Source organism: Aquarana catesbeiana, linkage group LG09 (genome assembly GCF_042186555.1).
Source record: "Aquarana catesbeiana isolate 2022-GZ linkage group LG09, ASM4218655v1, whole genome shotgun sequence".
In the NCBI taxonomy this organism is placed as follows: Eukaryota; Metazoa; Chordata; class Amphibia; order Anura; family Ranidae; genus Aquarana; species Aquarana catesbeiana.
In genome coordinates, this window is record NC_133332.1 from 27,399,014 (window position 1) to 27,462,911 (window position 63,898).

The 63,898-nt window shown below is 44.1% G+C and overlaps 1 protein-coding gene across 4 annotated transcripts; it reads right to left on the reverse strand.

Annotated features, from left to right (window-relative positions):
• Nucleotides 1-10,103: 10,103 nt before the first annotated feature.
• Nucleotides 10,104-34,968, reverse strand: MGAT1 (alpha-1,3-mannosyl-glycoprotein 2-beta-N-acetylglucosaminyltransferase). Of its 4 annotated transcripts, none has more exons than XM_073598163.1 (3): nucleotides 34,839-34,968; nucleotides 17,669-18,492; nucleotides 10,104-11,254 (listed from the first exon to the last, which is right to left on the reverse strand). In XM_073598163.1, the coding sequence occupies exons 2-3, from the start codon at nucleotides 18,260-18,262 to the stop codon at nucleotides 10,502-10,504; spliced, it is 1,347 nt and encodes a 448-aa protein (XP_073454264.1). In that variant the 5' UTR covers nucleotides 18,263-18,492; nucleotides 34,839-34,968; the 3' UTR covers nucleotides 10,104-10,501. The 4 variants fall into 4 exon arrangements, with proteins under 4 accessions (XP_073454264.1, XP_073454266.1, XP_073454265.1 ...); XM_073598165.1 differs by having other exon boundaries at nucleotides 34,882-34,915; XM_073598164.1 differs by lacking the exon at nucleotides 34,839-34,968 and adding an exon at nucleotides 34,559-34,771.
• Nucleotides 34,969-63,898: the final 28,930 nt, after the last annotated feature.

Consider the following 63,898-nt stretch of genomic DNA (forward strand, 5'->3'; position numbering starts at 1 on the left):
TAGGAGTAGATTTCTTCTCACTACCTGTTGTCTCCCTCCGTTTGGAAGTAGGAGTCATATGCAAGTCGGATGTTTGTAACATAGGGACTGCATGTATTGGCCCTTCTAAGCCAGCTGCCCACATCTGAAAAGTCATGTCTGACAGGGCATTATAGGTCCTTTAACTACTTCAGCCCCGGAAGATTTTACCCCCTTCCTGACCAGAGCACTTTTTGCGATTCAGCACTGCGACGCCTTAACTGACAATTGCGCGGTCGTGCGACGTGGCTCCTAAACAAAATTGACGTCCTTTTTTCTCCACAAATAGAGCTTTCTTTTGGTGGTATTTGATCACCTCTGCGGTTTTTATTTTTTGGGCTATAAACAAAAAAAGAGCAACAATTTTGAAAAAAAATAAATATTTTTTACTTTTTGCTATAATAAATATCCCCAAAAAATATATAAAAAAACAAATTTCTTCCACAGTTTAGGCCAATATGTATTCTTCTACATATTTTTGGTAAAAAAAAAAAAATCTCAATAAGAGTATATTGATTGGTTTACGCAAAAGTTATAGCGTCTACAAAATAGGGGATAGACTTAAGGCATTTTTATTATTTTTTTTACTAGTAATGGCGGCTATCTGCGATTTTTATCGTGACTGCGACATTATGGCGGACACTATTTTGGGACCATTGTCATTTATACAGCGATCAAAGCTACAACTAGCCACTGATTACTGTATAAATGACACTGGCAGGGAAGGGGTTAAACACTAGGGGGCGATCAAGGGGGTTAAGTGTGTCCTAAGGAGTGATTCTAACTGTAGGGGGGATGGGCTCACTACAACATGACAGAGAGCACTGCTCCCGATGACAGGAAGCAGTAGATCACTGTCATGTCGCTAGGCAGAACAGGGAAATGCCTTGTTTACATAGGCATCTCCCCGCTCTGCCTCTCCTCGCTGCAATCGCGGGCCGCCGGCAAACATCGAGTCCGCGAGACCCGCAATAGGCAGCAAATTCAAAGGGACGTACAGGTACACCCATTTGCCTGCCTGTGCCGTTCTGCCGGCGGTCGGCAAGTGGTTAAAATTTCATCCGGTGAATTTCTACAATAAACCAACCTACTGTATGGCAAATCTGAACCTCATCCCTACTGACCAGTAATCTTTGTACCCCAAAGAAGAGTTTCTACAGAGGGTGAGTTACTGAACTTACATAGGATGTTCAAATTTCACATTTTAGTTGAGTAACTCTTCCTCTGTAGCAATTGTTTTCATTGCACATAATGGATTCCAAGCAGAAGAAATGCAGTATGTCATCATTGAGTTCTTGATGAAGGAGGGGTGCAGCCTGACATCCACAGAAGGCTACAGAAGTTTTAGGGAGATGACACCAGTGACAAGACATTGCTCTTGTGTAAGGTGCCATCTCTGTAAACATTCCAGCTGGAGGGCACGGGCCACCACTGTCCTGATGTATTGCACAGCACGAGTGGTCATTATGTTATAGCTCCACTCTGCTTGACTGCTGTTATTTGCTGGCACCCCTGCACTAATCTATGTCTACAGCAGAGTTTTCCTGGTCCCTATATATCCCCTGTGATCACACATTGCCTCCCTAATTCTGTGGAGTTGCTCTGTGTTTTCCTCTGATGCTCCCTTGAGCTGTATGGAATACCGGTGGTCCGTAAAAATTCCCTGAGGAAGCCATTGTTGGCGAAACATGTTGGGATATGACATCAAGTACTGATCACCTACTACATATGGATATCAGTGACCATTAACCACTTGCCGACCGCCGCATGTACATATACGTCGACACAATGGCACGGACAGGCAAATGGGCGTACAGGTACGTCCCTTTAAATTTGCCACCGTGCCATCGCGTGTACGCCCGCCGCGAGCTCTGTAAGTGTGATCCCGTGGGACACGATGTCCGCGGGGATACTCGCGATCGTCTCACGGAGAGAAAGAATGGGGAAATGCTAATGTAAACTAGCATTTCCCCGTTCTGCCTAGTGACAGGACACTGATCACCGCTCCCTGTAATCGGGAGTGGTGATCAGTGTTGTGTCACACATAGCCCCTCCCCCCTACAGTTAGAATCACTCCCTAGAGGACACACTTAACCCCTACAGCACCACCTAGTGTTAACCCCTTCACTGCCAGTTACATAGTAGGTGAGGTTGAAAAAAGACACAAGTCCATGAAGTCCAACCTGCGTGTGTGATTATGTGTCAGTATTACATTATATATCCCTGTAAGTTGTGGTCATTCAGGTGATTATCTAATAGTTTCTTGAAGCTATCAATGCTCCCCGCTGAGACCACCGCCTGTGGAAGGGAATTCCACATCCTTGCCGCTCTTACAGTAAAGAACCCTCTACGTAGTTTAACCACTTGCTTACCGGGCACTTAAACCCCCCCTCCTATCCAGACCAATTTTCAGCTTTCGGCGCTGACGCACTTTGAATGACAATTGCGCGGTCATACAACACTGTACCCAAATGAAATTTTTATAATTTTTTCACCACAAATAGAGCTTTCTTTTGGTGGTATTTGATCACCTCTGCGGTTTTTACTTTTTATTAAAAAAAATGTAAAAAAATGATTTTTTTTTTTAAAAAAAAGTTTATTTTTTTATATTTTGTTATAAAAAATTTTAAACGGGTAATTTTTCTCCTTCATTGATGTACGCTGATGAGGCGGCAGTGATGGGCACTGATAGGTGGCAGTGATGGGCACTGATGGGTGGCAGTGATGGGCAGCACTGGCAGGTGGCACTGATTGGCACTACAGGTGGGCATTGATAGGTGGTACTTGTGGGCATTGATAGGTGGCACTTTTATTGGGCACTGATAAGGCAGATGTGCCTCTTCCACTTGGGGATCGATGTCCCTCACATCTGATCCGGTGACTGGCTTTTTTTTCTACTCGTGATGTCAGCGCGAGTAAAAAAAAAAAAAACGATTACTGATCTTTTGTTTACATCATGTGATCAGCTGTCATTGGCTGACAGCTGATCACATGGTAAGGGGCCGGGACCGGCCCCTTACACAGATCGGTGATCAGCCAAGTCTCAGTGACTCGGTGATCACAACGTGCCCGGCGCGCGCCCTGCAGGGCACGCGCAGGGAGCGTGCACAGGGGAGGACGTCATATGACGGCCTCCCGGGAATGTAGGTCCGCGCTGTAGCCGTCATTCGGCTATAGCGCGGATGCCAGGTAGTTAAGGTTAAACCTCTTTTCTTCTAATTTTAATGAGTGGCCACGTGTCTTGTTAAACTCTCTTCTGCGAAAAAGTTTTCTCCCTATTGTGGGGTCACCAGTACAGTATTTGTATATTGAAATCATATCCCCTCTCAAGCGTCTCTTCTCCAGAGAGAATAAGTTCAGTGCTCGCAACCTTTCCTCATAACTAAGATCCTCCAGACCCTTTCCGGCGTCTGTGTGCCAGTCACATTTACAAAGTAATCAATACATTTTTAATCACACTGATCGCTGTATAAATGTGAATGGTACCAAAATAGCTCTAAAAGTGTCCAATGTGTCTGCCATAATGTCGCAGTCACGATAAAAATCCCTGATAACCGCCATTACTAGTAAAAAAATTTTTTTTATAAAAATGCCATAAAATTATCCCCTACTTTGTAGACGCTATAACTTTTGCGCAAACCAATCAATAAACGCTTATTGCGATTTTTTTTTTTACCAAAAATATGTAGAAGAAAACATATCGGCCTAAATTGAGGAAAAAAAATGTTTTTTTTTATATATTTTTTGGGGATATTTATTATAGCAAAAAGTAAAAAATATGCGTTTTTTTCAAAATTGTCGCTTTTTTTGTTTATAGCGCAAAAAATAAAAACCGCAGAGGTGATCAAATACCACCAAAAGAAAGCTCTATTTGTGGGGAAAAAAGGACGTCAATTTTGTTTGGGAGCCACGTCGGACGCCCGCGCAATTGTCAGTTAAAGCGACGCAGTGCCAAATCGCAAAAAGTGCTTTGGTCTTTGGCCAGCCAAATGGTCCGGGGCATAAGTGGTTGAACATGATCTGTATCATGCTCTGCTAATTTTTCCTGAACCCTATATTTATAGTTGATTCTATGTAATAAATTTCAATTTTTTTTTTATATAAAACGTATGCATTCCTTATTGTTTTGGGCACCGTTATAATCCCAATGACCCTGTTGCCATTATCCTCCATTTATGAGGGACGAGGTGCCGAATTTCATAGGGTCACCATAAACTACTTTTCAATGTAGCAGAATAAACATTGGCCTAAATTTATGAGGAAATCTGATTTTTTTTTTTTTTTCTTTGGATGTTTTATAGCAGAAAGCAAAAAATATTGTTATTTTTTTTTCAAAATTGTTGGTCTTTTTATGTTTATAGCGTAAAAAAAAAAAAAAAAAAAAAAAAAAAAAAAAAAAAAAAACGCAGAGGTATTCAAATACCACCCAAAGAAAGCTCTATTTGTGGGGGAAAAAAAAAAGGACATTGATTTTATTTGGGTGCAGCGTTGCACGACCGCGCAAGTTCTCAGTTAAAGTAACGCAAAAAAAAAAAATGGACTGGTCACGAAGGGGGGTAAATCTTCCGGAGGTCAAGTAGTAAATCCAATGTAAAAGTATGAGAGAGGGAAGTGGCCGTTGGGCTGTGGTGTGACAATGCCACATATGTAATGTTCCTGAGTAGGACGGGGATGGTGTGAGAAGGGGGGGTTGGTATTTTTGGCTCTTGTCTTAACATTACATTACTTTCAGCTGTTTTTGAGTTGAGGAAGGAAAAACATTAAAATGTAATGTCAGCTTTCCCAGAATTTGAAAGGAAAAAAAAACATAAAGATCACCACGCTAGCAATATTAAGAGGAATTTCCCACACACCCTATTGCAATGTAATAGTCTCCTTCTACTCCAAAATGTACCCAGGGCTACAGAACTCCACTAATTATACATTTAGATTTTATTTTTTTTTTAAAGCATAGTATAAAGCAAGTATACCGCTGGCCTTTTTTTTTTTTCCCTGCAAGATAAAGTCATAATGTGCTAGTATGCATCCTATACTAGCACATTATGTGAAACTTACCCTAAAACAAAGCTGTTTCAGTGCCGAGATGTCAGCGCTGCAGCCGCTTCCATCTTCACCCATCTTGCTTCTGGGTATGCAGGTTCCGCCTCTGGGACTAGCCGCAGCCGCGATGACGTCACTCCTGGGAGCTGCTGTTCACGGCGCAGGGCTCGGAGGGAAGGGCACGGCTGGCCGTTCCTTCAGAGCTCATTCACCAGTGATGTCACTGGCTGCATATAATGTAAAGATCTCCTAAACGGCACACATATAGGAGATATTTATAGTACCTATTAGGTAAGCCTTATTATAGGCTTACCTATATCTAAAAGTCAGCTATGGAGGTTTACTTCCTCTTTAACCACTTGCCTACTGGGCACCTATACCCCCCTCCTGCCCAGATCAATTTTCAGCTTTCAGCGCTGTCACTCTTTTGAATGACAATTGCGCAGTCATACAACACTGTACCCAAATGACATTTTTATCATTTTTTCGCCACAAATAGAGCTTTCTTTTGGTGGTATTTGATCACCTCTGCGGTTTTTATTTTTTGCGAAACAAATAAATAAAAGACCGAAAATTTTGAAAAAATAAAAGTTTTGCTTTTGTTTCTGTTACAATTTTTGTAAATAAGTAAGTTTTCTTTTTCACTGATGGGCACTGATAAGGCGGCACCAATGAGTGGGCACTGAGGATGGGCACTGATATGTGTACCCAAATGAAATTTTTGTCATTTTTTCGCCACAAATAGAGCTTTCTTTTGGTGGTATTTGATCACCTCTGGGTTTTTTATTTTTTGTTAAAAAAAATACAAAACCGTTTTAGATTTTGGTAATAATTTTTGCAAACAGGTATTTTTTTTCTCCTTCATTGATGTACGCTGATGAGGCTACACTGATAGGCTGCACTGATGGGCACCGATAAGCTGCATTGATGGGCATTAATAGGCGGCACTGGCAGGTGGCATTGATGGGCACCAATAGGTGGCACTGATGGGTGGCAGTGATGGGCACTGCTAGGTGGCACTGATTGGCACCACTGGTGGGCATTGATAGGTGGCACTTGTGGTCACTGATTTCTGGCACTTGAGTAACGTAGGCACTGATTGGTGGGCACTGATTTGTGGCACTGGCAGGCGGTACTGGTGGGCACATAACATGTTGTTCCTCTTCGGGACCGATGTCCCTGCAAACAGAAGCCGGTTATCGGCATTTTTTCTCCTCATGCTGTCAGCGTGAGAAGAAAAAAAAAAAAAAAGGATTACCGATCCTCTGTTTACATCACGTGATCAGCTGTCATTGGCTGACAGCTGATCATGTGGTACCCTGTTTCCCCGAAAATAAGACCTAGCGTGATTGTCGGTGATGGCTGCAATATAAGCCCTACCCCCCAAATAAGCCCTAGTTAAATTCCTTGTAGGTCTTATTTTCAGGGTAGGGCTTATTTTTGGGGAAAGAGGGTAGGGCTTATTTGGGGGGTGGGGCTTATATTGCAGCCATCACCGACAATCACGCTAAGTCTTATTTTCGGGGAAAAAGGGTAAGAGGCCAGTATCAGCCCCTTACTTGGATCTGTGATCACCTGAGTTTCATTGACTCGGGTGATCAGAGTGCGCGCCCCCTTCAGGGGGGCGTGGCAAGTCTGCAAAGGGGAGGACGTCAATAGACATACTCCCGGTAAAGCAGATCTGCTCTGTAGCCGTCATTCGGCTATAGCGCGGATCTGAAGGAGTTAAAGCTGAACTGCAGTCAAACAGCTCAATACATGGATAACATACAGAAAAGGATCTGTATTTCTGTCCATCCAGTCCTGGCAGGGCAGGAGACCTGATTTTTCTCTGCTAACAAGTAATGCTTACCGGTCTTGTCCCTCCCCCAGCTTGTGATTGGACAGTGAAAGGAGAAGCAGCAGACTGATAAGCTCATCTCTCTGCTCTCGCCTCACCTATCAGTATTATCCGCCCTGAAAAATTCTGCCCAAAATAAACGCCTTGTTTGCCTCGCGGTAGATACGCCGCTGCTTATAGGGCACTCTGAGTTCAGGGCCCAAAGCCAACGTTACAGGCCGGCTCCATGCTTCCCTTTCTACAGGCTTCTTGTGTCGGGATCTGAGTATGGTTCCCCCGAGGCGCGATCAATCTGAAAGCTGCAATCATTTCCTGCTCACAGTAGAGGTCATCCATCACCTAAGGACAATAGCAAAAAAACGGAGGATTGCTGGTAGTGGGAGGGGCTATACAGGCTGTCCTAACAATTTTATTTGCCAATGCCCTCATCTGAAGGAGACAACATATAACCCATGTTCAAGACAAGTAGTTGTAACCCCTTACATACACCCAATGAATTGCCTGACCTCAGGTGATACACAGAGATTAAACAAAGCCTCCTACATATGTGGTACTTGTTTATCTGCAGCAATTTGTCCTGTATCTCCTTGTAAAATTCAGAGATGAAAATAATTTTTCAGACTCACAAAGCAGGAGGGGGGGCTGCATTTACACACTGTACGAGAGCTTCGAGTCCTGACTGGAGGGAAAGGAAAAGGAAAGGGAAAGGGACTCAGAAGCGATTCATGTTGATAGCAGAGGAACGAGATAGTAGACAGAAATTAAACTAAGTGCTTCAGAGAGAGAGGCAAGTAAACACTATAGTACTATGCGATTTGCTCAGATTTCATGTCTGGGGTTTACAGCCACTTGTCCATGCCCATGTCCTGTACGATTAAGAAATTTATACCAATGTAAAATCAAGTGCAGTTGCAAAATTTTGTATATGTTCAATGTCAAAAATTATATACTAGATAAATCAATTTGTCCTTTTTTGTTGTAGTCCTGATAAAGGGTGAGTTTTGACCTCTGAAGCACACTGGCCGTTTTGTGAAGTCATCAATTTCGTTTTACACTGGAATAAATGTATATTTGGACACCTTTTTTTTTAGCGGGGTCACATGTTTACATATCTCCCTTTGTGCTGGGACTGTGCCTCACTCCCAGAGACTGGGGTCTCAGAGAGAGCCCCCCAGGCCCCATACTTAACTCCCAGCACAGAGACCGGGGTCTCACAGAGAGCCCCCCAGGCCCCGTACTACACTCCCAGCACAGAGACCGGGGTCTCACAGAGAGCCCCCCAGGCCCCGTACTACACTCCCAGCACAGAGACCGGGGTCTCACAGAGAGCCCCCCAGGCCCCATACTACACTCCCAGCACAGAGACCGGGGTCTCACAGAGAGCCCCCCAGGCCCCATACTACACTCCCAGCACAGAGACCGGGACTCGTGGAGAGCCCCCCAGGCCCCATACTACACTCCCAGCACAGAGACCGGGACTCGTGGAGAGCCCCCCAGGCCCCATACTTCACTCCCAGCACAGAGACCGGGGTCTCACAGAGAGCCCCCCAGGCCCCATACTACACTCCCAGCACAGAGACCGGGACTCGTGGAGAGCCCCCCAGGCCCCGTACTACACTCCCAGCACAGAGACCGGGGTCTCACAGAGAGCCCCCCAGGCCCCATACTACACTCCCAGCACAGAGACCGGGACTCGTGGAGAGCCCCCCAGGCCCCATACTACACTCCCAGCACAGAGACCGGGACTCGTGGAGAGCCCCCCAGGCCCCATACTACACTCCCAGCACAGAGACCGGGACTCGTGGAGAGCCCCCCAGGCCCCATACTTCACTCCCAGCACAGAGACCGGGGTCTCACAGAGAGCCCCCCAGGCCCCATACTACACTCCCAGCACAGAGACCGGGACTCGTGGAGAGCCCCCCAGGCCCCATACTACGTTCCCAGCACAGAGACCGGGGTCTCACGGAGAGCCCCCCAGGCCCGCCGTTCGGCTCTCCCTGTCAGCGCAAACCGAGGAATTCCGTTTACCGGTACTTCCTGGTTCATATCAGCTGTGATTGGTCACAGCTTATCACATGGTAAGGAGCCTCCATCAGAAGCTCCTTACCATGATCGGAGATGCAGCGTGTCAGATTGACACACCGCGATCGCCGCGCTGCACGCCCTGGCATGTTATCCTGCTGGACGTCATATGACGCCCAGTCAGGATAACAGATCCACCGCCCAGCCGTCGTTCTGCTATAGGCCGGGCAATAAGTGGTTAAAAACCAGTGCGGGCGTGCGGGGCCTGCCCACGTCATTTCAGACACAGCTCCAGATCCTGAATGGACTAAAAGCCTCAACATCCTTAGTGGCTTCCGGGTTGTAGTTCTCGATGAACTACCATGGCGCTGTGGAGCACTGTGGTAGTTCATTGAGTGTTCCTGTGAGGCAGTATCGGCTTATCAGTACGGGATGTACGGGTAACACCATACACTGACAGGTCTGTAGGGGACCTGCATGGCATCAGCGATCTGCTGTTTGCTGGTGCAATGCTTTTCAGGCTCCTGCAACAAAAAATAATAAATGCACTTTTTTTTACCTGCAAAAAAACATGCATTTATTTTTATTTTTAAAACGTATCCTTTAAATAGTGTTTTTGGTGTGTGGTGCTCAGATGCAGTGAATATCCACTTTTGGACTTCAAACATGCCTGCCTTTGCTCATCTCCCTTACATGGTGGACTGATGGGACTAGTAGTTTACACAATAAAGATAAGGATTTTATGCTCTCTTTTCAGCTCACATGTAGTTCCAAGGACAGTGCATTTCTGGCAAGATCAACCAGTATTGTCTGTACTTGCTGAAAATATTTTTAGCCAGAAAAAAGAAAACAAATGCAGCCACCACATCCAGGGACAGGCGAGCTGCAATATATTCAATTTTACAATATGTGACCCATTAAATTACACCTTTCCGGTGAGAAGATCTGCACTCACCAGGAATGAATCGAGGTATGTTATGATCCACAGCTGTAGGGAATAGATATTTCATATTTAATAATTAAATTGCTCATCAGATCTTAATAAAACACGCTCAGTAGAGGTAAACAACCCTTTGTACTTTGAGGACACCTCCAATACGGATTATGCAAATAATTGTATGCGGAAAAACCCAAAGCAGCTTGCACTGCATTTTTGCCATTACATGGTTATTAGGAATCAGACTTGTTTGGCTATAAAGGTCACTTTATTGAGGTGAATTAATAAAAGGGGAAGAGAGTTGCTTCCCCCGTGCCGTGAAACATAGTTGGCTGAGATGATCTCTTCCTGAGTGCGTAGGTGTAGCTCTATCATACCACACAGTTCTTGAGGTTCAAAGGCTCCTGGTCATCTCCCAGTAACTCAAAAGTGGTTTCTGACAATCCCCATGTTGCACTTGCACCAAAGTCAGTGGTTTCTGACCTCCAACTTGGTCCCTTGGAACCTAAAGCGCATTCATTTTTGCAGAGACCTGGCAATAGATAGCACCTAAACATATTGGACCCTCTGAACCTCTCACAGAGAAAATTTCCTTATCTGCTACATGTCCTCCTCCCCTAAATCCGGAGGAACAATAGTTCACCTTAACTCCATGATGGGTCATAGCCTGCCCAGTCTTTAGGGGGAGCTAAAAACACCCTTCTCCCCCTATGTGTAAAAGTTACAACACCCTTATAGGCAACTCGAGCCACACCAGACTTCAGGTCATCCATAACACCAAAGGACCTGGCCATGGCCTTAAAAGTGTCTCTAGTTGAGTATTCGACCCTGACCGTCCTTCCTCCGGGCACTTGCCCTTGAAGCACCTCTTCTGCACGGGCTTTGGGTGCTTCATAAACTTGTCCCAGAAACCAGGGGTCATATTTTTCTTTTAGAAGATATGAAAGATCCATCTTAGTGAAGGATACTGGGTCCTGATTCAGTTTGATAAACCTCAGATGCTGGTCAAAAAACTGGCCCTGGCTAACCCCTTTCCTTCCAAATGTTCGAGTGCGAGGCAACTCTGGTCTCAGGCATGCCCTCCCAAGTCTCTGCTCTGGGCGCCTGACCCAGTCATCCCAGAAGGCAGCTGGCCACTTTGGCTCCAGTTCCTCCCAAAGCTCCCGAAGCAGCAGCCAGCCAAGCCCTGGGAAGAAGTCAGAACGATGAAGAATGGAACTGCCTTTGGGCTCCACTAAGTTCTCCTTGCCGTTGTCATTCCAGGCAGAGACGCACCACAACGTGGGGTCCTTGCGGAGGAGGGAATGGGTGGCTGAGAAGTATTCATAGAAGTCTGGAGCTACTTCCAAATCGTCTTCTACTACGATGGCAGCCTTGTAACCCAGCACTCTGAAGATCTAAGAGGAGAAGGAAACATTATTAGAGGACATTAGCCTAAAATATTTTTTTTTTTTCTCATAAAATTTTTTATTTAAGAAGATTAAGTTGTACAAGTGAAAAAAACGGTACAAAGTGGTATTTCTCACAGAAAAGGTGAATCGTAAATTAAACAATAAAACATATCACTGTGAAGATTACTTATTATTAGCCTAAAATATTTATCCATGCAAAGCATGAGAAACCTAAAATATGCCAGTGGATAAGGTACAACATCTGGACACTCAATTCTCTAATAATACATGTAGTGTGAACCTTTTAAGTTTAAAATCCACACAAGGCAAAGCAAAAGGTTCACTTAACTCACGCCATCCATCCTGCAATCATTCCCCCTCCTTCTTTGTTTTATCAACACTCTTAAGTTGTCAGAAACTATGAAACCAACCTATGTAGAAGTTTCAAGTCGCAACTTGGAGCTTATAGAGGAGCTCCAGTCTCCCCCCTAAAAACCAAAAGTCAGCAGCTACAAATACTGTAGCTACTGATTTTTAAATATAAGGACACTTACCTATCCAGAGATCCAGCGATGACCTCACCCAAAGCCAATTCTCCAATCGGCTTTGGTTGCAGGCGCCGCCATGTTAAGTAAGGGAAAAGGGCAGTGAAGCCTTTGCGGCTTCACACCTGATTTTCTACTGACAGGGAAGTACAGAGTGATCGTCTGTTCCTAGTGATTAGGAACAGCGATCACTCTTTACTCCCAGTCAGTCCCCTCCCCCCCACAGTTAGAAACATCTCCCAGGGAACACATTTAACTCTTTGATCGCCCCTTAATGTTAACCCCTTCCCTGTCCATGACATTTACTAGTAAAAAAAAAATATAGAATATACAAATGCCATAATTCTATTCCCTATTTTGTAGATGTGATAACTTTTGCACTTATTGCGATTTTTTTTTACCAAACATATGTAGAATACATACTGGCCTAAACTGATGAAGAAGTGTTTTTTTTTATTTTTTTTTGGGGGGGTATTTATTATAGCAAAAAATAAAAACCGCAGGTGGTGATCAAATACCACCATAAGAAAGCTCTATTTGTGGAAAAAAAAAAGAACATCAATTTTGTTTGGGTACAACGTCGCACGACCGCGCAATTGTCAGTTTAAAGTGGGGTTCCACCCAAAAAAACAAAAATACATGAAAAATCATAAAAAAACAAACAAAAAAACATTTGGATATTTTTTTTTAATAACTTACCTAAATGCCTGTTGCTAGGGGGTCCCTCGTAGTCTGCCCCTTCCAGTGCCTGGGCTGGTGACATCACTTACCCCTCGGCACAGGAAGGACTCGGCTCTGCTCCCTCCCTCCTGTCAATCCCAGGTGACTGAGCGGCCAATCACGGCGCGCGGCTCCGCTCGCGCGAATGCGCAGTGGGTGCCAGGCTGTGAAGCCACAGCCCGGCGCCCACAGTTGCAATGCCGGCGCCGCTGAACGGAGGGGGAGATGAGCGGGGCTTCGATCCCCCGCATCGCTGGACCCTGGGACAGGTAAGTGTCCAATTAAAAGTCAGCAGCTGCAGTATTTGTAGCTGCTGACTTTTAATTTTTTTTTTTTTTTTTTACCCGACCCCCTGGGTGGAACTCCTCTTTAAGCGAAGCAGTGCCGTATCGCAAAAAATGGCCTGGTCATTAAGGGGACAGATCTTCTGGTACTTAAGTGGTTAATCACCACTTGCTTTTTATTTTGTACTAACAAATAAAAAAAGACAGCAAAAAGAGACAAAGAAACCCAAAAAAACAAACAAACAACCACCCTTTTCTCTTTGTTGTAAAATTTTGCAAATAAGTCATTTTTATTCTTCATTGATGTGCGCTGGTGAAGCGACACTGATGGGCACTGACAAGGCAGCATTAATGGGCACTGATGGATGATATTCAGTACTGATGGGGCTGCACTGATAATCAGGGCCCTTCTGACCAGTGTAAATGTCCCTATCTCCATGGGAAAGCCGGTTATCGCTTTTCTTTCCTAAAGCCTCGTACACACGATCGGATTTTCGGCAGGGAATTGTGCGAAGACAGACCGTTTGCCTAAAATCCGACTGTTATGCCCCGTACACACGGTCGGACATTGATCGGACATTCCGACAACAAAATCCTAGGATTTTTTCCGACGGATGTTGGCTCAAACTTGTCTTGCATACACACGGTCACACAAGGTTGTCGGAAAATCCGATCGTTCTGAACGCAGTGACGTAAAACATGTACGTCGGGACTATAAACGGGGCAGTGGCCAATAGCTTTCATCTCTTTATTTATTCTGAGCATGCGTGGCACTTTTTGCGTCGGATTTGTGTACACACGATCGGAAATTCCGACAACGGATTTTGTTGTCGGAAAATTTTATATCCTGCTCTCAAACTTTGTGTGTCGGAAAATCCGATGGAAAATGTGTGATGGAGCCCACACACGGTTGGAATTTCCGACAACAAGGTCCTATCACACATTTTCCATCGGAAAATCCGACGGTGTGTACGGGGCATTAGTACCCTCCATCAGACAATTGTTGTCCAACTTTCCACCAACAAATGTTGGATGGCAGACTAGTACATTTTCGGCGGACAACGTTCTGTTGGCAGATTTTCCTATCGTGTGTACACAAGTCCGTCACACAAAAGTCCAAAGTACAAACACGCATGCTTGGAATCAATGCTCACCAAACACGACATTAGCAGAAGGTGCCCAAAGGGTGGTGCTCAAGAGCTGACATTCCATGTAGTACGTCACTATGTTTGTGTTTGTTGGTCGACATTTGTGTACCGTTTGTATGCAAGATAAGTTCCTGGCACACGCCCTTCGGACAAAAGTCTGAGGTTTTGTTGGCCAACAATCTGATCGTGTGTACAAGGCTTTAGATACTGACACCACCGAGGAAAGGAAATGCCTATAGCCGGCATTTGTTTACATGTGACCAGCTGTGATTGGACACAGCTGATCACATGGTAAAGAGCCTACGACATCAGCTCTTTACCCTCCGAGGGACACAGCCCACCATCGGTCGCCGCGCTGTGCGCCACCAGGGGAGTGCATGCGCAGCAAAAGTGGGAGAACATCATATGAAGTCCTCCCAGAACGACCGCCATTTTACTATACGGTGGGCAGAAACCGGTTAAAGTGGTTCTAAAGCCTTAAAGTTCTATGCATTAAGGTAAAAAAACTTCTAGGTCAGAGGATCCCCTCCAGCCCTTCCTTATAGTTACCTGAGCAAAATTACGATCTATTGTTGTGCATGAGAACAGTGGCACTCTCTGCTTTCTCTCTCCTCACTGGGCAGATTGATAGCAGTAGGAGCTACTGGCTCTCGCTGTTGTCAATCAAATTCTGTTACAAGAGAGCGGGGGGGGGCGAGCTGTGCTGTCTGAATCTATTGACGCAGATAGGACTGCACGATTGCCCCCCCAAACACAGCCGCCCTGCCGAACAGGGGGAACCAGAAGCGCTGACTGTTATTCTGACTGGGCGTCATAGGACGCTCGTGCGTGCACCCTGGGGGCATGCAGCGCAGTGATCAGTGGTGCGCTGTGTTGCTCCGACACACCGCATCTTTGATCGTGGTATAGAGCCTATGACGTAGACTCCTAACCACATGATCAGCTGTGTCCAATCACAGCAGATCACAGCGGTAACCAGGAAGTGCCCGTAATCGGCTTTCCTAGGTTTGTTCTGACAAGATGCGAGCAAAGGAGATCTGATTTGATTATCAGCGCAGCCCCCATCAGAGATGCCCATCACAGATGCTAATCAGTGCCCATCAGATGTCTATCAATGCCCATCAGTAACGCCTGTCAGTGCCCATCAGTAATGACTGTAAGTGCTGTCTATCATTGCCGCCTGTGAGTGCTCATCATTGCCGCCTGTGAGTGCCCATCATTGCCGCCTGTGAGTGCCCATCATTGCCGCCTGTGAGTGCCCATCATTGCCGCCTGTGAGTGCCCATCATTGCCGCCTGTGAGTGCCCATCATTGCCGCCTGTGAGTGCCCATCATTGCCGCCTGTGAGTGCCCATCATTGCCGCCTGTGAGTGCCCATCATTGCCGCCTGTGAGTGCCCATCATTGCCGCCTCATCAGTGCCCGTCAGTGAAGGAAAAAACTAAAAAATTGTATGTTTTAATGACTTGCCGCCCAGCTCACGCAGATATGCTGCGGCAGGTCGGTTCTCCCGCGCAAACCGACATAGCTGTACATCGTCCATGCAAGAGGGAAAGCGGGTGCGCACGCGCGCCCGCCCGCCACGGGAGCGTGCCCGTGGACTCGATGTTTGCTGGCGACCGGCGATTGTGGTGAGGAGAGGCAAAATGGGGAATTGTAAACAAGGCGATTCCCCGCTCTGCCAGATGACATGACAGAGATCTTCTGTTCCCAGTGACCGGGAACAGTGATCTCTGTCATGTGCCTGGTAGCCCATCCCCCCCTACAGTTAGAGCACACCCAGGGAACACACTTAACCCCTTGATCGCCCCCTAGTGTTAACCCCTTCCCTGCCAGTGTCAATTTTACATTGATCAGTGCATTTTTATAGCACTGATCAATGTAATAATGTCACTGGTCTCCAAAAAGTGTCATTTGGGGTCAGATTTGTATGTCTCAATGTCCCAGTCCCGCTAAAAATCGCAGATCGATGCCATAACCAGTAAAAACAATAAAAGTCCCTAAATCTATCCCATAGTTTGTAGACGTGATAACTTTTGTGCAAACCAATCCATATACGCTTATTAAGATTTTTTTTACCAAAAAGATGTAGAAGAATACATATTGGCCTAAACTGATGAATAAATTAGTTTTTTTATAACTCTTTTTTTTTCTGGATATATATTATAGCAGAAAGTAAAAAAAAAAAAAAAAATAGTTGATCTTTTCTTGTTTATAGCACAAAAAATAAAAACTGCAGAGGTGATGAAATACCACCAAAAGAAAGCTCTATTTGTGGGGAAAAAAAAGGATGTCAATTGTTTGGGTACAACGTCGCACGACCGTGCAATTGTCAGTTAAAGCGTCGCAGTGCCGTATCGCAAAAAATGGCCTGGTCATTAAGGGGCCAAACCTTGTTGAAGTGGTTAATTTGTAGCGCAAAAAAGAAAAACCGCAGTGGTGATTAAATACCACCAAAGGAAAGCTCTATTTGTGGGAGGAAAAGTATAAAAATTTAGTTTGGGCACAGCGTTGCATGACCGCGCAATTGTCAAAGTGTGACAACGCTGAAAGCTGAAAATTGGGCTGGGCAGGAAAAGGGTGAAAGTGCCCGGTATTGAAGTAGTTAAGCATAAGAATATTTTATGGTTGAATATGTTTATGGTTGAAGTTTAATCTGCCTATATTTTTCCTTCCTTGGTTCCTCCTTTTCCCATCGTTATACTGCGGCAGGTCGGCACGATCCCATGAGCCGTCATAGCTATACGTCGGCTCGCGGGATCCGGATAGCAGGCGTGCACGAGCCCGCTGCACTGCAGGGGTGCCGATGCCCACGGTCGATAATAAAAATGCTATAAATCTATCCCCTATTTTGTGCAAACCAATCAATATACGCTTATTGCACTTTTTACCAAAAATATGTAGAATACATATCAGCCTAAACGGAGAAAAAAAAAAAAAATCAGCTTTTTAAAAAAAAATGGGGATATTTATTATAGCGATAAAGTACAAAATATTGTGTTTTTTTCAAAATTTATGCTTTTTTTTGTTTAAATGCCACCAAAAGAAAGTTCCATTTGTGGGAAAAAAAAGGACATCAATTTTGTTTGGGTACAACGTCGCATGACCGCGCAATTGTCAGTTAAATTGACGCAGTGCCGAAGCGCAAAAAATGGCCTGGTTATTCAGCAGCCAAATCTTCCGGGGCTGAAGTGGTTAAATATTACATACCTTATTTTACACCCGGTGCTTCTCTGTGCAATGCAGGCCTGCAGAGCATGTTCCTGAAAACATCACAGCACCCGGCCTTAGCACTCCTCTCAACACCTCTCTGTCCTGATGCAAGCAGTGGGCTGGCTCTTGGGAGGAGTTATGTAAATTCAAAATGCCTTTGATAGGTGGGTAACTTGTTAGAGGCCGGAGACTGTGAATGGCTGACGTATTTCGGGGGAAAAACCCCCTTCCGCAGATCTCTACGGAAGAGGGGTTTGTCCCCCTAAACGTGTCAGATATCCAATCGTGTTTGGTTCTATGACGTGCACACCGAGTTTTGTCTTGGTATACGTAATACATTTGTCTATGGTAATGCACAAGGTGTTTGCGCCCTCCTGTGTGTTTTTTCAGTGTATTGATGATTTCCCAGTCTGAGGAGGGTTGCACCCCCCATTAAGCATTGCTTATTGAAGCACCGTAAAAAGTGAAAACCCCTGGATCTAGCACTGGAGTGTTCTCCAGTCACACTTACCTGATTAAGTGCCCATCGATAGTGCCTGGAAATCTTATAGTAGCCTTGAAACTTCCTATGTTCTGGTGGAGCAGGCACCTCAGACAGGTCGGGCTGATTGATATGTGTGATGGCGTCTCCATACGAGTCAATGGTCCTGGCCGTCTCAGCATGGCCACAATCTTGGCTAACGATGATGGGGAACTGCTCCGCGGAGGGGCGATATTTAAGCAGAGAGTCCAAACATTTTCTGACGGAAGGACGATCGCATGCTACCACAAGGATGGGAATGACCATCGGTTCCGGGTCAGAGGCCAAGGGCGTTGGAGAAGGAATGGAAACGTTAGCAAGTCTCTGGGGTAATTCGAGACCACGTGCAGCATTTGGGCGAGGCGGGTGACGTTTAAGAAGACCGCTGTAATGGTGGATTTGTTCAAGAAGTCCCTTCTGCTTCTCCAACTCTGTTTCGGCTTCTTCTGCCAGTCGGATGACGTGCGCTGTGAGGTCCGTGGCATCAGGACCCTTTGGTCGGCTCATGAGGTAGAGGAGGAGAATGGCATTCCATGAGATAAAGAGGGCCGCCCCCCAGGCCGCCACGCTAACCTTGCGCGGCATTCCCCTGGGGGGTCCCAGCTTAGTTCCTGGACCCTCTGAACAACCGGTCTTGCAAAGTCAAAAGCGGAAAGGCGAGGTCTTACAGCGGCCAAACGCTCTCAATAGATAAGGCTACACGTCGAGCCTCCACACTTCACCAAAAACATTGCAGATCTCTAGGCAACTTCGGCTGGTCCAGCATCAGATTAACAGATCTGCTTCGGCCAGCATAATTTTTTTCCTTCACCAACCTGGCAAGAGACATAAAATAGGTGAATTATTACCACGTTTTTAATAAAAAACACACACAAAAATACAGAAATGTATCTAGAGCCAAAACGTTGCACTTCTAGATAGAGTGGTGAGGGGGTTAGAACTTCTGTCAGGTATTTTATACCATCTGGTAATAGTGAGCTGTATTGGATTTCCGCTAAACACATCGTTTGGTGTTAAGGCCAAATCAATTTTAGTATCATTTGGCCACCATAAACACACCTTGAAGATTCTGAGGCCACATGGAAAAAGGTGTTCTGGTCAGACGAGACTAAAATTGAATTATTTGGCCTCAACACCAAACAATATGTCTGGAGGCAATCCAATACAGCTCACCAACGCCATCCCTACAGTAAAGTATGGAGGGGGTAATAGCTGCTGAGACGGCTGACATCGTTCCCGGTGTTTTTTCTGGGTTCACGGCTCCGGCACTGTAAGTGGCCGGAGCCGCGATGATGTCACATGGCCGGTCACGGCACATGGCTCTGAAGAAACAGCACAGGCGGCTTATACAGTAAATATCTCCTACACCGTGCAAGTTTAGGAGATATTTACACTACCTACAGGTAAGCCTTATTATAGGCTTACCTGTAGGTACAAACATACCAAGGAAGTTTTCTTTCTCTTTAAAGCAAAAAGTGGTTCAACAAAATACTGACACAAGGGGGTGATCCTTTTTCCAACACAGTGATTCTGTTTTTGAATTTTTTATGACATATTGGTGTTATATCTTTGACTTGGATGTCATATGTTGCACTGAGTAAATACAGCTAGATAAAACAAAAATTGTGTCTGTCTTCATTTCAGGCTGCAAAGCATCAAAAAAAGTGATTTTATTTTAAAGAGGAGTTCCAGCTGTTTCTGTGTTTATTAAAAGTCAGCAGCTACAAAAAGTGTAGCTGCTGACATTTAATAAACACACACTCACCTGTCCCACCATCCAGCGATGTGGCCACCCCAAACCTTTGGTTCTCTCCCCCACCTCACTAGTGTGGGCACCCGGCTGTGATAGCTTGCGGCTCCACAGCTGGGTGCGTACCGCACATGCGTGAGTCACGCTGCGTGTTCTGAGTGGCCAGGCCATCTTCTGGGACCTGTGATGTGTTCCAGAAGATTGCAGGGAGGGAGAGGAGAACTTCTGCTTGAGTTGTCTGGGCGGTGAGCGGAAGTAGGAGCTGAGTACCTATCAAAACTAGGTACCTGCTCCCTCCCCCCCCCCCCCCCCAAAAAAAAAAAAAAAAGACATGCCAAGTGTAGCATGTCAGGGGGTCAGGAGTGCTTAAAGCGGAAGTTTCACTCTTGGGTGAAAGGGGGGCGATTGTTCTCCCCTTATACCCAATATATATATATATATATATTTTCTTTTCTATACCCACTATATATATATATATTGGTATACTATACTATACTATATTAGTATCGCCGATACCATTGTGGTGCGATCTGAGCCCATAAAAAAAAATGAATGGGCTCAAATCGCACTGAATAGAATTGCATCTGATTTGAATAGGAATGCGGTGCCATTCCTGTATGAAAATGCATGCAGTTTACCACACCACTCCTGTGTAAGCCCAGGCTGAAATCACTATGACAAGCTTGGGTTCACATAGGAGCGGTGCACGAAGCTGCATGCGGTTCGGACAGTAATTGCACCACATTCCTCTTTGGTTTTAGATAGTAGGTTTTAAGTTTACACAAGTACAAATGCTTAGTATCGGTACCGATACTGGTATTGGTGCAACTCCACTTCTAATACTGGTATTGGTGCAACTCCACTTCTAATACTGGTATTGGTGCAACTCCACTTCTAATACTGGTATTGGTGCAACCCTACTTCTAATACTGGTATTGATGCAACCCTACTTCTAATACTGGTATTGATGCAACCCTACTTCTAATAATGGTATTGGTACAACCCTACGTCTAATACCGGTATTGGTGCAACCCTACTTCTAATACCGGTATTGGTGCAACCCTACTTCTAATACTGGTATTGATGCAACCCTACTTCTAATACTGGTATTGATGCAACCCTACTTCTAATAATGGTATTGGTACAACCCTACGTCTAATACCGGTATTGGTGCAACCCTACTTCTAATACCGGTATTGGTGCAACCCTACTTCTAATACTGGTATTGGTGCAACCCTACTTCTAATACTGGTATTGGTGCAACCTTACTTCTAATACCAGTATTGGTGCAACCTTACTTCTAATACCAGTATTGGTGCAACACTACTTCTAATACCGGTATTGGTGCAACCCTACTTCTAATACTGGTATTGGTGCAACCCTACTTCTAATACTGGTATTGGTGCAACCCTACGTCTAATACTGGTATTGGTGCAACCCTACGTCTAATACTGGTATTGGTGCAACCCTACTTCTAATACTGGTATTGGTGCAACCTTACTTCTAATACTGGTATTGGTGCAACCCTACTTCTAATACTGGTATTGGTACAACCCTACTTCTAATACCCGGAATTGGTGCAACCTTACTTCTAATACTGGTACAACCCTACTTCTAATACTGGTATTGGTGCAACCCTACTTCTAATACTGGTATTGGTGCAACCCTACTTCTAATACTGGTATTGGTGCAACCCTACTTCTAATACTGGTATTGGTACAACCCTACTTCTAATACTGGTATTGATGCAACCTTACTTCTAATACCGGTATTGGTGCAACCCTACGTCTAATACTGGTATTGGTGCAACCCTATTTCTAATACTGGTATTGGTACAACCCTACTTCTAATACCCGGAATTGGTGCAACCTTACTTCTAATACTGGTACAACCCTACTTCTAATACTGGTATTGGTGCAACCCTACTTCTATCACTGGTACAATCCTACTTCTAATACTGGTATTGGTGCAACCCTACTTCTAATACTGTATTGGTGCAACCCTACTTCTAATACTGGTATTGGTACAACCCTACTTCTAATACCTGGAATTGGTGCAACCTTACTTCTAATACTGGTACAACCCTACTTCTAATACTGGTATTGGTGCAACCCTACTTCTATCACTGGTACAACCCTACTTCTAATACTGGTATTGATGCAACCTTACTTCTAATACTGGTATTGGTGCAACCCTACTTCTAATACTGGTATTGGTGCAACCTTACTTCTAATGCTGGTATTGGTGCAACCCTACTTCTAATACTGGTATTGGTGCAACCCTACTTCTAATACTGGTATTGGTGCAACCCTACTTCTAATACTGGTATTGGTGCAACCTTACTTCTAATACTGGTATTGGTGCAACCCTACTTCTAATACTGGTATTGGTGCAACCCTACTTCTAATACTGGTATTGGTGCAACCCTACTTCTAATACTGGTATTGGTGCAACCCTACTTCTAATACTGGTATTGGTGCAACCCTACTTCTAATACTGGTATTGGTGCAACCCTACTTCTAATACTGGTATTGGTGCAACCCTACTTCTAATACTGGTATTGGTGCAACCCTACTTCTAATACTGGTATTGGTGCAACCCTACTTCTAATACTGGTATTGGTGCAACCCTACTTCTAATACTGGTATTGGTGCAACCCTACTTCTAATACTGGTATTGGTACAACCCTACTTCTAATACTGGTATTGGTGCAACCCTACTTCTAACTAAACTAACCTTAGTATGTGAAATAGGGTCCTTAGATTGTAAGCTCCTGAGACAGATTTGAATGTATAGTCTGTAAATTGTCAGTGCAATATAAATACATGTAATAAATATGGATGCAATGATACCGATATTAGTGCCAATACCGGGCATTTTTACGAGTACTCGCACGGCAAAGAATCGTGTCCTGGTCCCGCTGATGATAGCAAATCACGGCCACTGGAGGTGCTCACAGAGCTGGAGATGTATAAGCGGTCCGCCCCCAAACTGACATCCCTTCTGCCTTATACCCACAGGGATCCCGGAACTTCCCACATCTCCTCCAACCCTGTGAGCACCTCCTGCAGCCGTGATTTGCCATCATCGGCGGGACTGGGACACCTATGCAGATTTTGCATTTCACCAGATATGTACTTAAAGCGGCGTTCCACTCAAAAGCTTATCTGTCTCCTCCCCCTCCCTGATGCCACATTTGGCACCTTTCAGGGGGGGAAAGGGAACGGGTACCTGTTTTTGACAAGTACTGTTCCCCACTCCGGGAGATGGGGCTGTCTCTTAAGTTCAGCCCCCTCCTGCTTCCTCCGCCACCGGGCCAATAAGAAAGCGCAGCGCGCTTCGCACATGTGCAGTAGGGAAACGGCTGTGAAGTCGAAAGGCTTCACTGCCGGTCTCCTTTACCAGGAAAGGCGGCAGCTGCACCCGACAGACGATTCGAAGATCGACATCGCGGGCTCCCTGGACAGGTAAGTTTCCTTATAGTAAAAGTCAGCAGCTACAGGATTTGTAGCTGCTGGCTTTTAATTTTTTGTGGGGACGGACGGGGGGACTCCTCTTTGTTATGAGTTTTAACTTTTTAACCACTTTGGCCCAGGAAGGTTTTACCCCCTTAATGACCAGGCCATTTATTTGCGATATGGCACTGCGTTACTTTAACTGACAATTGCGCAGTCGAGCGATGTTGTACCCAAATAAAATTTATCTCCTTTTTTTCCCCACAAACAGAACTTTCTTTTGGTGGTATTTGATCACCTCTGCGGTTTCAAAAGCGACAATTTTGAAAAAAAAAAAAAAAACAAAAAACATTTTTTACTTTCTGCTATAAAACATGTCTAATAAAAAAAAAATTGAAAAAAAAACCTAATTTCTTCATCAGTTTAGGCCAATATGTATTCTGCTACATGTTTTTAGTAAAAAAAAAAAAATCCCAATAAGTGTATATTGATTGGTTTGCACAAAAGTTATAGCGTCTACAAACTATGGGATAGATTTAGGGACTTTTTACTATTTTTTTACTAGTAATGGCAGCGATCAGCAATTTTTAGCGGGACTGCGACATTACGGCAGACAAATCTGACACCAAGTGACACCAATACAGTGATCAGTGCTAAAAAAAAAAATCAAAAAAAAAAATGCACTGTCACGGTATAAATTACTTTGGCAGGGAAGGGGTTAACATCAGGGGGGATCAAAGGGTTAAATGTGCTCCTAGGGAGTGCTTACTGTGTGGGAGATGGACCATCTGAAGGAAGAGAGAGATCTGTGTACCTGATTAGCAGAAACACAAGATCTCTCTCTTCCTCTCTGACAGAACGGCGGTCTGCTTTGCTTACATAGGGGCAGACCGCCATTCTGCCTCTCCAGCAAACGATCGGCAGGTCCCAGAGCCGACAACAGAAATCATGTACAGGTATGTGATTTTTTGAGTACCTGGACATGTGCGGCAGGCCTAAAAAGAGAAGTATGGGTCCCCCCCCCATCATACTTACCTAGGTGGATGCAGCACGGGTCCGATGCTACATCTGTCCCCTGCCGCCTCTACAGAGAACCGAGCGATCGAACACTAACAGATTGCTCGGTTCTCTCAGCTCCCCGAGCCGAGAGCTGTGGACTGTTAGTCACAGCTCTCCGCTCTGCACCCCGCGCACTTACTGGTGCGCTGAGCTGTGGAGGGGCGGAGCGTTCATCTCAGGCTCTCAATGGCTTGCTGAGAGGCTGAGACGGGTGTCAGTCCAGGGACCTGGCGGATCCAGACTTTATTGTCGGGATGATGCGGACCGATTCCTGTGACGTTAGAGAGCGGACTTCAATCCGCTCTCCGCTGAAAACGGGTCACAGGAGTGCAAAACGAATTGCACTCCTGTGACCCAGAGAAGCCCAGCCAAATGAGCTCAGGCTGGACTTCTCCCTTAACGTGGAGTTCCACCCACTTTTACAACTCTTCAGCATCCCTCACTAAACTGTGCACTGTAAACGAATTGGATATTTAAAAAAAAATTCTCTCAGCACTTACTGTATATCTGCTGTATTCATTTTTCACTTCCTCCTCCCTGGCCGCGGCCCATCGCATCATTTCCTGTTTGCAATGCCTTCTGGGAAGGGGCGGCAACTTCCTCTGACACTGCCGTTGCTATGGAAACCTGACCTGAAACCTATTACACTGCTTGTGCTGCACTGAGCATGTGCGAGATCTGCAAGGATGAGATCCAGGAAGAAATACAGTCTGGCTTCAGATGCCCACACTTAAGATGGCCACGGCCTGCTGGAAGTTTATAAAATAACAAACTACCGCTATAAACTAACAAAACAGACCTTAGTTCACAGACTAACTTTACTAGAATACATTAAGCTTGTGTATTATAGGGGTATTTTTATTTAAAAAGTATAATTTCGGCCGGAACACCACTTTAAGTGGGTAATAAACTGCTCACTAGATGGCGCTTTCCTTTTCTATACACACACAAAAACAGTGGGGGAAATCGCATCCTGTCAGACAGGAATCGCACCACGTTGCTGTTCAAATCGCATGCGATTCATTGCAGTACGATTTGCGCCCGTTTATTTTGTATTGATGCAAATTGCACTGCAAAGTATCGGTATTCGTACTCGCCGATAAAAAAAAGTATTGGTGCAACCCTAGGAATAAATAATAAGGTTTTTCTTTTCTATTTATTGTAATGGCTTTTATCCTTGGGTTACCTTAGCGTGGTTCTCGTGGTTTTTGGATCTTGGGCTATTTTTAGACATGACACTTGGTAACCCCCCTCCATATGACATATTAAAATTCCTGAAGAGCCAAATGCCAAAAGCAGGCAAAAGTATGAGAAGAATGTAAACGGATTAGAGAATGATGAAAGGACACAAAGCAGGATGAGAGGGGCGCTAATTGTCATGTAGCTGGGCTCTTATCTCTGACCTCTGACTGGTGAGAAGCTCTCCGGCTATAATCACTAATTATCTGCAGGAACACAAACAGACATTTTCCATCCAATCTGCAGACTCCCAACGTAGGCTTCCTGTACACAGCACATGACCTTCCTACTGGGAAAAGATAGTGAATTGGGACATGTTTATAAAAAAATAAAATAAAATAAATACAATTAAAGAGGAAGTAAACCCTGGTGGGTTTTACTTCCTCTTTATTCCCCTGCAAAGTAAAAACATAATAGGCTAGTATGCATTGCATACTAGCCCATTATGTGCCATTTACCTGCAATCGAAGCCCGCAATGTCCCCGCTGCAGGCTGCGTCCATCTTCGCCTCTCTTCCACTACGGCGCATGTGCCGCCAGTCACGGCATTTGCTCGGGAAGAAACGGCACGGAGGGCTGTTTCTTCACAGCGCATGCGCTGATGACATCATCGGCGCACTACAAGGTAAATATCTCCTAAACAGCGCACGTTTAGGAGATGTTTACAGTACCTATATGTAAGCCTTATTATAGGCCTACCTATAGGTACAACTTCCAAAGAAAAAGGGATACAACCACATAGATAGATAGAGAGATTATATTTATTTATATATATATATATATATATATATATATATATATATATATATATATATATATATACACACATATATATATACACACACACAAAAAAAAAAAAATTATATATATATATATACACACACATATACAGTATCTCACATAAGTGAGTACACCCCTCACATTTTTGTAAATATTTTCTTCTATCTTTTCATGTGACAACACTGAAGAAATGACACTTTGCTACAATGTAAAGTAGTGAGTGTACAGCTTGTATAACAGTGTAAATTTTCTGTCCCCTCAAAATAACTCAACACACAGCCATTAATGTCTAAACCCCTGGCAACAAAAGTGAGTACACCCCTAAGTGAAAATATCCAAATTGGGCCCAATTAGCCATTTTCCCTCCCCGGTGTCATGTGACTCGTTAGTGTTACAAGGTCTCAGGTGTGAATGGGGAGCAGGTGTGTTAAGTTTGGTGTTATCGCTCTCACTCTCTCATACTGGTCACTGGAGGTTCAACATGGCACCTCATGGCAAAGAACTCTCTGAGGATCTGGAAAAAAAAGAATTGTGGCTCTACATAAAGATGGCCTAGGCTATAAGAAGATTGCCAAGACCCTGAAACTGAGCTGCAGCACGGTGGCCAAGACCATACAGAGGTTTAACAGGACAGGTTCCACTCAGAACAGGCCTCGCCATGGTCGACCAAAGAAGTTGAGGTCACGTGCTCAGTGTCATATCCAGAGGTTGTCTTTGGGAAATAGACGTATGAGTGCTGCCAGCATTGCTGCAGAGGTTGAAGGGGTGGGGGGGGGGGGTTGGGGTCAGCCTGTCAGTGCTCAGACCATACACCGCACACTGCATCAAATTGGTCTGCATGGCTGTCGTCACAGAAGGAAGACTCTTCTAAAGATGAAGCACAAGAAAGCCCGCAAACAGTTTGCTGAAGACAAGCAGACTAAGGACATGAATTACTGGGACCATGTCCTGTGGTCTGATGAGACCAAGATAAACTTATTTGGTTCAGATGGTGACAAGCGTGTGTGGAGGCAACCAGGTGAGGAGTACAAAGACAAGTATGTCTTGCCTACAGTCAAGCATGGTGGTGGGAGTGTCATGGTCTGGGGCTACATGAGTGCTGCCGGCACTGGGGAGCTACAGTTCATTGAGGGAACCATGAATGCCAACATGTACTGTGACATACTGAAGCAGAGCATGATCCCCTCCCTTCAGAGACTGGGCCGCGGGCAGAATTCCAACATGATAACGACCCCAAACACACCTCCAAGATGACCACTGTCTTGCTAAAGAAGCTGAGGGTAAAGGTGATGGACTGGCCAAGCATGTCTCCAGACCTAAACCCTATTGAGCATCTGTGGGGCATCCTCAAACGGAAGGTGGAGGAGCGCAAGGTCTCTAACATCCACCAGCTCTGTGATGTCATCATGGAGGAGGGGAAGAGGACTCCAGTGGCAACCTGTGAAGCTCTGGTGAACTCCATGCCCAAGAAGGTTAAGGCAGTGCTGGAAAATAATGGTGGCCACACAAAATATTGACACGTTGGGCCCAATTTGGACATTTTCACTTAGGGGTGTACTCACTTTTGTTGCCAGCGGTTTAGACATTAATGGCTGTGTGTTGAGTTATTTTGAGGGGACAGCAAATTTACACTGTTATACAAGCTGTACACTCACTACTTTACATTGTAGCAAAGTGTCATTTCTTCAGTGTTGTCACATGAAAAGATAGAATAAAATATTTACAAAAATGTGAGGGGTGTACTTACTTTTGTGAGAGCATCCAGGATGGAAAATATGTATGCCCTAGAGCCCCAGATTTAGCCTTTATGCCGATTTATACCACTAGGGGGAGTGCTGGGAGTCCTGCTGGGGAAGAGTTAATGAGCCCAGCTGAAGTAAGTGGGCTCATTAAGACCTATAGAACAAACCCCAGCATGCTTAGGGAGATGCTCCATCCTGGAACCAGTTCTGTGTGTGTAGACTGGGGAGTGCGGAATCAGTCCTGTGCGGTGAGTTAACGACTGTGTGGCAAACTTCTAAAAGAGAGATAGAGACTGGGGCAGCACAAGGCTGCACCTGGTTGTTAGATAGGGAATCTACATGTGTAGTAAGCGGTCAAACTGATCAGGATTTCTTTTCATGTTTCTTTTTGTTTTGCTGTTATATCGATTGTTCAGTCCAGTGCAGGAAAAAATGCAGCATGTTCCTTTTTTTTTTTTTTTTTTTTTCTGGAACCGACCACACTGATGTAAACTATACCATTGGAAACCATATAACCTACTATCCATGCAAAAAAAAAAAAATGCACTGGACTTCATGTGGTGTGAACTTTTCACTGTGCTGACGTTCAGTGCGTTTTTGATGTGTTTTGCTGCATTCCAGTACAGTTAAGTGCAGGAAAATGCAGCAGGTTCTACTTTTTTTTTTTTTTTCTGGAACTGACTGCACTGGTGTAAACTATGCCACTGGAAACTACACAACCTACATGCAACAAAAAAAAAAAAAAATCACTGGACTGCATGTGGTATGAACTGTCACTTAAACCCAAAAATGTCATCTATTGCAGCCCACAGGTCATGAGATGTGGTGGCTGCATTTGTTTTCTTAGGCGTTTTCACCTGGTGATCTGGCCAGTGACACACCTCCTGTATTAGAGCGCCCCCACTCTGGATGAAGGAGAACAGGGGGCACAGCAGTCAGCAGCATTGGCGGTCTGGGGGAGAGGGGAGTGTTAGATGGACTAGCAGATATAAATACACTAACACATTGAAGTCACATTCCAGCTCACACTGTATAATCAGATACAGCAAACTGTTTTTTTTTTCCCCTTTTGGGATAACAGTTTGGTAGGTACATAGTAGGTAAGATTGAATAAAGACAATGGTCCATCCTGTGTGGGTGCACGTGTGTCAGTGTCTATAATCATTTCCCATATCCATGTATATTGTGTCCACTAAGATGCACATCCAAGAGTCTTTTAAAAATAACTATACTCCCCGCTGACACCACCAACTGTGGAAGAGAGTTCCACATTCTCACCGCCCTGACAGTGAAAAACCCCCTGTGCAGCTTAAACACTTGACGTCCACACTATATAGTCAAAAGACAGCTACAGCGCGGACCTCAAATCTCACAATGCCCCAGAGGGCGCGCTTTGTGATTGCTGAGTTATTTGGACTCGGCAGTTCACAGAACAGGGTAAAGGGCCAATCACAGAGAGCCCTTTACCACATGATCAGCTGTCAGCGTGAAGAAAAGAATAAAGCCAGTAACCGGCTTCTGTTAGAGGGACATCGGTCCCCTGAGTAACAACCAGTGCTGCAAATCCATGCCATCTATCAGTGCCCACCAGTACTGCTACTCCGTGCCAGTTATCAGTGCCGCCTCAGTGTCACCCATCAGTGCCGCCTCATCAATCGCCACCCATCAGTGCTGCCTCATCATCGCGCCTCATTATCACCACCCATCATCGCCGCCTCATCATCGCCACCCATCAGTACTGCCTCATCATCATCATCGTTGCCTCATCATCACCACTCATCAATGCCGCCTCATCAATCGCCACTCATCATCGCCGCCTCATCATCGCCACCCATCAGTACTGCCTCATCATCATCATCGTTGCCTCATCATCACCACTCATCAGTGCCGCCTCATCAATCGCCACTCATCAATGCCGCCTCATCAATCGCCACTCATCAATGCCGCCTCATCATCGCCACCCATCAGTACTGCCTCATCATTATCATCGTTGCCTCATCATCACCACTCATCAGTGCCGCCTCATCAATCGCCACCCATCAATACACATTAGTGAAAATGATAAATGACCTGTTTGCAAAATTTTATAACAAAATCTGAAAAACTTTTTTGTTTTGTTTTTCTCAATTTTGTTTTTTTTGTTTAGCAAAAAATAAAAAAACCCAGTGATGATTAAATACCATCAAAAGAAATCACTATTTGTGTGACAAAAATGTAAATTTGTGTACAGTGTTGTATGACCGCGTAATTGTCATTCAAAGTGTGACAGCGCTGAAAGATGGAAATTAGCCTGGGCAGGAAGGGGGGGGGGGGTGCCCGGTAAGCAAGTGGTTAAGCTTAAAATGGTTTAACTTTACATGACTAAATAAAAGCTGCTCATCATAAGCACCCCTGTCAGTGGTAAATAGTTTGTCTCACCTCTGTAAACGTATACATTATGCTGGAGAGCTTGAGCTGTTGAAAAAAACAGCAGACTCGCTGGCTGGATCACCAGATGGAAATAAAAGTAAGAAAAAAATGAATGCAGCCGCCACATCTAGGTATTGTTAGGCTGTGATATAATAAATGTTTCCTTTTGGGTTTAATACCGCTTCTTTAAATATCTCAGGTCAGTAAACTTTATAGAAGTGTTTGTACGGTAATTTACATAACGGCTTTCATTTCCTTTTTAAACCCCCCCCCCCCCCCATGATCGGCGACGCATGGAAAGTGCGGTGATCTCGGCTTCCTATAGGCTGTACTGTCTGCCCTCTTCCTGGTATTGTACTTCGGCCTCCTTCACCTCTCTCACTTCCTGACTCATCACCCCACCCAGATTAACCTGCTAAGAGGAGATTACATGGTAAAAATAAGCAGGATTAGGAGACGGTGAGCGATCGGACGGACGCAAAAGAAGGAAAAGAACAAACAGGAAAAGGGAAGAGAGTGAAGCAGAGACTTTTTGTTTGTTTAACCATTCGCCCTCCGGAAGATTTACCCCCCCCCCCCCCCCCCTTAATGACCATTTTTTGCGATACGGCACTGCGTCACTTTAACTGACAATTGTGCGACGCTGTACCCAAATAAAGTTGACGTCCCCCCGCCCCACAAATGGAGCTTTCTTTTGGAGGTATTTGATCACCTCTGCGTTTTTTTATTTTTTGCGCTATAAAGACAGACAAGTTTGAAAAAAAAAAAACAAAAACAATATTTCTTACTTTCTGCTATAAAACATATCCAATAAAAAATGTAAAAATGTCTTCATAAATTTAGGCCAATATGTATTCTACTACATGTTTTTGGTTAAAAAAAAAAAAAAAAAAAATCTCAAGCGTATATTGAGTGGTTTGCACAAAAGTTATAGCACCTACAAACTTTGGGGTATTTTTATTCATTTCAGTTAATACATTTTATACATTTTTTACTAGTAATGACAGCAATCAGCGACCGATAATCGGGACTGCGATATTGCGGCGGACATTCTGACACTTTGCAGGAACCAGTGACACCAATACAGTGATCAGTGCTAAAAATATGCACTGTCACTGTACTAATGACACTGGCTGGGAAGGGGTTAACATCAGGGGCGAGCCAAGGGTTAAATGTGTGCCTAGCCAGTGTTTTGGTGTAGTGTGCGCTGTTTTTACTAGGGGAAGAGATGGAATTTATTTCCCGCTTTGCGGGAACACAGGATCTATGCCTTCCCTACTGACAGAACAGCAATCTGCCTTGTTTACATAGGAAGACTGCCCTTCTGCACGTGTAACGAATGATTGGTGGGTGCCGGCAGACATCGGACCCATGGTATCCCCCCCCCACCCTTCATCAGCTCCAGCTGTGTATAAATCACAGTGGGAGGAAGCCGGCGACGGTGCGCACTCGATACCTGTAAGTGCACTTCCATGTGATCAGCTCTGATTAGACACTGCCGATCACATGGGTAAAGAGCCGCGTCATTGGCTCTTTACCCAGATCGGTGTCGCCATATGTCCCACAATCTCCGCCCGCCCCCATGAAAGCCGTCAGACGTCATATGGCGTTGCCCCAGAACAAGAGTGGATCCTGACGACCATCATTTTACTATACGCCGGGCGGGAGGTAGTAAAAAAGAAAACAATTCCCCCATCCAAACATTGGAGGTGGATGGAGGAATCCCCCCTGCTTCACTATTGGTGGAGAAATTTGCGGCCTGAAAACACTGATCAGCGTTGCAGCTGATTGGCTGCAAGCGATGATCGAGCAAAAAATATACTAACAGTCCTGTTTGGGAGGAGCCTATCGCTGAATCAACTCCTCTCGAACGGGAACGACCATACATGGTATGTCTTTGAACTCACCATTATACGTGTCTCCTGTCTAACCACTGGGGGGGGGGGGGGTGTACTGCTAAAGCTGGCCATACACATATCATTTTATGATTGGTCTAGCTACAAGCGATCACAAAACAAAGTTTTATATCATCAATCAAAATATCAAATCGAGGATGTGTGGTTGTGTATAGCCAATGTGTGGCCTTACCGTGTATAACCAACTTCAGGATCTGCCCAGCCCTCTACCATAGGAAGAAATCTTTTAAATTATAAAAAAGAACTACAAGTATCAGCAGACTCCTGGGTAGAACAACAAATCCCTGAATGCCTTCTATATTATACAAATAGAGCACACGTGTTCTGGCCAGTGCTATGGAAATTTTTGATCACTTTTAATCCCATTACAAGAAATGTAAACATCCCTTGTGATAGAAATAAGGCATGACAGGTCCTCTTTATGGAGACATCTGGGGTCTAGAAGACTCCAGATCTCTCCTCTACCCTGGAACGTATGAGATCTAAAAAAAAAAAAAAATTCTTTGACCTCTGCCCTATAACATAGGAAGAAATCTTTTGAACTGTACAAAAAAAAAGGAACTACAAGAACCAGCAGACTCCTGGATAGAACAACAAATCCATGAGTGCCTACTACATTGTACAAGTAGGTCCCCACCAGTGCTATGGAATGAAAGTGATAAAATATTTCATATTACCAGAAATGTAAATGTCCCTAGTTATAGACATAAGGGATGACAGGTCCTCTTTATGGAGACATCTGGGGTCTATAAGACTCCAAATCTCTCCTCCACCCTGGAACGTATGAGATCAAAGAAAAAAAAAAAAAATTTTGACCTCTACCATAGGAAGAAATCTTTTGAACCGTACAAAAGGAACTACAAGTACCAGCAGACTCCTGGGTAGAACAACAAATCCATGCGTGCCTACCACATTGTACAAGTAGGTCACCGCCGGTGCTATGGAATTTTTTTTTTTTTATCACTTTTATTCCTATTACAAGAAATGTAAATGTCCCTTGTTATAGACATTAGCAATGACAGGTCCTCTTTATGGAGACATCATAAGACTCCAGATCTTTCCTCTACCCTGGAACGCATGAGATCAAAAAAACAACTAAATTGACCCTTGTCCTGTACCATAAGAAGAAATCTTTTGAACTGTACAAAAAGGAACGGCAAGTACCAGCAGATCCCCAACTGCCTTCTACATCGTACAGGTAGGACACATGTGGACCTTCCCGTGCTATAAAATTAAAGGTTCTGGTGGACTCGAACCACCAACATGTTGGAACCCGCATCTTCTCCAGACGTTGGAAAACATGTTGACGGTGAAGTTCCTAGACAGACTGCCCTATACCATAGGAAAAAATCTTTTGAACTGTACAAAAGGAACTACAAGTACCAGCAGACTCCTGGGTAGAACAAATCCATGAGTGCCTACCACATTGTACAAGTAGGTCACCGCCAGTGCTATGGAATATTTTTTTTATCACTTTCATTCCTATTACAAGAAATGTAAAATGTTCCTTGTCATAGACATTAGCAATGACAGGTCCTCTTTATGGAGACATCTTGGGTCTATAAGACTCCAGATCTTTCCTCTACCCTGGAACGTAGGAGATCAAAAAACAACTAAATTGACCTTTGTCCTGTACCATAAGAAGAAATCTCTTGAACTGTACAAAAATAACTGCAAGTACCAGCAGACTCCTGGGTAGAACAACAAACCCCCAACTGCCTTCTACATCGTACAGGTAGGACACATGTGGTCCTTCCCGTGCTATGGAATTAAAGGTCCCGGTGGACTCGAACCACCAACCTGTTGGAACCCGCATCTTCTCCAGATGTTGGGAAACATGTTGACGGTGAAGTTCCTAGACAGACTGCCCTATACCATAAGAAGAAATCTTTTGAACTGTACAAAAGGAACTACAAGTACCATCAGACTCCTGGGTAGAACAACAAATCCATGAGTGTCTACCACATTCTACAAGTAGGTCACCGCCAGTGCTATGGAATATTTTTTTATCACTTTCATTCCTATTACAAGAAATGTAAATGTTCCTTGTTATAGACATTAGCAATGACAGGTCCTCTTTATGGAGACATCTTGGGTCTATAACAGTGTTTCTCAACTCCAGTCCTCAAGGCGCCCCCAACAGGTCATGGTTTCAGGATTTCCCTCACATGAAACAGCTGTGGTAATTACAAAGGCAGTGAAACTGATCAAATCACCTATGAAAAATAATGGGTAGCCTGAAAACATGACCTGTTGGGGCGCCTTGAGGACTGGAGTTGAGAAACACTGGTCTATAAGACTCCAGATCTTTCCTCTACCCTGGAACGTATGAGATCAAAAAACAACTAAATTGACCCTTGTCCTGTACCAGAAGAAGAAATCTCTTGAACTGTACAAAAATAACTACAAGTACCAGCAGACTCCTGGGTAGAACAACAAACCCCCAACTGCCTTCTACATCGTACAGGTAGGACACATGTGGACCTTCCCGTGCTATGGAATTAAAGGTCCCGGTGGACCCGAACCACCAACCTGTTGGAACCTGCATCTTCTCCAGACGGGAAACATGTTGACGGTGAAGTTCCTAGACGGCTACTATTAAAGAAGTCGACTACGAAAAGTAAAAAAAGACGCCAATAGAAGACGAGGAAGACGAACAATCAACAGCTGGTGAGGTCTCCAGCAATCAATGCCGGGGACAACTTCTCCAAAGTTTCCATCAAACTTTCAGCAAACTTTTCCTGGTGCCCCCCAAGAATGTCCCCCATCCCCAGACAAAGGATCTTTATCCATCCTTCTCCCCAACACTCACCCAGGTCCCCTGAGATCCCCCTCTCTCCTCCACAGACTCTCACCAACTGACTGCCCGGCTTCTTCCTGCTCTGTTCAGGAAGTCAGCTAAAAGAAGTATTAGATTACATAGAGAGGAGAGGAGAAGAGAGGAGCCTGCCCTCCAGGGGGGGAGGAGAGAATAATGAGCCATTCCGAGAAAGACACGCACAGCAAGACGACGGCCACATGCAAAACAAAACCTGGAACCTGGAAACACGTGTGACACCGGAGCGACACAGGACGCCTACCAAGGCTGCTCATTGAACGCGCCGTTCTACCGCTACCACCCTCCATAACCAGGCCTATTCTGACACTTTTTGTTTACAAGTTTAAATCTGTATTTTTTTGCTAGAAAATTACTTACAGTGCTGTGAAAAAGTATTCATACCCCTTGAAATTTTCCACATTTTGTCATGTTACAACCAAAAACGTAAATGTATTTTATTAGAATTTTATGTGATAGACCAACACAAAGTGGCACATAATTGTGAAGTGGAAGGAAAGTGATAAATGGTTTTCAACATTTTTTTACAAATAAAGATGTGAAAAGTGTGGGGTACATTTGTATTTAGCCCCCTTTACTCTGATACCCCTAACTAAAATCTAGTGGGACCAATCGCCTTCAGAAGTCACCTAATTAGTAAATAGAGTCCACCTGTGTGTAATTTAATCTCAGTATAAATACAGCTGTTCTGTGAACCCTCTGAGGTTTGTTAGAGCACCTTAGTGCACTAACAGCATCATGAAGGCCAAGGAACACACCAGACAGGTCAGGGATGAAGTTGGGGAAAAGTTTAAAAATAATTATGTGAAAAGTGTGGGGTACATTTGTATGGCGCCCCCCGGAGTCAATACTTTGTAGAACCTCCTTTCACTGCAATTACAGCTGCAAGTCTTTTTGGGGATGTCTCTACCAGCTTTGCACATCTAGAGAGGGACATTTTTGCCCATTCTTCTTTGCAAAATATCTCAAGCTCTGTCAGATTGGATGGAGAGCGTCTGTGAACAGCAATTTTCAAGTCTTGCCACAGATTCTCAATTGGATTGAGTTCTGGGCTTTGACTGGGCCATTCTAATACATGAATATGCTTTGATCTAAACCAGGGGTCTACAAACTTTCTAAACAAAGGGCCAATTTACTGTCCTTCAGACTTTAGGGGGGCCGGATTGTGGCCATTGGGAGTAGATATTGCCCTGGCATCAGTGGGAGTAAACAATGCATCTTTGGTATTAGGTGGGGACTAGTGCCCCATCATTGGTGTCAGTGGGAGGACTAGTGCCCCATCATTGATGTCAGTGGGAGGACTAGTGCCCCATCATTGGTGTCAGTGGGAGGACTAGTGCCCCATCATTGGTGTCAGTGGGAGGACTAGTGCCCCATCATTGGTGTCAGTGGGAGGACTAGTGCCCCATCATTGGTGTCAGTGGGAGGACTAGTGCCCCATCATTGATGTCAGTGGGAGGACTAGTGCCCCATCATTGGTGTCAGTGGGAGGACTAGTGCCCCATCATTGGTGTCAGTGGGAGGACTAGTGCCCCATCATTGGTGTCAGTGGGAGGACTAGTGCCCCATCATTGGTGTCAGTGGGAGGACTAGTGCCCCCCCCATCATTGGGGTCAGCGGAAGGAATAGTGCCCCATCATTGGTGTCAGTGAGAGGACTAGTGCCCCATCATTGGTATCAGTGGGAGGACTAGTGCCCCATCATTGGTGTCAGTGGAAGGACTAGTGCCCCATCATTGGGGTCAGTGGGAGGACTAGTGCCCCATCATTGGTGTCAGTGGAAGGAATAGTGCCCCATCATTGGGGTCAGTGGAAGGAATAGTGCCCCATCATTGGTGTTAGTGGGAGGACTAGTGCCCCATCATTGGTATCAGTGGGAAGAATAGTGCCCCATCATTGGGGTCAGTGGGAAAAATAAAAAATAGTGCCCCATCATTGGAGTCAGTGGGAAAAATAGTGCCCCATCATTAGTGTCATTTGAAGGAATGGTGCCCCATTGTTGGTGTCAGTGGGAGGAATAATGTCTTGTATCAGTAAAAGAAAAAAAAAAGTGTCCCAAGGGGCAGATAAAGGCAAGCAAAGGGCCACATATGGCCCCTGGGCCACAGTTTGGAGACCACTGATCTAAACCATTCCATTGTAGCTCTGGCTGTATGTTTAGGGTCGTTGTCCTGCTGGAAGGTGAACCTCCGCCCCAGTCTCAAGTCTTTTGCAGACTCTAATGCCGCGTACACACTATAGGATTTTCCAACAACAAAACTGTGGATTTTTTTTCCGGCGGATGTTGGCTCAAACTTGTCTTGCATACACAGTCACACAAATGTTGTCGGAAATTCCAAACGCCAAGAACGCGATGACATACAACACGTACGACGAGCCGAAAAAAATGAAGCTCAATAGCCAGTGCGGCTCTTCTGCTTGATTCCGAGCATGCGTGGAACTTTGTGCGTCGGAATTGTGTACACACGATCGGAATTTGTCAGAAAGTTTGAGAATCTACTCTCAAACATTTGTTGTCAGCTGACAGCAAATGTCCAATAGAGCATACACACGGGCGGAATCTCCGACAACAAGCTCCCATCGAACATTTCTCGTCGGAAAATCCGCCCGTGTGTACGCGGCATAACAGGTTTTCTTCTAAGATTGCCCTGTATTTGGCTCCATCCATCTTCCCATCAACTCTGACCGGCTTCCCTGTCTACGCTTTCGGCGTATGTCCGCTTCTTCAGGGTCCAAGCATTATACATCCCTTGTGAAAGAAATGAGGCATGACAGGTCCTCTTTATAGATACATCTGGGGTCAATAAGACCCCAAATCTCTCCTCTAACCTGGAAAGCATGAAATAATAAAAAAAAATAAAACATTGACCTCCGTTTTCCAAAAAATGTTGGTGTTTACATCTGCCAGAACCGGAAGCGACGTCATGATCTTGTGTCTGGCCTCCCAGGATGATAGAGACAGCCGGGGACTATGCGGTCTCCGGCCAGCTCTGTGATAGGCCAGTGACACCGCTGGATCGGATACCGGGGCTCCCCAATCGCACAGGAGAGGTGGGGGTTTTACCTCCCCTCTCACTGCCTGTAAAAGCAATCCAGTGGCTAGGATGGCTTTTTCATTACAGAAAATCGCTGGCTGAAAAAAAAAAAAGAAAAGAAGATACAGGGATGGTGCCTATAGCTGCACCCATCATCCTGGTACAACCACTGAAACTCCAGGACGTCATATGACATCCTAGGGGCAGGAAATGGTTAAAGCAGTGTATGCACCATTATGGGTGTGGTCCGGCATCATTTCAGTTTATTCAAATGAATGGGCTAAAATCGCACTGCTCTGGATCGCATGTGAATGGCCCAGGAATGTACAGCGCGTTCCTGTGCGATTCATGGTGTGAACCGGCCCGGACTCCAGCTGGTGTGACGGATTTCAGGGGAGGAGAGAAATGTCTTCTCACTTCCTGTTGTGTCAACGGGACAGGAAGTTCCCCTCAATGTGAGTTAGGGGACCCATGCCTGGGGAACGATTGCACAGGGATGCACGGAACACCTGTGCGGATAAATGCAGTCCCTCGTATGGGTGTACACTCATATAACCTAAAGACAAAATGTAATATAATGCAGATGACTGCTCCCTAGACATAATGGCTGCGGGATATACGAGTTGATCTGGTCAGAAATCCTGAGCTTTTCTGTTCACTCTGCCTGCGTCATCGTCCCACCCTTTTATTATCTTGGGCTACAAAGCAATTACTCCCTATGTTATGTAGATGCTGGGGGTGGGGGTGGGGGGGTTGGGGGGATTCATTCATTTAACAAAAGACAAGCGGGCGGGGCTGAAACCATTTCTTCCTATTTTCCGTCCAGCAAAAAGGCCATGTGATATCAGCTTATATTGGGAAATTAGGAGCCGAGAGCATTTCTGGCAGATCAACCGGTATTTTTTGGGGTCTACAAAGGGATAAAATGTGGTCAAATAAGCATGTGATGTACTGCAAATGTACAGCAGAGCTCGGACTGGGAGAGCAGGAAGCAGCATGCTGATAGGAGGAAAGAGCAGAGTGACAGACTAGTCTGCTGCTTCTCCATTCACACAGACTGGGGGCAAGGACTACGCAGGTGAAGGTGCATTTTGCAAGTGGCTGGGAATTCAGATGTTACCACCGGGGGGGGGGGGGGGGGTAGTGATGATGAACATAGTGGGTACCTCATTTTGACAGATACGCACTCCAACTATCTAAGCAGAAGTTCTTCTCCCACCACCCTTCCCCCACAGTCTTCTGGGACACGCAAGGTTCCAGAAGGCTGCATGACCATTCACAAAGCGCAGCATGCTTTGCGCATGCACAGTGGGCAGCTGGCTGTGACTCCTTGTGGCTAGCACAAAAAATAAAAAACCCAGTGGTGATCAAATACCACCAAAAGAAAGCTCTATTTGTGGGGAAAAAGGAATATAAATGTAATTTGTGTACAGCGGTGCATGACCGCGCAATTGCCAGTTAAAGTAGAGCAGTGCTGAATAGCAAAAAATGTCCTGGTCATGAAGGGGGGTAAATCCTCCAGAGGTCAAGGGGATAAGTGCCTACACGGTTTAAAACCCAGTAATACACTGTCCCATGCTCAGCTGCTCTCTATTCTTGGCACTGTGCCTAAAATCAGAGGCACTAGAGGCCAATCAGCTGACAGCTTTAAGATTTACTGTTGCTGAAGGGGGGGGGGGGGGGGAAGAAAGCAACGGGAATGACACAGACTGTTCAAAAAACTTGGATAAAAAGGAAAGGAGCACCCAGTGACAAGAAAAATTAAACTTCTAGGAAAGATATGGTTCATAGGCGGTCATAAAAAAGTAGCAACACATACATCAAGCCAACGCGTTTCAGGGGGAATAGACCAACCCCCCCCCTTCTTTAGGACTGTTGCTTCGTACCATTTAATGGGAACAATTCCCATGAATGATTATTTTGGATCAAGGATCCAAGATCTGGATGTCAGCTTTAGTTGAGAAAGGCAGCAATTAATTTGGTGCCAACAGACTGTACAAAGGTGACAGAGATTAGGGAGAAAGAAAAGGAGAAGGGGAGGCGACAGAGGGTAAAAGACACAAAAAAAAGAGTTAAACTTACCAGGAGAGTCATATCTTATCTCCCTGATATTTTCTCCTTTCTCCCTCATAGGAAGATCTGTGAACTTCAGCACTGTGTTCTGCACTCAAATTAGCTTTTCTTGTAGTAATTTTAATAATTAGTGCATTGACTGCACACAATGGTGCCTCCAACCCAAAAACCAACCTTCCTAGACGCGTTTCGCCACTCCTGACTTGCTCACAAGGATAGGGGAAGACTCCCCTAAGAAGATTATGGAAAGTGCATGAAAAAAAACTGGACTTTTCAGGTGCATGGACACAAAAAAAAAAAAAAATTATAAAAATGTAGTTGCAAAATATTATTTAACCACTTAAGGACCAAAAGATTTACCCCCTTAATGACTAGGCCATTTGAGATACAGCACTGCGTTGTTTAACTGACAATTGCGCGGTCGTGTGACGTTGTACCCATACAAAATTTATGTCCTTTTTTAACCCCACAGATAGAGCTTTCTTTTGGTGGTATTTGATCACCTCTGTGTTTTTTGCACTATAAACAAAAAAAGACTGACAATTTTGAAAAAAAAAAAAAAAAAAAAAAACAATATTTTTTACTTTTTGCTATAATAAATATCCCCCAAAAAATGTAAAAAAAAATAAAATGTATTCATCAGTTTAGGGCACTATGTATTCTACATATTTTTGGAAAAAAAAAAAAAAAACCAATATTTTTTACTTTTTGCTATAATAAATATCCCCCCAAAAATGTAAAAAAAATAAAATGTATTCATCAGTTTAGGGCACTATGTATTCTACATATTTTTGGAAAAAAAAAAAAAAAAAAATCGCAATGAGCGTATATTGTTTTGTTTACGCAAAAGCTATAGCGTCTACAAAATAGGGAATAGATTTATGGTATTTTTATTATTATTTTTTTTTTATTATTATTATTATTATTATTATTATTATTTTTTTTTTACTAGTAATGGTGGCGATCGGTGGATTTTAGCGGGGTTGCGACATTACGGCAGACAGATTGGACACTTTTTTTTGGGACCATACAGTGATCAGTGCTATAAAAATGCACCGATTACTGTGTAAATGTCACTGGCAGGGAAGGGGTCAACACTAGGGGGCGATCAAAGGGTTAAATGTGTTCCCTGGGAGGTTTCTAACTGTGAGGGGGAGGGGACTGACTGGGAGTACAGAGAGATCACTGTTCCTGATCACATTTTTTTTTTTTTGCATATTTTTCACACTTAAATGACTCAGATCATCAAACAAATTTTATTATCACACAAAGATCACCCGAGTAAAATACAAAATGAAGTTTTTAAATGATGGTTTCATTTATTAAGGCAAAGAAACTGTCCAAACCTGCCTGGCTCTATGTAAAAAAAGTAATTGCCCCCTAAACCTAATAACTGGTTGTGCCACCCTTGGCGGCAACAACTGCAATAAAGCGTTTGCGATAACTGGCATTGAGTCTTTCACATCGCTGTGGAGCAATTTTGGTCCACTCTTCTTTGTAGAATTGTTTTAATTCAGCCACATCAGAGGGTTTTCCAGCATGAACGGCCTGTGTAAGGTAATGATGCAGCATCTCAATGGGATTTAAGTCCGGGCTTTGACTAGGCCACTCCATAACCTAAATTTTGCTTTGTTTGAACCTTTTGGAGGTGGACTTGCTGTTGTGTTTCGGATCATTGTCCTGCTGCATAACCCAAGTGCACTTGAGCTTGAGGTCACGGAACTGATGGCTGGACATTCTCCTTTAGGAATTTCTGGTAGAGCTCAGAATTCATGGTTCCATCAATTATGGTAAGTCGTCCAGGTCCTGAAACTGCAAAACAGCCCCAGACCATCACACTACCACCACCATGTCTGACTTGGTATGATGTTCTTGTTACGAAATGTTGTATTAGTTTTATGCCCGATGTAACGGGACGCACACCTTCCAAAAACTAAAAATTTTTGTCTTGTCAGTCCACAGAATATTTGCCTAAAAGTCTTGGAGATAATCAAGATGTTTTTTGGTAAATGTGAGATGAGCCTTTGTGTTCTTTTGGGTCAGCAGTGGCTTTGGCCTTGGAACTCTCCCATGGACGCCATTTTTGCCCAGTCTCTTTCTTATTGTTGGATCATGAACACTGATCTTACCTGAGACAAGTGAGGCCTGCAGTTCTTTAGATGATGTTCTGGGTTCATTTAGACCTCCTGGATGAGTCGTCATCGTGCTCTTGGAGTAATTTTTGTCGGCCGGCCACTCCTGGGAAGGTTCCCCACTGTTCCAAGTTATCTCCATTTGTGGATAATGGCTCTCCTCGTAGTTCACTGGAGTTCCAAATCCTTGAAACCCTTTCTAGACCGATTACACGTACTTTACTTTGTGTCTAATCTGTTGTTGATTTTTTTTAGATTGTGGCATGATGTGTGGCTTCTTGTGATCTGTTAGCGTGCTTCACTTTGTCAGACAGCTTCTATTTATGTGATCTCTTGATTCAACAGGTCTGGCAGTAATCAGGCCTGGGTGTGGCAAGTGAAATTTAACTAAAGCTGGCCATACACCTATAGATTATCTACAGATTTTCTATGGTTATATGGAAAAAGTTCAACAGATTTCTCCATGTTCGCTAAACTGTGTGGATGGAGGAAACTCCCACTTTTTCCATCTAACCATAGAAAATCTGCAGATAATCTATAGGTGTATGGCCAGCTTTAGCTTTCCAAAAAATTGTGGTTAATCACAGTTCATTCGGGATTTAGCGTTAGCGTCACTGGGGACCCGATGCGCGTGCCCGCTGGCCACCATGTCTACCGGGCACCCGCGATTGCCTGGTAACAGTGCAGGATCGTGGATCTGTGTGTGTAAACACACAGATCCATGTCCTGTCAGAGGAGAGGAGACCGATGGTGTGTTCTCAGTACAGAGGAACACCGATCGGTCTCCTCCCCTTGTGAGTCCCCTCCCCCTACAGTTAGAAACACTCCCTAGGTAAAATTTAACCCCTTGATGCCCCCTAGTGTTAACCCCTTCCCTGCCACTCACATTTATACAGTAATCAGTGCATTTTTATAGCACGGATCGCTGTATAAATGTGAATGGTCCCAAAAATGTGTCCGATATGTCCGCCACAATATCACAGTCACAAAAAAAATCGCAGGTCGCCACCATTACTAGTAAAAAAAAATAAAATAATAATAAAAATGCTATCAATCTATCCCCTATTTTGTAGACGCTATAACTTTTGCGCAAAGCAATCAATAGACACTTATTGCGATTTGTAGATATGTAGAAGAATACATAATCGGCCTAAACTGAGGAAAAAAATTGTTTTTAAAAAAGAAAAATTTGGATATTTATTATAGCAAAAAGTAAAAAATATTGTGTTTTTTTTCAAACTTGTCACTCTTCTTTTGTTTATAGCGCAAGAAATAAAAACCGCAGAGCTGATCAAATACCACCAAAAGAAAGCTCTATTTGTGGGGAAAAAAATGATAAAAATTTAATTTAATTTGTGTACAGTGTTGTATGACACATTGTCATTCAAAGTGCGACAGCGCTGAAAGCTGAAAAATGGCCTGGGCAGGAAGAGGGTGAAAGTGCCCGGCATTGAGGTGGTTAATAAATGAAATAATAATTTAAAAACTGCATCTTGGATTTACTCGGGTTATCTTTGTGTAATATTCAAATATGTTTGATGATCTGAATCATTTAAAGTGTGAGAAATATGCAAATAAAAAAAAAAATAAAAAATCAGGAAGGGGGCAAATACTTTTTCACAGCACTGTATGTTATTTTGTTAAAGAACAAATGGCTATCAAACTGTTATAGGTAAAGTTCCGCTTTAACATTCATGAATACACACGTGGCCATTTCCATTTGTAAACGGCCCAGGAGAGATCAGACATTTGTAGCATTGCTGGTAGATTCCTATTCATGTCAGAATTCCTTCCATTCAGCCATTCATACTCCCTAGGAAGAGCTGATGCAGCACAGCAAGGGAGGGGGTGCGTGTAATGCCGCTCTATTAGAAACAGCTGTGCATGTCTAATCACCCGCCGAGACCATGCCTACTTCAAAATCAGGCCTCCGAAATAGCAGACAAGACTGGTTTGTTGGAGACTTGGCTCATCAGACATTGGGTGACGCAACATAAAACTTTTTGGAAACACGTTTACTTTCTCCTGATCTTTATCCCATTAGTAGAGACTTGCCAGCACTATGCTGAACAACCAGCAGCAAAGAGTCGGACAATTTTCAGCTGTAATGAACTACAAGTCCCAGTGTGACTGACAACCAGTGGCTGGAAGCGCATACCGGGGCCACAGCTGGACCTGTAGTTGCCGACTGTCCCTGCCTTCCCCTTTTTGAAAGTCCTCATGCAAGTGGTTGTACCGGGAAGATGCCTGCAGCTACAGGCATCAATCTGGTATTGTTATTTATACCCACGGCCGGCAATGCAATCCTAGCGACTAATTAGCCGCTGGATAGCTTTTACAGGTAAAGGGAGGGTCACTCCCCCCCCCCCCCAACCACCGGCCGGTGCCTCTCCGGGGCTCTACCGTTCCACCAGTGAGCCCGGAATGAAAAGTCAGCGACTCCACAGACTTGCCACAGAGCTCATGAAGGCTCCCGATGATCTCTATGGTATAGGAAACCGGAAGCGTGGAGCATTTTTGTCACTTCCCGGATGTGAACCGCACCATTTTCTAAAATTTTGAAAGTATCTGATCACGCCGATCTTGGTGTGGTTAGATGCTTTTAAGGGCAGAGGAGACACCCGAGGTTTATTAGTGTAACAAGTAAAAAAATTAAATCAATGAAAAAAAAAAAAAAAAATTCTTAAGCACCCCTGCCCTCTCACGCTCACGTGCAAAGGCAAACACGTGTTGGTCCCGCACGCATACATAAACGGTGATTGCATCACGCATGTGAGGTATTGACACAAACGGAGCGACAGGGATAATTTTAGCAACAGACCTCCTGTGTAACTCTAAACTGGTAACCACTAAATACTTTTAAAAGTGTCCCCTATGGCAACATAGTTTGCCACCATTCCACGAGTGTGCGCAATTTCAAAGCGTGACACGTTAGGCATTTATTTACTTGGCGTCATCTTTTATGTTTTACCCAAAAAACTTGTAATCTAAAAACTGCAGTGCAAATACTGCGACATAAAAAAAATGGCAAAACCCACCATTTTACTCTCTACGGCCTCCTGCGAAAAAAAAAGAAATAATAACAATTTCCAAAATATAAAAAATGTTAATAAAAGTGTCAGAAAAGTCCTGGTCTTCAAGTGATTAACCTATAGCTTGTAAAAATATAAATCTGTTGCGCTTAGAAAATAGTATACACTCAAAAAAGAGGCTAACACTATATTGCTGGGTGCAATGATACTAAATATAAAAAATAAAAAAAAAAAAAAAAAAGGTGTAGCGGTAAAAAAAAAAAAATAAATGAAAAGTTTGTCAAAAATGAATTGGTTGAAGACGATCGAAATAAAGTCCTCTAAATCAGGGATATGCAATTAGCGGACCTCCAGCTGTTGCAGAACTACAAGCCCCATGAGGCATAGCAAGACACTGACAGCCACAAGCATGACACCCAGAGGCATGATGGGAGTTGTAGTTTTGCAACAGCTGGAGGTCCGCTAATTGGATATCCCTGCTCTAAATGATAGATCCAGATAAGGACGTATAGGAAAGCCACCGCCAGCACCCAATACTACTGACTCTTACCATCAGTGTGTAGGGTACACATAAAATGTATAGGTTATGATCCCAACGATCCTCCTCCACAGATCGATCCACTCCACAGAGATTCAAAATAAACCTCATTCAATAAAGCAAAAAGACCTCCAAGACCTCCTCCATAGATAGGAATGCCACGAATAAACTCCAGCATCCACATAAATATGAGAAAGAAGACCGCTCATTGCGCAGGCATCCAAGTGATTAAATTTATTAAATAAAAGAAACTGTTACACTCACATGTTTAAGAGATCTAACAGGAAAGGGGAAACGACCAGCGTTTCCAACCAACAAAATGGCCGCCGTGTCCAGGTCAGTGTCCTACATCACAGGTTCTTAGTTCCACCCGTTTCGTCATAAAAATGCGTCATCAGGGGCGTGATGACGCATTTTTATGACGAAACGTTGGGTGGAGCCGTAGGACGCTGACAGGGACACGGCGGCCATTTTGTCGGTTGGAAAAGCTGGTCATTTCCCCTTGCCTGTTAAATCTCTTAAACATGTGAGTTTAACAGTTTCTTTCATTTAATAAATGTAATCATTTGGATGCCTGCGCAATGAGCGGTCTTCTTTCTCATATTTATGTGGATGCTGGAGTTTATTCGTGGCATTCCTATCTATTGAGGAAGTCTTGGAGGTCTTTTTGTTTTATTGAATGAGGAATATTTTGAATCTCTATGGAGTGGTCGATCCGTGGAGTGGATTGATCTGTGGAGGAGGATCGTTGGGATCACAACCTATACATTTTATGTGTGTACCCTACACACTGATGGTAGGAGTCAGTAGTATTGGGTGCTGGTGGTGGCCTTCCTATACGTTCTTATGCGGATCTATCATTTAGAGGACTTTATTTCGATTGTCTTCAACCAATTCATTTTTGACGAACTTTTCATTTTTTTTTTTTTTTTTTTTTTTTTTTTAGATTTTCTTATATTTTTTTATAACCTATAGTATGTATCCATGCACACATTGGTGTTAAAAAGGCGTTTAGAGGCAGGAGCGCTTAGGTGCACTAAAATCACAAGGAAAGTTTGAGAAGAAAAAACGCCCGATGTGCCTAAATGTGCTTAAAAGAGAAGTATGGAAAATTTGTTTTTTTGCAGAATCATAGTTACCTAGGTGGATGCACCATCTGTCCCCCGGCGGCTCTAAGGGTGAGAACCGAGCGATCAAACAACACATATCGCTGGGGTTTTCAGAGCTCCCTGAGCAGAGACGGTGACTGTCAGTCACCGGCTCTCTTCTCTGGACCCCCCTCCCCGCGCTCACTGGATCGCTGGGCTGTGATGGGGATGGGAGTGGCTCAGGCTCTCATCGGCTTGCTGAGAGGCTGAGCCGGATGCAGGTTCAGGCTCTGTGATGTCAGCTGACAGCTGAAAACGGGTCACAGGAGTGCAGAATGAACTCCACTCCTGTTATCTATAGGGGGAGTACAGCCAGACTAGCTTTGGCTGTACTTCTCCTATATATGCTAAGTGCATTTAGCTCTTGAGCATTAACCACTTCCATACCGCGTGAATTCCAGCACTTCACTCCTACATGTAAAAATCATCATTTATTTGCTAGAAAATTACTCAAAACCCCCAAACATTATATTTATTTTTTTAACAGGGACCCTAGGGAATAAAATGGCAGCCATTGCAACTTTTTGTGTCACACAGTATTTGCGCAGCAATTTTTCAAACGCGATTTTTTTTTTTTTTGGGAAAAAAAAAAAAAACAAAACAAAAAAAAAAAAAAAAAAACAAAAAAAACCAACACCTTCATGAATAAAAACAAAACAGTAAAGTTAGCCCAATTCTTTTTTTATAATGTGACAGATGATGTTACGCCAAGTAAATAGATACCTCACATGTCACGCTTTAAAATTGCATACACTCGTGGAATAGCGCCAAATTTCGGTACTTAAAAATCTCCATAGGCGATGTTTTAACATTTTTTTTACAGACTACATGTTTAGAGTTACAAAGGAGGCCTTGGGCTAGTATTATTGCTCTCACTGCAACGTTCGTGGCGATACCTCACGTGTGGTTTGAACAATGTTTACATATAAGTACCGTAAATAAATAAAATAAATAAATATGCAGACGCGACCTATATATGTATTTGCTTCTGCGTACAAACACGTGGGGACAGGGGCGCTTTAATTTTTTTTGTTTATTTTAAAAAATATATATTTTTACACTTTGTTTAAATTTATTTTTGATCACTTTTATTCCTATTACAAGGAATGTAAGCATCCCTTGCAATAGAATTCGGGCATAACAGGTCCTCTTTATGGAGAGATGTGGGGTCTACAAGACCCCACATCTCTCCTTCAGGATGGAAAGCCCGAGATCAAAAAAAATAAACGATCTCAGGCTTTCCAGCTGAGCCCCCGGCATTGTTTACTTCCGCCGGCCCGGACGTGACATCATAATGTCGAACCCAGGCCTCTGAGAGTCAGAGAGATGACTGGGGACCACCAGGCCGTCGGTTTTCTCTATGGCCAACTTCCAGGGCGCCGATCGCACGTGTGAGCCTGTAGAAGCACCAAAGGGTGGTGGGTGGAGGGGGCGGAGGAAGTCCCCTCCCGCAAGAACGCTCAAGCGGCTGAACAGCTGTTTTGGTTGTTCTTACGGTGCAGGAAATCGCCGCCGGGGGAGTTGCATGAAGAAGGTTTTTTTACCTTAATGCATAGAATGTAGTTAGGTAAGACTTTCTTCATTTAGAATCACTTTAATTTTAACAGCACCGAAAAGGTTCCTAGAAATGATTGTAAAGTCTTAGCAAATATGTCTGCAGAGTCTGAAGTTTCTGTTCCCATAAAAAGAGTAAAAACAACAGATTTTTTGAGTGTTTGTTCTGGAACAAATACCACATCAGATCTGGAAAAGCGAGTTTGGCCGGCTACCAGCATTTCCAGTGCTTCTCTGTAATGACACCAACAATAACAGCACGGGACAATCAGCGGTGTCAAGGAGATCGGCTTCAGGCAAATTACGGCATGTTCAGGAGAGCAGGTTTCGTCCTCCCCTCCATGTGTACACTGACAGGACGACCATCCCCTGGGGCTGCAGCTGAGCCCAACTTAAAGGGCAACTCCACTCTTGTGAGAAAAAAAAAAAAAAACAAATAAAAAAAAAAAATAAATAAAATAATGAGACCAGTGTACCGGGTGAAGACGGGTAGAGACAAGAGAGATCAGCAAACATCCATTCACTGATCTCCCCTTCATCGTGATGACCCAAAAGTGATGTGTAAAAACGCCACTTTCGGGTCCCGGTGTCGCTGTACTCAGCCAGTATGGCCGGGGAAGAGTCTAATGGAGTGCGATCTGCACTTCATTAGATTCACTGGAGGACAAGCGAGACATCAGGGGTCTTTTAGACCAGGGGTCTCAAACTGGCGGCCCTCCAGCTGTTGCTAAACTACAAGTCCCATGAGGCATTGCAAGGCTGACAGATACAAGCATGACTCCCACAGGCAGAGGCATGATGGGACTTGTAGTTATGCAACAGCTGGAGGACCGCCAGTTTGAGACCCCTGTTTTAGACCCTCGAATGTCTTATTAACCGGTTGCAGACTGTCCCACGTACATATATCGCGGGGTGGCGGCTCCTACAGGCTAAATCATGTACCTGTATGTGATCGTCTCTTCCGGGTTTGGATGGTGATTGGACACAGCGGAAGCCAATCAGCGGTTTCGGCAGACCAGTGGTCCGCCGGGACCCATCGATCGCTCATGAGAGAGGCAGAACGGCGGTCTGCTAGTAGGGGAGACAGAGATCCTGTGTTTCTGCTAAGCAGGAACACGGAGCCCTGTCTTCTCACAGCCAAAGCCCCTCCCCCACAGTTATCAAGCACTTCCTATGAGCACATTTAACCCTTTGATTGCCCCTGATGTTAACCCCTTCCCTGCCAGTGTCATTAGTACAGTGACCGTGCATTTTTTTTTTTAGCACTGATTACTGTATTAGCGTCACTGGTCCCCAAAAAGTGTCACTTATGCTGGCCATACACTATACGAAAAATCGTCTGAAATGCGGTCATTTAGACAGTTCGTTTTTCGGCCAGCTAATGGGCACAAGATCGATAATCACTGGGACGTTTTTGAGCCGAAAAAAACAAAGGACAAGTTTGGAAATTTTCTGCCAAACGAACGATAAATTGAAAGGTTAATGTGTTCCCGTCTGAACTGTTTGCACTAGGTATATGTAAAAAAACAAAACAAAAAATTGATTTATGTCCACTGAACGATTTATCAGTCATTACATGGCACTACTGTTTGCTCTCCCGGCCGAATGTTCGTTTTTCGAAAATGGGTTCGGCCGATTTTTCGTATAGTGTATGGCCAGCATAAGTGTCAGATTTGTCTGCCGCAATGTCAGAGTCCCCCTAAAATTCGCTGATCGCCGCCATTACTAGTAAAAAAAAAAAAAAAAAAAAAAAAAAAAAAAAAAAAAAATTTCCATAAATCTATCCCATAGTTTGTAGACACTATAACTTTTGTGCAAACCAATCAATATACGCTAATTGGGATTTTTTTTCCCAAAAATATGTAGCAGAATACATATTGGCCTAGATTGATGAAGAAAGTTGATTTTTTACATTTTTTTATTGGATGTATTTTATAGCAGAAAGTAAAAAATCTTTTTTTTTTAAATTGTCGGTCGTTTTTTGTTTATATTGCAAAAAATAAAAAAAAAAACAGGTGATCAAATACCACCAAAAAGAAAGCTCTATTTGTGGGAAAAAAAGGACATTAATTGTTTTTGGGTACAGCGTCACACGACCGCGCAATTGTCAGTTAAAGTAATGCAGTGCCGTATTACAGAAAAATGGCCTGGTCACGAAGGGGGTAAATCTTCTGGAGGTGAATTGGTTAAAGTGAACCTGTCAAAAAAATGCATCACACAGGAGACTTTTTTTATGAAAAAAAAGTTTAAATTTAAAAAAAAAAAAAAAAAAAAAAAAATTTTCTTTTTACTAAAGTTCTACCCAAGCACTGAAACCTCCCCAAATTTTTGAGCCCCCCCCCCCATACAAATGTAAATGCATGCGTCAGGGACACCTGCACAAAAAAATGTTGATTGCGATACACAGGTTATATACACACGCTGGAGTGAGAGCAATAACTCTAGGCTCATTATTCATAATATGGGTTTGATAACCTATAAAAAATATATATATTGATCCTGTTTCTTTAAAGCATTTTATATAGCACAGTACTTGTGCTGTGTGATTTGGCCCCCTGTAACACCTGAAATACCTGGGTAATCCTGCCAGTCCCCTGTAAACTGACCACAGTGTATCATGGCTGCTGAGCCCTGACACCATGGTCAGTTTACATGCTTCTCATCAGCAGGCTGCTGTCCGCTCTCCTCTCTGCTCCTGTGTCCTCCTCCCCCTTCCCCTCTCTGCCTGTCAGCAATGTGTGTGAGCTCCCCTTCTATCACTGTTCCGAGCAGCTCGTACATTACTGCTCCCAATCACTGCCAGCCCCTCTGCTAGGATTACATGATGCATATACTATATGCCATTTTCTAAAACTCTTCTTATAAATACTGTTTTTTTTCTTATCCCCGATCATCAGTCATGTGACTGCCCAGCGTGGTCTTTCTTCGCTGTATGTATTCCAGAGAGAGGGGCTGAGCTCTCCCTCTGACGTCTGCCGGGTGGTCACATGGCCTCCCGGCATGGTCTTCCTCCGATGTTTGTATTACAGAGGGAGGTCACGTGACCTCCCCGGCAGACGTCAGAGGGAGAGCTCAGCCCCTCCCTCTGGAATACATACAGTGGACAAAGACAGCGCCGGGCAGTCACATGACCGATGATCAGAGATAAGAATAACAGTATTTATAAGAAGAATTTTAGAAAATGGCATATAGTATATACACATCATGTAATCCCCTGCAGGGGGCTGGTAGTGGCTGTGTGCACTGCCTTAACAACCCCTTTAACTCTAAACTGATGATCTGTGGGGGCTTTTAAAGTGTTGCCTATAAAAAAATATAAGGTATAGAAGTATGTTGCCATTTCACAGGCAAACACAATTTTAAGCCTTGATATGTTGGGTAAGGACTTACTCGGCGCAACCTCTTCTTTTATACATTACTAAAAATTGGGAATTATATCATGTTTAGGTGACCCTAACCACCTCCCGCCCGCCGTATAGACTGACAGTGGGTGGGATGCTCTTTTGTTCTGGGACGAGCTCATATGATGTCACCCCAGTCCTACCATGCTTGCACACCCGCAGGGGCGCACAGTACGGCGATCGTGGTTGTGCTGTGTCCCTAGAGCACGGCTCAACCCCCATCTCGATAAAGAGCCAATGACGAGACTCTTTACCCATGTGATCAATTGTGTCCAATCACAGCTGATCACATGTAAACAAGGAAATGCCGTTTATTATCTCTCCTCGCCTCACACTGGCATCTCCTCATCAGTGCCCCGATTACCAGTGCAGCCACAACAGTGCCCATCAGTGATTCAAATCTGTGCCCTTCAGTGCCACCCATCATTGCCCTTCAGTGCCACCTATTAGTGCCCTTCAGTGCCGCATATTAGTGCCCATCAGTGCCGCATATTAGTGCCCATCAGTGCCACCTATTAGTGCCCTTCAGTGCCGCATATTAGTGCCCGTCAGTGAAGAAAAAAAAAACTTATTTACAAAATTTTCTGACAGAAACAAAGACTTTTTTTTAGGGGGGGTATTTTTTTTTAGCAAAAAATAAATAACCCAGCAGTGATTAAATTACCACCAAAAGAAAAGTTCTATTTGTGTGAAAAAAAAATGATAAAAATGTAATTTGGGTACAGTGTTGTATGACCGCGCAATTGTCATTCAAAGTGCGACAGCGCTGAAAGCTGAAAATTGGCCTGGAAAGTGCCCGGTATTGATGCAGTTTAAATTACCTGTAGTGTATTTTACACTGATATTTAGCATTTCATAAACCGTTGTACGAATACCATGTGACATAAAAAATTGGAACTGCCCCCATTTCATTCTCTAGGATGGCTGCTTTCAGAAAATATATCATTTTGGGGGTTTTAAGTAATCTTCAGGGCTACAATTACTTAAAACATGTGGGGAAAAAAAATAAATAAAAAAAATTGGCAGTGAAAGGGTTAAAGGGAATCGGTGTAGGAAAAAAAAAAAAAAATGTTTTGCTGCTCTTTTATGCTGACTCATGTACTGCCTTACATTGGAATTAAAGGGGAAGTGAAGACAAAGAAGTACAAATCAGTTACCATTTGTCATTATTATTCAGCTAGTTCTCTTCATTGTCAGAAAGAACGACCCGGATCTGACCCCACCCACCTCTGCTGAATTTAGCTCTTTTGCTGCCGCGTCGTAACTATTAAATCAGCAGCAGATCTACAATAGATCAGGTTTCTCAGAAAAGTGATTCAGGCAACTGTAAAGCCACTGGATCACCTCTACATGCCGAGGAAGGTGATGCGGGCTCACCTGTCCCTTTTGGTTGCCCGGGACCTCCATGTCGGGCGTCAGGATGGAGTGTGGCAGGAGATCGGAAAACGTCCATTTGCTTATCTCCCTTAAAGTGGAGTTCCACCCAAAAGTGGACCTTCCACTCATCAGATTCCTCCCCCCCTCCGGTGACACAGTTGGCACCTTTCAGGGGGGAGGGGGGTGCAGATACCTGTATATTACAGGTATCTGTACCCACTTCCGGCATAGATAGCCGCAGAATCTGCGGTTATTTACGCTACTTCCTGCTCCCTCCCCGCTGCCTGCTGGGAAACACACGGGTCCCAGAGGCAGCAGGGACCATCCGTATTGCGCTGCGCGACTCGCGCATGCGCAGTAGGGAACCGGGAAGTGAAGCCGCACGGCTTCACTTCCTGATTCCCTTACCGAAGATGGAGGCGGCAGCACCCGAGGACCGAGAGACGGTTCGGCCTCGGGTGCCGACATCGCGGGCGCCCTGGACAGGTAAGTGTCCATGTTTTAAAAGTCAGCAGCTGCAGTAGTTGTAGCTGCTGACTTTTAAAAAAAAAATAAAAAATTTCGGCGGCGCTCCGCTTTAACCTCCTACCACCGTGTTCACACACAGTGCTCAGCATAAATGAGTACACCCCAACAGATTTGTAAAAAAACAAAAAAAAAAAAAAAAAAAAAAAAACAAAAAAACAACTTTACCTTCCTTTCCTTTCAGAAGCTGCATTTTCTATGGGACACTATACTACAAAACACTCCCACAAATGCGGGCCATTGATTGCAACCAAAGATCTGTTTATTTGCACACACACAAAAAAAAAAAAGTATTTTTCCCTAACAAATTTATTCAAGACCACGTTGCAAAAATGAATACATCCCTAGAGCAGCACGATTCTGGCTAAAATGAGAATCGCGATTTGTTTGCTTAGAATAAAGATCACGATTCTTGCGGCGTAACATCATCTTCCACATTATAAAAAAAAAATTGGGCTAACTGTAGAACTGTTGTTAATCACTTCACCCCCTTCCTGACCAGAGCGTTTTTTGCAATTCGGCACTGCGTCGCTTTAATGGACAATTGCGCGGTCGTGCGACGTGGCTCCGAAACAAAATGGACGTCCTTTTTTTTCCCACAAATAGAGCTTTCTTTTGGTGGTATTTGATCGCCTCTGCGATTTTTTTTATTTTTTGTGCCATAAACAAAATAAGAGCGACAATTTTGAAAAAAAAAACGCATTTTTTACATTTTGCTATGATAATTATCCCCAAAAAATATATAAAAAAACAATTTTTTTTCCTCAGTTTAGGCCGATCGTATTCTTCTACATATTTTTGTTAAAAAAAAAAAAAAAAAAAATCGCAACAAGCGTTTATTGATTTGCAAAATAGGGGATAGTTTTATGGCATTTTTATTAATAATTTTTTTTTTTTACTAGTAATGGCGGCGATCAGCGATTTTTATTGTGACTGCGACGTTATGGCGGACATGTCAGACATTTTTTACACATTTTTGGGACCATTGGCATTAATACAGCGATCAGTGCTATAAAAATGCATTGATTCCTGTATAAATGACACTGGCAGTGAAGGGGTTAACCACTAGGGGGAGGGGAGGGGTTAAGTGTGTCCTAGGGGAGTGATTACTAACTGTAGGGGGATGGGCTGTATGTGTGACGTCACTGATCTCTGCTCCGATGACAGGGAGCAGAGATCGAGTGACACCGTCACTAGGCAGAACGGGGAGATGCTGTTTACAACGGCATCTCCCTGTTCGTACTCTCCGTGAGGCGATTGCGGGTATGCCCGCGGCGATCGAGTCCTCGGGACCCGCGACCCGACTCACGGAGATCGCGGCAGGCGCGCGTGCACACGGCGGCAAATTCAAAGTAACGTACGGGTATGTTACTTTGCGCAACCGTGCCATTCTGCCGACGTAAAAGTACAGGAGCCGGTCGGGAACCGGTTAAAGATTTCTGTAAATGCTTTTTACCTTTAAATAAAAGAAAATGTATTATTCCACTTGAAAGACCGCTGCGCAGATACAGTGTGACATAAAATATTGCAACGACCGCCATTTTATTTTTTTAGTCTCTGCTAAGATAACACACATACATTATATATATATATATATATATATATATATATATATATATATATATATATATATATATATATATATACACATATACACACACACACACACACACACACACAGTATATATACGTAATAAATATATATTATTTGGGGGTCCTAAGTAATTTTCTAGCAAAGAATACTGATTTTAACTTGTAAGCTTAGACATTTTTAATTTTTGACTATTTGAAAAAAATCTGCTTCTAAAACGCAAAACGTGGCTAAACGCGCAATGTAAGTGCCACAAAACGGATGTTTTTAAACGTCGGTTACTATCTGTCAAGTTAAATCGTTCAGGAGAGGTTGTAAAACGTCCCGGGTACATTCATTCGTTTTTAAGTGGTTAAACTGATCTCATTTACAGACCCAAGTTCATCCCTTTGATCTAAAAAAAAACTAAATGTTACAATGTTTCCTTTAATCTCAACGCTGAGTAATGTTGATAAACATTTGCTGGATGTTTTTTTTCAAAGAATGACCCTGCACTTACATGAATGAATCATGTGGCGAATTATGATCGTGAGGGGGTTGAATCAAGATCGCCATTTTTTTTTTTTTAACGATTATTTGTCCAGCTCTAACACCCTAATTGAAAGTCTTAGGAGCAAAGCTCAAATTTTAGACAACAAAATCCTAATTAACAAGAATTCAGCTACAGGTGAGTCCAATTATTCATTAACCACGTTCATTTGCGCTGTATCACAAATAATGGCCTGGTCAGGAAGGGGGGGGGGGTAAATTTTTTAATTAAGTTTTAATAATTTTTTCTCTAGTTTTTTTTTTTTGTTACTTTTATCCCACTATTTACAGTAGAGGGAGGGGGTCTAGATATAATCAGTGGACTTTGCTTTTTACTGCGAGGTCTTTTTTAAAAGCTTTTTTTTTTTTTTTTACTTGCTGGAGCTCCACTTTGAATAGGAAGCAGTCATGGCACAAAGTGAGTAAAGCTGAATGAGAGGATCATTATAAATCTTGCAGAATATTAATAGCTGAATGCTCAGATGTTGGCCAGCAGTGGCTGTCTCTGTGTATGATCACAGCCGCAGGATGTCTGCCATTATGTTTTATGGCTGGTCACATGCCGTCTTCCTATTCTATACACATATAATACATCATCTGTAGGAGGTAATGAGGGGACGGATCGGCTCCTTTCTGTGCAGCACAACAGCTCATCGATCAAAGGTGACAGATAGCAGAGCGCACAGGTTACTGTTTGACACACAGGCCGACCGACAACTAAGAGGAGAAGTAAGCTCATTGGCACAGCAATTTCCACCCTTCTGAAGCCCTTTCACCTCTAAATTGGGGGAATTTGTCTTTTTTGTTTTTCTTTTCAAGATCATCCATGTAAAACTAAACTGTGAGAGTATAACGGGAAGTGTCTGTAAAGCCCAAACATTTTTTGTTTGGGTTGCAATAAAGTTAAAAGAAAAAAAAAAAAAAAAAAGGGAATCTGTTCCCCCCCCCCCCCCCCCCCCCCCAATCATACTTACAGCTCTAACACGAGAACTGAGCGATCAAACACCACCGATCACTCGGTTCTCATGGTTCCCTGAGCAGAGAGCTGCTGGCTGTCAGACCCCCCCCTCCCCCCCGACCCCGGGCTCACTGGAGCGCTGGGCTGTGATGGGGGCATGAGCGGTATTCTGATAGTACACTCATGCGGACATCTTACTACACCCAGCTACGTTTTGAATTTCAGAGTAATTTTAGCAAAACAGTGAGTGTACAGTATATATAAATATATACAGTGTGTGTGTGTATATATATATATATATACACACACACACACACACATACATAAAATATATATATATATATATATATATATATATATATATATATATATATATATATACATACATACATATACATACACACACATTATCTTGACATCTGTGATGCTGTTTGGATGGTACATTTTGAAAGAAGCTGGACGCCAGCAGTAGGAAGCTGGCGGAGGCCATGTTGGTACACCCCGCACTGCTCAGCGCTAAACCTTTAGGCTTTCAAAATAAAAAATAAAACATCCAAACAGCTTCAAAAGATGTCAACATACTATATTTATTTATATACACTCAGTTTATTGCTAATATTACTCAAATTCAAGATGTAGCTGGGTGTAGTAAGATGTCCTGCTGGGTGTTCTATCAGATTCCCGCTACCCGTCAGATCGCAAAGAGTTTGGAACGCATAAGCGCCGTGGAACGCATGGTGGAACGCGTGGCGCAATGCGCAGTATTTTTTGGTTACACGATCTGACGGGCAGCGGTGATCTGATAGAACACCGGTCCAGGCATGTGGGCAGATTCCGACTTCATTGTCGTGAGCTTGCCCGAGCTTGGACTTTCTGCTATAAAACACATCCAATAAAAAAAAATAAATTAAAAAAATATAAATTTCTTCACCAATTTAGGCCAGTATGTATTCTGCTACATATTTTTGGTAAACAAAATCCCAAAAAGCTTACATTGATTGATTTGCGCAAAAGTTATAGCGTTTACAAACTATGGGATAGATTTATGGTGCTGTAGGTGGGTGGCTGGATGGATGGCACTCTGCTGTGGGTGGTTGGCTGGATGGATGGCACTCTGCTGTGGGTGGCTGGATGGATGGATGGCATCCTGCTGTGGGTGGGTGGCTGGATGGATGGCACCCTGCTGTGGGTGGGTGGCTGTATGGATGGCACTCTGCTGTGGGTGGGTGGCTGGATGGATGGCACCCTGCTGTGGGTGGGTGGCTGGATGGATGGCACCCTGCTGTGGGTGGGTGGCTGGATGGATGGCACCCTGCTGTGGGTGGGTGGCTGGATGGATGGCACCCTGCTGTGGGTGGGTGGCTGGATGGATGGCACCCTGCTGTGGGTGGGTGGCTGGATGGATGGCACCCTGCTGTGGGTGGGTGGGTGGCTGTATGGATGGCACTCTGCTGTGGGTGGGTGGCTGGATGGATGGATGGCACCCTGCTGTGGTTGGGTGGACAGATGGATGGCACCCTGCTGTCGGTGGGTGGCTGGATGGATGGCACCCTGCTGTCGGTGGGTGGCTGGATGGATGGCACCCTGCTGTGGGTGGGTGGCTGGATGGATGGCACCCTGCTGTGGGTGGGTGGCTGGATGGATGGCACCCTGATGTGGGTGGGTGGCTGGATGGCACCCTGATGTGGGTGGGTGGCTGGGTGGCACCCTGATGTGGGTGGGTGGCTGGGTGGCACCCTGATGTGGGTGGGTGGCTGGGTGTCTGGATGGATGGAACCCTGCTGTGGGTGGGTGGCTGGATGGATGGCACCCTGCTGTGGTTGGGTGGACAGATGGATGGCACCCTGCTGTCGGTGGGTGGCTGGATGGATGGCACCCTGATGTGGGTGGGTGGCTGGATGGCACCCTGATGTGGGTGGGTGGCTGGGTGTCTGGATGGATGGAACCCCGCTGTGGGTGGGTGGCTGACTGGCACCCTGCAGTGGGTGGGTGGCTGACATGTCCTCTCTGGTCCATCCTTTCCGTGGCATGTACTATCCAAGGCGAGGGAGCCGGCGGTCTTTTGCCCTATCCGTGTAGAAAAAGCCAGAACTCAGACTGTCAGAACGTTTGCAGGCCCAGTGTGTGGACTCTGCACACCGGGCCTGCAGTGCAAAACCTTCGGAGTCCTGGCTTCTTCTACCTGGGCCAATAAACTAGCGGGCCCAAAATAGATGGCCGCCGCGGCAGAGGGAGACCAATATTGGTAACATTGGTAAGTTTGTTACCAATACCAATTCTTAAAGTGAATATCGCCCCCCCCAATAATCGGCCGACCCCTAATATATACAGTATACGGTCGGCAAGTGGTTAAACAATGCTCAAAATTTGAAGGCTGGACTCCAGGATAAGTAAATAATATCTAAATCCATTCATCATGTGTATTCTTCTTGAATCTCGGTGAGCTTTGTGTATTTCTTCCAGATCTGTGCAGTAATCCAGTGTGAGACTTTTCCTTCCTGTAATAAAGACCGCTCACTGCTGCTCTATCTCCTTGTGCAGGGTGACCGGTCTGGTCTCTGCCCCCTTCTGTAGTGGGTGGAGCCTGCGTGGCCCCTCCCACCGCTCTTCTCGTGTTATGTAGAGCACAGCGATGATATTCTAATTTTATGAGATGCACCTGTATGTTAACAGGTTTTGTACACGGAGTTCAGCTGGAAGAATTGTTTGCTTTTAATTTGCCGTTTTGGTGACCCCGACATGAATCTTGTACAACAATGATTAATGTAGAGGGCAATAAATAGTTCTCGGCTTCCCCTTATAACCCGGCCAGGTACTTCGTTAACAAGCCGGCATATAGAGGAGAAGTACTGATTATCATTAAATATTTATAAGGAGTGAGTGTTTTCCTGCAAAACAAATGATGTAAAAGCCGATGAGTCAAGCTCTTGTAAAATGAACTGATGAACTCCGTAATGAAAAGCATTCGAGGAGCCATCATTTTTAACCCTTTCGCTGCCAGGGCCTTTTATGCGCTTTTTTGCACACATTTAAAAAATCATTTTAGGCCTGCAGATTAAACAAAACCTCCTAACATTATATATTTTCTGAAAGGAGCATAAAATAGTGGAAGTTCCAATTTTTATGTCACATATTATTACCGCAAAGGTAAAAAAAAAACAAAAAAAACCCACTAAAGTGAATTTTAGGGCAAACAAACACAATAAATAACCCAATTTTTGGTAAAATATAAAACACGAGGTTGCACCGAGTAAACGGATACCCAACATGTCAAATTTGTGTGTGCTGTGAAATGGCAGCAAATGGCAGCACTCTATATTTTTTATAGGCAACGCTTCAAAAGCCCCCTATAGATATCTGTTTAGTGTTACGGAGGAGTTCTGGTGTTAGAATTATTGCCCTCACTCCGGCGTACACGGTGATATGTATATCGCAAGCGCCAATTTCACATATAGGAACCCCCAACACGTGCGTTTATGTTCGTACGAACGTGCGTGTGTAAATTTGGGGGTGCCTCAAAGTTTCTGGACTTGGGTGTAACTTTTTTAATTACATGGGGACAAAAAGTCTCCAGCCGCTGACACCAGCCATGTCGCTCCCGGGCCAAAAGATGGGCAAGCAGAGCCCGGAAAGCATGGCAGGGCACAGCGGCGTGCCGGTACCGGGGGAGTGTGTGAGCAATTGGGCGGCAGCAGCACAGTCACCCAAATGCTTTCACATGACAGGCAGCAGTCTGCCTATCAGTTATACACAGGATCCAGAAAACTGCAGCCATCACATGCTGTATGAACCCCCCTCCCCACTGTCAGTCCCCTCAACGTACGGACCTGGCAGCAAAAGGATTAAAGGAGACCTTACATTTCAGGTTAGGTCTGCTTATTCAGTGATATCCCCCCTTCCATAAAGCAGATTCCCACCCAAAAGTGGAACTTCCACTTTATCCGATTCCCCCCCCCCCCCCATCAGGTGTTTGGCACCTTCCAGAGGGAAGCGGGAACCCATTTTTGACAGATACCCTGTCCCCACTTCCGTTGGACTGCGCCACGGCGAAGTACGTCAGAAAACTGCCCCCCCTTCTTCCCCCTGCTTCCGGGCCAGTAAGAGAGCGCTTCACGCATGCGCAGCAGGGACCTGGCTGTGAAGCCGCAATGCTTCACAGATTGGGTTCCCGCAATGCCAGCGGCACCACCCGACTGATTCCAGGACAGGTAAGTGTCCTATTATTAAAAATCAGCAGCTACAGTATATGTGCAGCTGCTGACTTTTATTTTTGGAGGGGGGGGGGACTCATCTTTAATTCTTTCTCTGCCAGATCAGTTTTTGCACACATTTAAAAAAAAATAAAAATATTTGAGGCCTGAAGATTGCATAACAACCCCACCCCACCCATCCCCCACCCCGCCCGAAACATAATATAGATTTTCTGAAGGTAGACGCCCTAGAGAAAAAAAAAAATAGTGGTAGTTCCAGTTTTTTATATGTCACACCTTATTACAACAAAGGTCTAGGTAACATAAAATTTCAGAAAAAAAACACATTAAAGTGAATTTTAGAGCAAACAAACGCAATAAACTACCAACATTTTTGGTCAAGTATAAAAGACGAGGCTCCACTTAGTCAATAGATAACCAACATGCTAAACCTGGAGAATAAAATAGTGGTAGTTCCAATTTTATGTTACATGATATTACCGCAAAGGAAAACGCAAGTAAGAAAAGAAAAGATAAGTTGGATGCGTTTTTCAGCTACCCCTGAACTCATCCAATGTTATCTTATGTGTCCATGTTCACAGGTTTGTTTAATGTCGTTTTTAGGCAGTTCAATTCAGACGCTGAGTTTAGAGGCATTTCAAGCGCCAAACACTTCTAAACGCGGTAACTTGCCTTTCGTTTACAGGGGTTTTTCGTTTTTGGCCATTTTGAGAAAAAATTAAAGAAAAAAAAAAAATTTTTTTTTTCAATTTAACGCTTCTAAACGCAAACGCAGCAAGTAAACGCGGCAAAGCGGCTGTTTTAAACGTGGGTTATTATCTGTCAAGTTAAATCGTTCAGGAGAGGTTGTAAAAACACGCCCTGTGTATATTAAGCCTTAAGTTCTGAGCTCAGAGGAAGGGGACTTGTCCCCCGAAACATGTCAGCCTTCCAACCGTGCGGTATATGAGCAAATAACGTTGCCTACAGCTGAAGTTATTGTTTGATACCCCTTTATTTTATTTGTGAGTATGCAATTGTCTATGAGATTAAATGCCAATGGTGGCAATGCTCTAGGTGTTTGCGCACTTCTCTGTGTGTTTTTCCAGCTTAAAGCGGAACTAAACCCTCCATATTCTTTACAGCTAAAGAAGCTGCCATCTTAGTCTCTGTTTGATCTGCAGTTGCCATGGTGCTGCACATGTGATTAGTTATAACATCAGCTATTTGATGGCTTGACAATTCCGTTGAGAGCACAAGCAACTGTGACAGTTGTCATGAATGTAACGATTTTGGAAAACAGCTGAATTGATGGGTTTAGTTCCACTATAAGCATGCTGTGCATACAGGTTCTTAAAGGGAGTGTTTATTAACATATTTTCAGCATTGGGCAACAAGCTGGGAAATGCCAAAAAAAAAAAAAAAGACTGTATTAAGCAAAATCATATGTCTGCAGGAAATGCTGATATTAGCCAAATATTGCATTCTTTATAAATGGTAATCTGATGAAGGCTCAGCTATATTTATTTTAGTCGTCTCATGAACAGCAGAGCGTTCCCCTCGCCCCATCATTCACAGACAACTGTCTACTGTCAACTGTCTTTTAAATTTCCTATGACCTTCTGTCCGGGACACAAAGGGAAAACCACCAGCAAAATATAAAAAAAAAAAAAAAAAAAAAAAATTATAAATATATATATATATATATATATATATATATATATATTTTTTAAAGTGGTTCTTAAACCTTGAAGGGTTACTAAACCCTTGTTTAAAAAAACAAACCAAAAAAAAAAAAAACAAACACGTCATACTTACCACCTCTGTGCAGTTGGTTTTGCACAAAACCCCGATCCTCCTCTTCTGGGGTCCCTCAGCGGCGCTCCTGGCTCCTCATCTTCCCAAGTGCCCCATCAGAGAAGCGCTCTCCTTCAGGACACCCGTGCCCTGCTGCTGCATCTATTGACACAGACAGCAGGACTTGCTGTTCTGTGCAAAACCATTACACAGAGCAGGTAAGTACAGTGGAACCTCAGATTACGAGCATAATCCGTACCAGGAGAATGCTCGTAATCCAAAGTACTCGCATATCAAAGCGAGTTTCCCCATTGAAGTCAATGGAAATGAAAATAACTCGTTCCGCATTGACTTCAATGGCTTGCAATACCGCATGTGGCCAGAGGTGGGGGGGGCGCCGGAGAGCCTCAGAAATGGCCAGAAAGGCCCGAGGACACCTCAGGCCAAACGCAGTACTGCACACCACTTTGGCCTGACTCGCGCTTGTTTTGCGAGACAACACTCGCAAACCGAGTTACGATCTTTAAAAATACAGTGCTCGTATTGCGAAACGCTTGTTAACCGCGTTACTCGCAATCCGAGATTCCACTGTATAACATGTTTGTTGTTAAAGAGATTGTAAAAGCTTTTATTTTTTTAAGTAATGGCTACAGATATAGCTCATGCAGGACATGGGGGCACTGACATACATAAATAAAATACACCAAATCCTATACATACTGTGTTTAGGCAAAATTGTACTGTATATGTACAGTATACACAAATTCTATATATACTGTACATACAGATAGACAGATATAGAGTGTATATAAATGCGCGCACACACACTATATTACCAAAAGTATTGGGACACCTGCCTTTACACTCACATGAACTTTAATGACATCCCAGTCTCATGCCCCGTACACACGGTCGGATTTTCCGACGGAAAATGTGTGATAGGACCTTGTTGTCGGAAATTCCGACCGTGTGTGGGCTCCATCACACATTTTCCATCAGATTTTCCGACACACAAAGTTTGAGAGCAGGCTATAAAATTTTCCGACAACAAAATCCGTTGTCGGAAATTCCGATCGTGTGTACACAAATCCGATGGACAAAGTGCCACGCATGCTCAGAATAAATAAAGAGATGAAAGCTATTGGCCACTGCCCCGTT

Excerpts from the sequence above, each read along its gene's own strand:
- MGAT1 (XM_073598163.1), bottom strand. The coding sequence starts at position 18,262 with ATGCCGCGCAAGGTTAGCGTGGCGGCCTGGGGGGCGGCCCTCTTTATC. Across the intron at positions 11,255-17,668 it reads ATCGATGGGCACTTAATCAG|ATCTTCAGAGTGCTGGGTTA; the intron begins GTAAGTGTGACT and ends TTCTCCTCTTAG.